The following is a 60948-nucleotide window of genomic DNA, read 5'->3' as shown; positions in this document are numbered from 1 at the left end:
ATAACAGACATATTCCCATGTTCCCACCGTAGCCTTTGCTCAAGCAGTTTCTTCTGTCAGAATATTCCTCCTCACCTCCAAGTCTGTGCTCAAATCTCCTCTCCTCAATAAGACTTCCCTAGATATTTTAAATTCTGCAAAGTGCTTCCTACTCCCACCCCCACTTTTTGTAGCACTTCTCTCTCAACCTCCTATATGACTTGCTTATTTATTATACCTATTTGCCCGTTCTCCCTTCACCAGAATGTAAGCTCCACAAAGGGAAAGGGATCCTTATCGTGTTCTTGGATCATCACCAGCCCTTAGAACAGCCCGCGATATTTTGCCGGTTCTCAGTAAATCTGTGTCCTGTGAAGGACCGAATGAATGAATACTGAGGCCCAAGATTGCGGGCGGTAAGCCTCTGGGCTGCTGATCGCTGGAGGGTGTGAGAGGCATTCAGAGTGCTCCCAGTGGCCACCCCCGGCAAACGGCCCTCCAAGGAGGCACTCGAGGAACTACATTTCCCAGGAAGCTCTGGGTCAGGGGCGTTGCGGGTGCTGTCGGGAAGTGCATACGTGCCAGAAGCCAGGTCCGGTACCGCGAGGATGGCAGTTCAGCAAGGTGGGCTGTCGGCTGTGTTGCTGAGGACACTGGGGGAGGGTCGCGTCGCGGGGAACCTTCCCGACCTGAAATGCCAGGTGGGACCCAGGCTTGCGGCTCCGCGGAAAGATGGATGGGCTCTGGGCAGAGGAGGGGGCACTTGCGATGGGGATTGAGCCATTTCAGCGCTCGAGGGAGGGTCTGGCGGGGAGGGGCCGCGCATGGGTCACTTCGAGACGGGGTGCTGTCCAATAGGTTCCTCCCGCTTCCTCCTCGTCACCTCAGCGCATCTACCTGACTCATGTCCGCGGAAAAGCCTTACTGCCCGCTTTACAGATGGGAACATCGAGGCCTGCGGAGAAGGGTCTCAACTAACGACCTACAAACCCCTTATATGACTGTCCCCCAGACAAAACCCTCAGCTCGTGTCTAGTTTCCCCAAGACAGTAGGGTCAGGCCTCAGGAGTGGGGTGGAAGCTGACCCACTCTCTATGCCCCCAGTATTCCCCCTTTCCGGTGTGGTGCAGCAGTATGCCTGGGGGAAGACAGGTTCTAACAGTGAAGTGGCTCGGCTGCTGGCCAGCAGTGACCCGCTGGCCCAGATCTCAGAGGACAAGCCATATGCAGAGGTGAGACCTGGGTTGTGTTTGACTTTACCAGCAGGTGAGACCAAGGGATTCCTTCACTCAGAGGGCCTGGGGCAAATCATTTAGGTCAGCTGGGAGAGGGAGGCAGCAAAGAGGGAGGGAAGCCCTCTTGGCTCTTCAGATCTGGGCAGGCAATGAATCCAGATGGTAGCACCAAAAGAAGAGAGGTTTTGTCATAATTGGCTGGGATTTCTGGTATCTTCCTTCCCCCAAGAACTACCAGCACTTACTGAATTTTAATTCAGCCCTCTTTGACAATTAAAACTTTGACTTTTGGGGGCGCCTGGGTGGCGCAGTCGGTTAAGCGTCCGACTTCAGCCAGGTCACGATCTCGCGGTCCGTGAGTTCGAGCCCCGCGTCAGGCTCTGGGCTGATGGCTTGGAGCCTGGAGCCTGTTTCCGATTCTGTGTCTCCCTCTCTCTCTGCCCCTACCCCGTTCATGCTCTGTCTCTCTCTGTCCCAAAAATAAATAAACGTTGAAAAAAAAATTTTTAAAAAAAAAAAAACTTTGACTTTTACATCTTAATAACCTAAAATATGTATTTTTCCTGCCCATTTAGGTGAGATAAAGCCAAAGTATAAGGCCAAAGGCCTCTACTTCTGAGATTGGAATAAATGAATGTTAACCCTTCTCAGAGGCATTTGAGAGCTTTTTAGTGACCTTGACAGTGCAGGTGTCATTCTCCTGATTGGACAGATGAGAAAATCGAGACCAAGAGATCAGAAATAACCAATCCAGGCTTCCACAGCCGGTTGGGGACAGAGCCTGAATTGGGTCTCCTGACTCCTGGTATGCTGGGGTCTGCTGCCTTCCTGTATGTCTGTGATGGCATGAGCATTTATGCCCAGGCCTGGGAGGCCTGTCTCAGGATTCAGGTTGGTGGTGTCTGGTTTTTCCTTTTTCCCTCCCAAGTTTTATGTTTTTCCAGTTGTGGATGGGGTGCCATCCCCGGGGAGATGCCAAGATCCTTGACAATCGCATCTCACAGAAGACCCTAGGCCAGTGGATCGCTGAGAACCAGGACTGCTTGGGCTCAAAGGTCAAGGACACCTTTAATGGCAAGCTGCCCTTCCTCTTCAAAGTGCTCTCGGTTGAAACTGCCCTGTCCATCCAGGCACACCCTAACAAGGTACAGGATTAGAGTGGAGTGCAGAGGTCGGGGTACAGAAGAACTCAGGTCAAGGCCCTCCCACTACTTTTACTGCTGCTTTTACCCCACCCACGTGCACAGTCCAGCCCAAAGCTAAATTCAGGCTTGACGACTCCCAATTTAGCTCTGGAAGGCCAGATGCTGGTGACACATGCTGGCAGCTAAGTCTAAGCGGACAGCTGACCAGCCTGTGCCCAGGGAGTTTCTCTATGCTCTTTCCTGGGTTCCCCTCATCCAGCCCAGGACTACTCTACCTGCTGTTTTCCCACCTGGCTCTCTCAGAAAGTTTGCCTTCCAGGGCAAGGCAGGCACCCTAACTATTGCCCCAACTCCTAGGCATTTGTGTGTCCAAATTTCTCATTTCTAGATGGGCAGAGTAAGACCCAGAAAAGACAGGGATTTAACCAAACTTGCACAGCTTGTTAGTGTCTGAGCTTGACTTGGTGTTGGGGGTTCCTGATTTGCAGTCCAGGCCCTGAGTTTCCGCATTATGCCCTGACTGGGCTCATTGCCAAAAGTATGAAGCCACTGCTATCTGGTGACCAGGGCGGGTAGAGAGCAAGGGCTGGGTGGGACTGGTGTCCTGCTAGGTGTGATGACTGCACCTTGACCATCCTCCTCTTCCCTTCACCATCCCACAGGAGCTGGCAGAGAAATTGCACCTCCAGGCTCCACAGCACTACCCCGATGCCAACCATAAGCCAGAGATAGCCATTGCCCTCACCTCCTTCCAGGGTTTATGTGGCTTCCGGCCAGTTGAGGAAATTGTGACGTTTCTGACAAGTAAGACTGGGCAAAATAGAACATGCATATTGGGCCTACGGTGCATAAGCAACCCAGGGCAGAACTGGAATAGGGGGAGAGAACAGAGGCTAAGTGTCACAGTAATTGAGGGGCTGCTTAGTCCTATGAATTTTTTTTTTTAATTTTTTTTAATGTTTACTTATTTTGAAGGAGAGAGAGCCTGAGCAGGGGAGGGGCAGAGAGGAGACACAGAATCTGAAGCGGGCTCCAGGCTCTGAGCTGTCAGCACAGAGCCTGAAGTGGGGCTCAAACCTACAAGCCGTGAGATCATGACCTGAGCTGAAGTCGGATGTTTAACCTACTGAGCCACTCAGGCGCCCCTGGCCCTATGAATTCTTAAAGCCACTGGGGTGGACCTGTGAGACCAGGCTCAGGTATGGTTGGTAGGGCTGGTGGCAAGCAGTTGGTTTTCACCTCAAAGTTTGCTTAGCATTGCCTGGCTCCTTGGTTAGGGATGGGATAGGGAGGCCTCTTCCGACTTCCCACTCGTGTGGGTTCCACCTTGCCATTCCTGATACGGGCCCTGGCATGGCCTTCCTGCAGAGGTGCCCGAGTTCCAGTTTCTTATTGGAGATAATGCAGCAACACAGCTGAAGCAGAGCCTGAGCAGTGACTCCCAGTGTGTGGCCTCTGCTCTGCAGAGCTGTTTCTCCCACCTGATGAAGAGCGAGAAGAAGGTGGTGATGGAGCAGCTCAACCTGTTGGTGAAGCGGATCTCCCAGCAAGGTGGGTGTTGTAGGCGGTGCGGTGCCCCCGGCCTGCACTGCCCCAGCATGGGCACCAGGCACTGAGGAGGACAGGGTTCTCAACCTCTCTGCTCAAAGTGCATCACCAGAATGGGCCTTAGATGACTTCGATGGTCTGTTAGTAACTGAGCGTTTCTTTCCTGGTCTTTGTTTCTCTAGACGGCTGGAGACAGAGTGGCCTGGAGGACTTTTAGGAGGTCTTCCACCTAGGCATTCTGAGATTTCCCCAGCCTTACAGTTGTTCTCCATGGATGGATTTATACTTTGGGCCTAGAAAGTAGGAAGGGGACATGGGGATGCTCATCCTCCTCTTCTCCAAAGGCCTGAAGCCCAGAGCTTTCAATCAGATCTTTTTTTAATTACATATATAGATATAGATAGATAGATAGATAGATAGATAGAGACATATTTCCTTAAATAGCTGCTCCGTGCCCAGCCTTGTGCTAACTAAGGAGGGTTCAGGAAATGACTGATGGGTGTGGCTGTCACATTTGGGTCTGGAGGTTAGTACAAGCAGTATAAAACAAGGCAGAGTGGATTCCAGCTCTGAGCTTATGTGACACACATGATGAGGCCCCAGCCCCTTCTCCAGGCGACCCCAGAGCTCTTCTGGCTCTCTACACATTTCTCCTGTCACCTCTGAGCCATAGGGAGCTCTTTTACCCAAACATACTGTTTTCTTTGGATTCTTTTGCTTTTGGTGTTTCTGCTTGCATGCCTCCCCTTTATACCTATTTGCTCGTTCTCCCTTCGCCAGAATGTAAACTCTACAAAGGGAAAGGGATCCTTATCTTGTTCTTGGATCATCACCAGCCCTTAGAACAGCCCACGATATTTTGCCGGTTCTCAGTAAATCTGTGTCCTGTGAAGGACCAAATGAATGAATACTGAGACCCAAGATTGCGGGCGGTAAGCCTCTGGGCTGCTGATCGCTGGAGGGTGTGAGAGGCATTCAGAGTGCTCCAAGTGGCACTCACGGCAGAATGGGATACTCTTGCTGGGAGCTCCCAGGACACCCTGTTCATATGTGAGGTGTAACACCTGTGAGTCTATATCACCACATGCATCACCTGGGTTTTCTCCAGCCTAGGAATCTGTCTCCTTGAGACTGTGTTCCCAGTGCTTTGCACAGAACAGACATTCAGCATGTCTGTGTATGAAGGCTCAGAACCACCCTCCAATCCAGAGCAGCCAGTTCCTTCACTGTGACACTGACACATTCAGCTTTTACTTACTCATGCCCTCCCCACTTCTCTGCACACTCAAGAAATCTCAGCTCACCACCCTCCCCTGCCCCAATTTCCAAGACTTCCCTCACTAATCTAGCCCAGGCTGAGGTCTCCCTACCCTGGTCAGTCTCCAGGACACAGTTTTGACCCTGGGCTCATTCTGCCTCTTGCTCTCTGGGGTAATCAACCATCTTGGTTTGTCTAGGACTTTTTCTGAGACATGTTATGTTCAGTGCTGTGAAATGGAAAGGCCTGGGCCAACTGGGGCAGTTGGTCACTCCGCATGGAACTCTTGGGTTATCCCTTAAATAGATTGAGATTCTACAGCAGTGGTTCTCAATTAGGGGACACTGGCAACTGTCTAGAGCATTTTTTGTTTCAAAACATGGATTGGGGTGCTAGTGCTATCTTGGTTGTAGAGGCCAAGGATGCTGCTAAGCATAGTGCAATGCACAGGACAGCCTCCACAACAAAGGATTATCTGGCCCCAAACCTTAGCTCTTCCAGTGGCTAGGGTAATGCTGAGCATATAGACGGTCAGAACAAGGGAAAATGGCACCTCTGTGGGCTGGAAGATCAAGGAAGGCCAGCCCACAAAGGGTGGGGATGTGGCTAGACAGACACACCCACCAGTTTCTAGATTTCTGAGGGTAGGGACTTCCCCAGGACTTCGTGGCCGTGGTGGGGCTGTAAACACCACTGGGGGTTCCTAAATGGCCTTGGGGCACTCTGTGACCCTCAGTGGCTGCTGGAAACAACATGGAGGACATCAATGGGGAGCTCTTGCTGCAGCTGCATCAGCAGTATCCAGGTGATATTGGATGCTTTGCCATCTACTTCCTGAACCTGCTTACCCTGAAGCCAGGAGAGGCCATGTTTCTGGAGGCCAATGTGCCCCATGCCTACCTGAAAGGAGGTGAGTCACGTTTTTTTTTTTAAAGATTTTTTTTTTTTTTTAAATAATCTCTACACCCAATGTGGGGCTCAAACTCACAACCCTAAGGCCGAAAGTTGCACGTTCCACCAGCTGAGCCAGTCAGGCGCCCCTAGATGAGCAACGTTTTAGCAGTGAGTCTACCAAGCCTACCAAGCCTTGCTTCCTCATTTAGATAAAAGGGGGAGGGGGTGGTCAAGGAGAGACCTTTAAGGTCCCATCCAGCTCTGACCTCCCAGGGTTCCTGGGGTGGGCAGGGAAGTAACCAGTAGGGATGGAGAACGACAGCTTTGTGTTATATACTGCTTGACTCTTCACACCCTTTGAGGTCCCAGTACTCTCACGCTGAGTCTTGTGTGCATGTGTGGTTAACAATTTGAACCCAGGCTATATTGGATGAGGCTGCTGTTCTCTCCCCTACGTTATGCTACCTTTACATCTGTCTTTACCCAGAGATTTTTATGCGAAAATACATTCTCACAGAAAGGTGTCACATTTTGACTCTTGGCTATTTGTCCACTCATGGACAGGATTCTGTGGTAGAATAGTCTGGGGAGGGTTGGGGCTCCCCCAGGGGCTAACGTGACTGACAATATGCAGGTGACCTACTACCTGTATTTAGTATCTCATATCTTAGCCCATTCTCCCAGATTATACATTTCACACGTTTTACCCAACGTTAGGAGGCCCAGCCCTGGAGAGTCTAAATTCAAGGCATCCTTCATCAGGTTAGTGCATGACAACTGTCTATCTCTAGACTGTGTGGAGTGCATGGCGTGTTCAGACAATACTGTTCGTGCTGGCCTGACACCCAAGTTCATCGATGTGCCAACTCTGTGTGAAATGCTCAACTATACCCCCAGCAAGGACAGGCTCTTTCTTCCAACACAGAGTCAAGAAGACCCCTACCTCTCTATCTATAACCCCCCTGTGCCAGACTTCACTGTCATGAAGATGGAGGTGAGTGGGGAGGGTGGGGATGGTGGCAGCTATGATGATTGTCTTTGTGTGGCATGGAAAAGCCTGGCAAGGGGCGCCTGGGTGGCTCAGTCAGTTGAGCATTGGACTTCAGCTCAGGTGGTGATCTCATGGTTCATGCCCCACATCAGGCTTTGTGCAGACAGTGTGGAGCCTGCTTTGGATTCTGTCTGTCTCTGCCACCCACCCCTGCTCATGCTCTCTAAAATAAACATTAAAAAAAAAAAAAAACCCTGGCAAGGTCCTCAATGTGGAGTGTACCTGGGGCTGGTTTTCCTTTCTGTTAAGCTCACTTGGTGGGGGGTACGGGAGGCATAGCCACGGGACCTACCCACTCTTCTTTGTACCAGAGACCAGATGTGGGCCTCCATGCTGACAAGAGCCTGAGCAGTGGGGAAGAAAACTGAGCGCTCCTCTCACTGTCTTTGGGGTTGTCCTGGGCCCACTGTGAGCCAATAGGAACAGAAAGTGAAGCGCATCATCCTGCTGTTTGTTTTGCCCAGGTCCCTGGCTCCATCACTGAATACAAGGTCTTGGCAGTGGACTCGGCCAGCATCCTCCTGATAGTACAGGGAAGAGTGACAGCCAGCACTCCCACAGCCCAGACACCAATCCCCCTGCAGCGTGGTGGGGTGCTCTTCATTGGGGCCAATGAGAGCGTCTCACTGAAGCTCACTGTGCCCGATGACCTGCTGATGTTCCGAGCCTGCTGCCTGCTGTAGAGACCACAGCCTGTCTGGCTCTCCTCTGACAGTTACCCTAAATCCTAGCCAGCCTCTCAGGCCCAGCTCAAACCCTTCCCTGTTCTGGACTTGGGTGTGCGCTGGAAGAGCTGGGGTAGAGTAGCAAGCTTGAAGGTAGTGCCTCCTGAGCAAGCCTAGGACAAACCATCATCTTTCTCTTGGGAGAAGGACCCCGATGAGAACTAAGAGCAGACACTCCCTTTGTATTCTCACCATACCTCAGCCAGGCTCTCCTCAAAGCAGGAGGCAGCAGCTGTTCCAGCCTATGGCATTAAGCAGGCTGCTAAAATCTAGTACTATTTCAGCCTCACTCACAGCAAAAGGATAGGCCATTTCTAAGAACAGCGTTCTGGCCCTGGGACTGCCCATTTCCTCAAACGCAAAGGAGGGAAAAGAGTAGGCCTATGGACTCATTGCCACCCTCTGACTCTGTCAAAGCAATTAAAGATCATTGTGTTGAGGCTGATGGAGAGCAGTCAACCTTTAGTGTTCCAGGATAGAGCCCTTTCTGGATGTCCAGTTTTTGCTTTAATTTCTGCTTCTAAGAGCTCCCTGTGGAGGGCAGGCTGGACTTCAGGGCCCTTTTATAGGAAGGGCAGCTGGCTTCAGCCTTAGATGCAGAGCTTGCAGGCAGGCCTTGAGTCCTACATATGGGGAAGGTGGATCTAAAGACAGGTACTGTCAGTGTAAGATTCTCCTCTCCAATGTTTCAGTTGGCCTTAGGGCCAGGATCAGCATGTTAAGGCCAGCAGACTGGAGCTGGCCACACTTGTCATTTACATACCATCCAGCTGCTTTCAGGCTACAGTGGCAAAATTTAGTAAATGCACCAGACTGTAGGGCCTGCAACACCAAACATACGGACCAACCCTTCCGAGTTTGTCAGCCACTTCTCTAGAGCACATTCAGTCACTGTATACACAGGGATTTGGGGTCAGGGCAATCCAATTTGTGTTGTGAAGAGAAACCTAGCTACTTTTTCTAAACTGGCAGGAAATACATAGGGCGTCTGCTCTTCCCGTGCCTACCCTCTAGTCTGCAAGAGGTGGCACAGCTGTCGGTTCTGCCACTGAAGTACCTGACTGCAGTCCGAGATCCTGTCACCTCAGACTTAGCAGACAGCCAGGCTGTTGGCTCCTTCCTGTGGGGTAAGGGTTTAGACTGACACAAAAGGATCTTCTTGGGCTACTGCCCACACTAGACCTCCTATACAATGGAAATCTAGGAAACTACCTTCAAGAAAGTTCTGGGCTGTGCAAAGGCCTGTTCCATCCATGGTCTCCAATGACACAGGCCTGAAAATGATGCCCATTGGGAATAGTAGGAACAAGAGGTCCTAGGAGGAATGGTCACAGTTGGGGCTATGAGGCTGTTTCTTCATTTCAGAAGGCTGTGGTCTAGGGCTTTCTTTAAAATCCTATTGTAACACAGAGACGGCTTAACTACTAGCATGATTGTGTTTATTCTTAGAAACCCCCAGAGCTGTAGAAGCCTAAGCCAAAAGTTCTGTAGAGTACTCTGTAAACACCATACACATACTCCCCTCTGTGAGGTAAGTGCAAATACACCCCTCTCTCCCCAGGGCACTGTCACCTGCAGAATATCCAGCACTCTGAATTAAGGCAGTTTGGCTCTAGGCACCTTGGTGCCTTTATTGGTGACATTTTGACCTGGGACCTCTGGCCCCAAACAGTAGACTGTTTCTACCCTGCCTTGCTACCCCATTCCCAAAACTTCAAAGGTAATGCCTTCTACACGTAGTAACCAGCTCCGGAACATCCTCTCCAGGAACAGATGCAGGCAAATACATCAGTGTTGATTTATGGTAACTACCAGCTGGAGGTCCATCTTAGGGCCCTGCTGCCTTCACCACAGCTGTTGCCAAATGCTCAGCTACCCTCTCCTAACCAATTCCCCCACAGAAATGTGGCCCCCCCTGGGCTTCCACAGCACTTTCTGGCCCCCACTGGGTTTCCTGCCACCACCAGTTTCTTTACACTGCCCTACATCGGGGCCTCTCTTCATGTGTCTCTGCAGAAACCAGAAAGGCCTGAATAGTCTTTGGTGGATGGGCAAAGGGTTCAGGATGAGGATGTTCTCACATCTTCAAATGCCTGTGGGCATTTGCACAAAGCTCTCAGAATGTGAGGCACCTGTGTGACATCGCCCTGTCCCGTTTGGGAGCATCTGTGTCCCCTATCCTCCAGACCCTAACTCGAGGTGCCTCTGGCATCTGTCCCATCTCCCTCCTGCTGTGATGCTACTAGATTACACCTAACAAATAAGGGCCTTCTCAGCCGTCCAATCACCTCATGTGGTAGAGCAAGAGTCCATGTCATTCCTCCTACCTCTAGAGGCCACAAGACATCAAATGAAGTAACAGACCAGGTACTTTCCCACGTGGGCCCACACCCCAATCCTGACCATCATGTCCCTTGGGCTGGGAACTGTGTCCACTCTCGTTCAATCCTCACCCGGGCTCTAGGTGAGGCCAAAAAAAAGAAAAAGCATTGAAAACTAAATTCTAGAGAGGACTGGGATGGCAAGAGATGATGAGATGCAGGAGATACTGGGGGCAGGGGGCCAGCGTGTTCACTGGGGAGATTAGGCCTGTCCCAGCTGTGTTACTCTGAGGGTTGTGTGGCACCAGAGGTTTACCGTGAAGCCCAATCCTCTGTATCTGCCGTGAGGCCCATGCTGGATGAAGGGAAACCCTCTGCAATGGCATATTATCTCCTCAGGCAGGCTCTCGGAAGCTGCCATGGGTCCCTCCTCTCCATCCTGTGAGCCTCTGACTACATCACAGCCCACACAACTGTACGACTATACTACTCACCCATCGCTATTCTCAAGTTTAAAAAGCTCAATAGGAAGGCACCTGACTGCTCCCTGCAGCTCCCTCTGCTGGTAACCCAAACCTGCAGGCTTCTGGGGCAAGCTCCAGGCCCTTCACCTGACCTTTACACTCAAAAAAGTGTATTGAACTAGCTAACAACAAGGCAAAGAATGGCCACCAAGGAAAGACAAATAAATAAATATGTACATAATGGAGCAATTTTTCTCTAACTAGGGTGGGCTGACCACAGTCACTAAACCTACCCAGACAGTTTGAGCCAGTTGGAGATGCTCTGGATCCAGGAATTCTGAAAGTCTTGATCCTGCTGTGCCATCAAGCAACCTGCTGTACTCCCTGCCATAGCCAAACAGGCACAAGGGAAGAGAGCCAAAGGGCCCTGCTTTATGCTTTCTTGAGTGTCAAGCACGTAACCCATCATGGAGCCAGGAAGAGGAGAGCATATGCAATTTCTTAAACTGGTCCCATATAGTTATTCTTTTTCAGACTCCCAAACTGAAAGCCATAAAGTGCTATTTTCTGCTTCCATACACCATCCAGCATAGGCTGGGCACAAAAGCTTTCTCCCTCCAAAGAGCATGACAAATACCTGTCAAGATGTTTGCAATTTTTCCTTAACCAGCTTTTGTCACTGACCACAAGAACCAGAATTCATCTGTTCCTGCCCTTATAAAGGTGGTTTCTCCAAACTCTGCTCCAATAGCAGAGGAAAACTGCAGAATTCCACCTATCACCCTATGGCCCAGATGGGGGCCTCTGGCCTGAGAAGCACCAGGTAAGGGGTAACTATAGGTCATTGACCTTCCCAGAGGGTCAGTGCCTCCAGTGATTCTGAGGCTGACAGCAGTCCCCACTGCACTCTGTGACCTAAGAAGGGCCAAAAGGGCTCTGCAGGCATGGTGAGCAGGGCCCATCTTGGGGGCTTATGTCTATTGGAGGGTACAGGAGGAAGAGTCCCCAAGACAGCACCAGCAGCAGGAACATGTTGAAGAGGCCATAGGCTTGGGAGGGATGAGATCCAAGTCCTCATCATCTGGAATCTCATCCAGGTGATACCCATCCTGGAGCAGCTGCCGGCTCACTTCCTGGTTCACCTGCTAAGAGCAGGAGAGGAGAAAACTTTAAGCCAGGCAGTAAAGCAAAAATAACTGCTGCCCAAAGGCAGACCTACATTTCCTTACCAGAACTTCCTGTTCATGTTCCACCCTTACTTAGGCCAACTCCACACATCACTGGACTATGTGAGGAAGTGCTACCTTTTTCTACCCGTGCCTCACCCAGCAGTGAGGGGCCCCAAGTGCCCTGAGCCAATACTGTACAGGCTGCAATGTCAATAACCCCCAGGGGAGCTGTTCCCACTAAAGAATCCCACAGCATCTGACGTAAATATCAGATTCCAGATTATGTTTGAAAGTCAATGGCCTGACCGCTCCCACTGGGAACCGAGACTGGTCCTTGGGAAGGCTGAAGAATATGGGACAATGATACCAGAACAATGGGGTAGAATAGAACATGAGTTACGTTGAAACGAAGTGGGGAGCAGCTTTGTCTGCACTGCTGGTTAGACATGTTAGCCTTCCATGCTAGCAGAGCTCCTTCCCTGCAAAGCAGAACCTGTCAGCCTAGCTTTACCAGTTCTGCTGAGCAGAAGGAACAGGAGGCTGGGAATGGCATAGAACTTTCCCTGGGTCTTGGCTAATTTTTCTCTTCTTAGGTTTAACAATGTTAGGCACCCAGGTAGTCAAGGATAAAAATTACAGACTGCCTCTATTCTCTTTGGCAGAAACTCAGGGAGTGGCCAAGGGTTTCCAGGAGAACAAGGGAAAAATACCAGTGGCATATAGTCATGTCTCCAGCACTTCACCTCTAAGGCAGAAAGCTGCACATGCCAAAACAGACACAGTCCTTGTGTGTCTGGGGCTGTCACTCTGGAAACATGTCCAAAAGGCCAGCCCAGTAGTATCTTAGTCTGAGTTCCCATAGATGGAACAACTGAAGTTGTTTGGCCTGGAAGAAAGTAACCTTGGTGGAGGATGGCCAAGGGAGGGACAGGAATGCTGATCTCAGATAAAAGGCAATCAAAGGAAGGGAAACCAGAATTACTGGGTGACACTGGAAGGCAGGCCTAGGACCACTGAGTCCAGCGTGCAGGAGACATTTCAAGTCAATAATATTGCCTTATCTAAGAGCTACCTGAAAAAGGAACGTGTGTGTATGTGTCTGTTTTAGAGGAAGGGCAGGCGGGAAAGCTTCCTGGAGATAGTGAGTACCCAGGCACAAGCAAGCAGAGGCTGGCGAACACTTAGGCAGGGTTTGACAAGAGGATTCTTTTTCTCTTTCTCTCTTTTTTTATTCTCCCCTACCTCCCAAAAGGATTTTTCTAAGTGGTGACCAGCACTAGAAGATTTGTGAGGTCCTTTTCAGCCCTATGGTCTCCTGAATTTTCAACAGCCCTCCTCAGACACCTATACCTCTGCTGAGGGACTAAGACAGAGTAGAAGATTGGAGAACAGACCGTAAGTCTGGCACAGTGCCGTGCATACAGCAGGCACAAGACAAGCATTTGGCAGTGGTGGTGACGCTGCCTGCAGCCTGGCCCCGTGCAGAAAGGCGCTCTGGACTTGCCTCTGCAGAGGAATACCCGGAGGAGTATCTGGATTCCAGCTCCCCATCACTAGAAGAGGAAAACAGTCAGTTCAGGGGGATGCCTGTGGAGAGCATGCAAGGGGGTCTGGAGGACTTGTAAAACGAAGACCACACATCAGAGAACTGAAACCCAGAATCTGTCATGAGTACCAGTGGCTCTTTCCATGGGCTCAAGCAGGGACGGGGTCACTGTCACTAACACTGAAGACATAACAGGGGAGGATGATTCCCCCACACAAGGTTGGTACTCCAAATCCAAGAACAGCATGATCGCCTGAGTGCTCTAACCAAACTACCCTGGGAAGGGACAATGCTCTGAAGACAGCCCTGGAACATGCATGAAGGTTCTTGGAAGAGATCTGCTGTTTTACCCATATCACTCCCCCAAGGGATAGTTCCAAAGACAGCACTCACCTGTCAGAGTCGAGGGACACCAGGTTTTCATCTGGACTCTGACTAAGGGCAGTGTAGCCCTTGTTAAACTTCACTGACCTGAGGGGAGATGGGGAAGAGACCAGGCATAGATGAAGCACCAACATTTCCCAGGGAAAGTCAAGAGTCTTTGCCCTTATGGAAAAAAGAACTGGCTGCAGTACGGTCTTGCCTTCTACCTGGTCACACAGCCACCACTGCCTGCTACAGCTCCTCAGAATATGCAGTTCCCCACACCACTCCCCCTACTGCTCCTGAGGAAAACCACAGCTACTCTTTCCAGAACTGGTAAAGCTCCCCCTCCTCACCAACCAACTGCAAGTCCTTGGGCAAATCTCTCTTCCCCTCTCTTGAGTTTTAGCTCTTAACTGTAAGATGCACTGGATAAGGTCCCATCCAGCCCTCAGAGTTTACCGTTCTGTTCAAAAGAAATACAGGACTGACTGTTCCCACACTGCTATCCTCACTCCTGGAGACCCCAGCCACTGTGTTCCTGCCTAGCTTGACACTCACAGTGAACAAGCCTAAGCACGGACAAAACTGTTATTCCAAAGCCATTTCCCTGACATCATCACTTCCTTAAAGGAAAAGAAAAGGTCATTCCTCTTCCCATTTTAAAATACTAAACTAAATGGGTTGGCGCCAGGTGAATCACTAGCTCGGTCTTAAAGCGTGAGAACTGTCTCCCAGCGTGAGGAGTAAGGCCTTCTCTGGAAACTGCTGGCACAGAGGAGATGGCGCCTGCTGAGACCTTTTCCCTGAAGAATCGGGGCGGTTCGGCGAGGCCCCCAGCATGCCTTTTCTCCGCAGAACGGCCTTGGCCAGGTCCCGGTGCTTCTCTGGAAGTCAAAGGGCCCGGGTCAGCGGGGTTTTCCCCACTCCGCCGTGTCTCCCAAACGCCAGGAGCCCGCTCTCTCCGAACACATTCTCGAGACGGGAGCTGGCTGCAGCTGCCCCTCCAGGGTATCCCCAGCAGGGCTCCGGAGCCCGCCCAGGGGACCAGGTAGCCCGCCCAGGCAGAACGCCCCCGCCCCAATCGGGCCGCACTCACGCAGCTTGGCCTGAATGGAAGGCGCGCGCGTCACCATGTACGGTCCCCTCTTCTCCACAACCGCCCGGGGCCGCTCCCCGAGTCGGGGGACTCCGCTGCCGCTTCGCCCAAAGGGCAGCCTCGTGGCGCCCGGTGCGCAGTCCGGGGTCCCGCCGGGCCGGGGTCCCGGGGTAGAAGCCCGCATCCCGGGCGTGCTGGGTTCCGCGCTCGCCATGGCCCGGCCACGGCCCGCCGCGACGCACAGCCCCGCCTCCTGGCTTTCGAGTCCTGGGCGGGCAGGGAGGCGGTCTCTTCCGAACAAGATGGCGGCGCGCAGGCGCAGGCCGCAGCCGCCCGAGACTTCCGGCCCCGCCTGCTGTGGGCTGGCACAATTGCACAGTACCCTGGGGAACTGGTTAGGGTCAGTTCCGGGTTTTGGGACACCTTGCGGTACTTGTCGGCCACCTGAACCTGGGCATGTCGAGGCCAATTCTGTCTTCAGTGGAAGCAAAGTATTACATTTATGGAAAGCCCCGGCTGTGCGCTCGCTGGGCGGGGCTCTTCACTCCCTAGCGTACCAGCACTTACCGCAGTGCCTCCTCGTGGGGTTCTCTCTGCGTCTCACCCGGTCATGGAGAGTCTGGGTTGAACTGAAAAGAGCTGTATGAGAAAGGGAGATATTAACGCCCTTCTCCAGAAGGTCGAGAGAGAGGTTCAAGGACCTTGAGGAGGTCACACACTAAGGGCAGTGCCTGGACTGATCCATCTAACTTCAAACTCATGTTATTTCTAATACTATTTGGTACTAAACCCTCTCTAGACATCGCTTTCTGATGCGGTTTTGGAGTGGGGCGGGGAGGGAGGGGAGTGCGGAGCTGAAGGCCAAAAAAGAATTCTTGAGACCGCTTTGGAGCAAAAAGGTGACTTTATTAAAGCACGAGGACAGGACTCGTGGGCAGAAAGAGCTGCACTGCAGTTCTGAGGAGTGACTGATGTTATACTATGGAGTTGGGGGAGATAAAGGCAAAGGGAAGGTTTCCAGGGGCGCCTGGGTGACTTAGTTGGTTGAGCCTCCAACTCTTAATCTTGGCTCAGGTCATGATCTCACTTTGTGAGTGCAAGGCTGTTTCTGAGTTCAAGCCCCATGTGGAACTCTGAGCTGACAGCACAGAGCCTCAAAAAACAAATAGATAGGGGCGCCTGGGTGGCGCAGTCGGTTGAGCGTCCGACTTCGGCCAGGTCACAATCTCGCGGTCCGGGAGTTCGAGCCCCACATCGGGCCCTGGGCTGATGTCTCAGAGCCTGGAGCCTGTTTCCGATTCTGTGTCTCCCTCTCTCTCTGCCCCTCCCCCGTTCATGCTCTGTCTCTCTCTGTCTCAAAAATAAATAAACATTAAAAAAAAAAATTAAAAAAAAAACAAAAAAAAATAGATAGACTGAAAAAAAAATTTTTTTTTTTTTTTTCAAAAAAAGGGAGGTTTTCAAAAGGATTTTCGTATGCTAAAGAGAACTCAGATACTGGAGGCCTGGCTGTCTTCAAGCTAACGTTGTTTTTCCCACTAGCAAAGCGTTAATATTAAGGCAGTAGGGAGTTCATGGAGAAATGTTACCCTGCCTGCCTCAAGTATTTGCCAATGGGCTACCAGTTAACCATTTCCTTCTTGCCTTTGTTCCCCACATCACTGTGGAGGAAAGGGTGATGTTAGGGCTCCAGGAAACTGAGACTATGGGTTTCTGGAGGTTTGGCTATTGATGATTGTGTTTTTCTTGTAGTTTACTAAGACATTTGTAAACAGATGGAGACTTGTGTCCTGGCTGTGATCTCTATCAGTTAACCTTTTGTTTTCCCCCTTCCTTAGTTCTTGGGCAGCCAGGAGTGCCTGAGGAATATCACTCATATCTCACCTGCGGGGAGAGGAGGTTGTTAACTTGTGCTTTGCCCTCAGCTTGCCTGTGGCTCCCTTGTCAGTTTCCACATTTTACTTTATCATTTAAAACAATTTTTTAATGTTTTTATTTTGAGAGAGAGAGCGAGAAAGCAGGGGAGGGGCAGAGAGAGAGGGAGACAGAATCCCAAGCAGGCTCCTCCCCCATCAATGCAGAGTCCAATGTGGGGCTTGAACCCATGAACTGTGAGATCATGACCTGAGCCAAAATCAAGAGTCAGACACTTAACTAACTGAGCCGCCCAGGCTCCCCAGTTTCCACATTTTAAAATGGAACCAAACGTCACTACCCGTCATACAGCAACAAATAATGCAAAATAGGCTGTGGAAAGAAGGGTGAAAGTGCACTGACTCTCTGTGTAGCAGGGCACGGAGCTGTCATGGCTCTTGGCTTCTCTGGCCCCCAAGGGATGTGCTTATGCCTTGCTGGAAAGAAGCTCCAGATCCATGTAGGAATTGCCAGATCTCATGAGACTGCCATGAGGCTAATTGATTGGCCTCCACAGGGTAGATCAACAATACGCAATTTTGAATCCCCAGGGCCACCCTAACAGTTGAGAGTAACTGTGTTTTAGGACAGGAATAAAGGAATTTAGGACTGGAGTTTTTGAAAAATCTGAAGCACGGAGGAATGTTAACTATTTTGGTAGGTTCCACCCGTTTTTGATGTCTAGAAACAACTTTGTATGGCTCAACTTTGTATTTAATTCTCATGATGATGAAATTATGAAATTGGGTTCATGAGCAAATGACTAAGAAAGAATCCTTGAGATGTTTTCAGTGCAAAAACGTGATTTTATTATAGCATGGGGACAGGACCCATGGGCAGCAAGAGCTGCACTGGGATTATGAGGAGCAATTGATTATATACTTCCAAGTTGGAAAGGGGTTAGGAATAGCATAAGTCTCTAAGGAATTTGGAGGCAAGGTTTCCAGGACCTTGAGGGGACTAGCTTTGTTAGGAAAAGTTCATTTATTACTATCTAATAAAACCTTAGGAGACCCTTCAGATGTATGTCAGAGGGCCATATGCTTGGAGGATGATTGCTAACATGTATCTTGGGATATAAAGTAAGTTTCCAAAGAAATTTTTATATGTTAAAGGAGACTTACAGGATCCTGGAGGTCGGATAATGTTAAGCTAAGATTGCCTTTTGCCCTTAGCAAAGTATTATTGATGGGTTTTTGGAGTGGTGGTGGGGGTTCAGAGGCAATGGCCAAGAAAGAATTCTCAAAGACATCTTTGATGCAAAAAGGCGATTTTATTAGAGCACAGGGTAGGCAGAAAGAGCTGCACTTGGGTTGTTCAGAGTGACTGTAGAGTTGGGGAGGTAAAGTCAAGAGGAAGTTTCTATTTTTAAAAAAAAAATTTTTAACGTTTATTTATTTTTGAGAAAGAGAGAGAGACAGTGCAAGTGGGGGAGGTGCAGACACAGAATCAGAAGTAGGATCCAGGCTCTGAGTTTTTGGCACAGAGCCTAACATGGGGCTTGAACTCACAAACTGTGAGATCATGATCTGAGCTGAAGTCAGATGCTTAACCGACTGATCCATGCAGGCACCCCAAGAGGAAGTTTCTTAAAAGGATTTCCATATGCCAAAGAAGAAACAGATTACTGGAGGCCTAGCTATTGTCAAAATTGTTTTGCCCTCTAGCAAAGCATTATCATTAAGACAGTAGGGAGTTCCTAGAGATTAGGCTATTGATAAGATTGTCCTTTTCTTGTAATATTACTGAGATATTGGTAAACAGATGGAGACTGTATCAGTTTAACCATTTGTTTCCTGTTCTTTCTCTTGTTCTTGGGCAGCCAGGAGTGCCTGAGGAATATCACACATATCCCACCTGGGTGGTGGGGGGTTGTGCTAGCTTGTGCTTGGCCCTCAGCTTGCCTTATGGTCCCTCATCATTAACATTGAGGCAGCTGAGTTCCTAGAGGAAGGTCACTCTGCCTGTCTCAAGGGCTGTAAATTGTAAGAAAATTTAAATTTTCTTTTGCCTTTGTTTCCCACATCAGCTGTGCTGCCTGTTAAACTGATGGGGACTTCACTAAGGGCCAAAGAAAATGTCAGAACCCACATGACATCACAAAATCTCCAGGGACTTGTAGCAAGAGTGGGAGTGCCCTCCTCCATACCCCTCCTGGATCTTCCATCATTAGTGCTCAGTTAACTGCTAAGTGATTGAACATGGACCTTGAATCTTGATGATGTGTTCTACCACTTACTGGCAGGGTATTTAACTTCTTTACGTCTCAGTTTCTTTAGCAGAGAAATGGGGATAATACGAGTACGTATCTAAAAGAATTGTGAGGTTAAAGTGTAAAGTGCTTGGAATGGCACCTCATAAGACTCAAGAAATGTAACCTTATGGGGGCACCTGGCTGGCTCAGAGAATGGAGCATACGACTCTTGATCTCGGGGATGTAACTTTGAGCCCCACATTGGGTACAGAAATTACTTAAAAATAAAATCTTTGGGGCGCCTGGGTGGCGCAGTCGATTGAGCCTCCGACTTCAGCCAGGTCACGATCTCGCGGTCCGGGAGTTCGAGCCCCACATCGGGCTCTGGGCTGATGGCTCAGAGCCTAGAGCCTGTTTCCGATTCTGTGTCTCCCTCTCTCTCTGCCCCTCCCCCGTTCATGCTCTGTCTCTCTCTGTCCCAAAAAAATAAATAAAAACGTTGGAAAAAAAATTAAAAAATAAAATAAAATCTCTTTTAAAAAATGTAACCTTTAAAGAGTTTAGTGTTCTAGAAATTTAGTGTTCATTCTCTCACTTGGCTTTACACTCCCAAAGGGCAGACTACCTTGTTTCTTTTGTAACTCTTGTCTTTAGCACAAAGTCCTAGTAATTCATATTTGTTGAATATCATATCTTTCTCTTAAATTTTAGTTAGTTTAGAATCATAGAACTTTGGGGCTGGGAGGGATGTTAGAAATTATACAGCCCAAACTCATTTTATTAATGAAGAAGCTGTGATTGCCCAACTGTCCTTGCCTGGGTGTGAGCAATTCTCCTTTCCGCTTAATATATCATGTTCACTAGGAACCTAAGAAAAAAATAAATGACTCCCTATTCCCCAAAAGAAACAACAAAGAATAAAGCCTAGGTTGTCAGAGGATGAGTCCTCAGGGCGAGAACTTCCACAGTGCACAGGACACAAAGCCCCAGAGTGACTGTGCTGGCTCCCCTGCTGGGCCTGGGGATCCTTAGCTCTTGCAATCAGCAAAGCTTTATTCATCTAATGTGGGGCAGTGCTATCCCAGGCCTTGCAGATCTAATGATGAACAGGACAGATAAGTACCTTTTTAATGTTTATTTTTGAGAGAGAAAGAGAAACAGAGAGAGAGAGAGAGAGAGAGAGAGAGAGAGAGAGAGCATGAGAGGTGGAAGGGCAGAGAGAGAAGGAGACACAGAATCCGAAGCAGGCTCCAGGCTCTGAGCTGTCAGCACGGAGCTTGATGTGGGGCTTAAACTCACAGAGTGCAAGATCATGATCTGAGCCGAAGTCAGAGGCCCAACAGACTGACCCACCCAGGTGCCCCCAAAATTTCTTTTCTTGTGATGAGGACTTTAAAGGTCTATTCTCTTAGTAACTTCCAAATATGCAATACAGTATAAACTACAGTCACCATGTAGTACATTACATCCCATGACTTATTTTGTTTTCTTTTTTTAAAAATTAATTAATTAACCTTTAACTTACATCCAAGTTAGTTAGCATACAGTGCAATAATGATTTCAGGAGTAGACTCCTTAATGCCACTTTATCCCATCCCCCCTCCCACAACCCCTCTAGCAACCCTCTGTTTTCTATATTTAAGAATCTCTTATGTTTTATCCCTCTCTCCCTGTTTTTATATTATTTTTGCTTCCCTTTCCTTATGTTCATCTGTTTTGTATCTTAAATTTCTCATTTGAGTGTGCCCATGACTTACTTTATAGCTGAAAGTTTGTACCTTTTGATCCCTTTCACTCATTTGCCACCATCAACCACCTACCACCAGCAACCACCAATCTGTTGTCTCTATCTACAAGCTTGGAGCTCGGTGTTTTGTTTTTTATTTTTGTTTAATTTTAAAAATTTATTTGAGAGAGAGAGAGAGCACACGCACACAAGTGGAGGAGGGGCAGAGAGATTCCCAAGCAGGTTCTGTGCTGGGTTGGATCCCATGAACAGTGAGATCATGACCTGAGCTGAAATCAAGAACTGGATGCTTAATGAACTGAGCCACCCAGGCGTCCCATTTTTTGTTTTTATTTTTTAAGATTTTTTTTTTAATATAATCTCTATATGCAATGTGGAGCTCAAACTTAGAACCCTGAGATCAAGAGTTGCATGCTCTACTGACTGAGCCAGACAGGTGCCCCTGTTTTGTTTTGTTTTTTAATTTTTTTAATGTTTTATTTATTTATTTATTTATTTATTTAATTTTTTAAAAATGTTTATTTATTTTTGAGAGAGAGACAGAATGTGAGTGGGTTAGGGGCAGAGAGAGAGGGAGACACAGAAGCAGAAGCAGGCTTCAGGCTCTGAGCTGTCAGCACAGAGCCCCACGCGGGGCTTGAACTCACGAGCTGTGAGATCATGACCTGAGCCAAAGTCGGACGCTCAACCAACTGAGCCACCCAGGCACCCCATGTTTTATTTATTTTTGAGACAGAGAGAGACAGAGCATGAGCAGGGGAGGGGCAGAGAGAGAAGGAGACACAGAATCCAAAGCAGACTCCCGGCTCCGAGCTGTCGCACAGAGCCCGACGCAGGGCTCGAACTCACGGACTGTGAGATCATGACCTGAGCTGAAGTCGGATGCTTAACCGACTGAGCCACCCAGGCGCCCCTGCCCCTGTTTGTTTTTTATAGATTCCACATATATGTGAGCTCATATGGCATTTGTCTTTCTCTGTCTGACTTATTTCACTTAGCATAATGCCTTCAGGGTCTATCCCTGTTGTTGCATATGGCAAAATTTTGTTCTTTTTCTGGCTAATAGTATTCCATTGTATATGTATTCCATATTTTATTTATCCATCCATCGATGGACATTCAGGTTGTTTACATATCTTGGCTGTTGTAAATAACGCTGCAGTGAACATGGGAGGTGCACGTATCTTTTCAGATTAGTGTTTCCATTGTCTTTGGATAAATACCCAAAAGTGGAATTCCTGGATCATAAAGTAATTCTATTTTTAATTTTTTGAGGAAAACTCCATACTGTTTTTTCATAGTGGCTGCACCAGTTTGTATTCCCATCAATAGTACCTGAGGGTTCCCTTTTCTCCACATCCTTGCCAACACTTGTTGTTTCTTGTCTCTTTGATAATAATCATTCTAACAGGTATGAGGTGGTATCTCATTATGGTTTTGATTTTCATTTACCTTATGAGTGACTTTGAGCACTTTTTCATATGCCTATTGGCCATCTGTGTGTCTTCTTTGGAAAAATGTATATTCGGGTCCTCTGCCCATTAAAAAAATATTTTTTAATGTTTTTATTTTATTTTATTTTATTTTTTGAGAGAGAGGCCACGGAAGGGGCAGGGAGAGAGGGAGACAGATTTGGAAGCAGGCTCCGGGCTCTGAGCTGTCAGCAAACACCCCGATATGGGGCTTGAACTCATGAACCATGAGACCATGACTTGAGCCGAAGTTAAGAATCGGACACTTAACCAACTAAGTGACTGAGGCTCCTTTTTTTCCCCCCTTCTTTTTTTGCTATTAAATTGTAGGAGTTCTTTATATATTTTGGATATTCACCCCTTGTCAGATAAATGATTTGCAAAGGTTTTTTCCCATTCCATAGGTTGCCTTCCATTTTGTTTTCTCAACACCATTTATTGAAGAGACTGTCCTTTCCCCACTGTATATTCTTGCCTCCTTTGTTGTACATTCATTGACCATATATGTGTGGGTTTATTTCTGGACTCTCTGTTTTGTCCTATTGATCTGTATGTTTTTATGCCAATACCATAATGTTTTGATTCTACAGCACTGAAATATAGTTTAAAATCAGGAAGCATGATGCCTCCAACTTTGTTCTTTCTTAAAGATTGCTTTACCTATTCAGGGTCTTTTGTGGTTTCATACACATTTTTGGATTCTTGTTTCTATTTCTGTGAAAAATGCCACTGGGATTTTGGTAGGGATTGCATTGAATCTATAGATTGCTTTGGGTAGTATGGACATTTTAACAATATTAATTTTCCAATCCATGAGCATGGTATATCTTCCCCTTCCTATCTTATTCAATTTCTTTAATCAATGTCTTAGAGTTTTCAGAGGGCTTTCACCTCCTTGGTTAAATTTATTCCCAGGTATTTTGTTTTTGAAGTAATAGTAAATGGGATTGTTTTCTTAATTTCTTTCTGATAGTTCATTGTTAGTATATAGAAGCAACAGATTTTTATATATTGACTTTGTATCCTGCAACTTTACCAAATTTATTAGTTCTAACCGTTTTTTGTTGGAGTTTTTAGGGTTTTCTTTATATAACATGTCATCTGCAAATAGTTTTACTTGTTCCTTTTCTTTTTTTTAATTTTTTTTCAACATTTTTTATTTATTTTTGGGACAGAGAGAGGCAGAGCATGAACAGGGGAGGGGCAGAGAGAGAGGGAGACACAGAATCGGAAACAGGCTCCAGGCTCCGAGCCATCAGCCCAGAGCCTGACACGGGGCTTGAACTCATGGACCGCGAGATTGTGACCTGGCTGAAGTCGGACGCTTAACCGACTGCGCCACCCAGGCGCCCCACTTGTTCGTTTTCAATATGGATGCCTTTTATTGTTACTCTAAGACTTCCAATACTATGTTAAATAAAAGTGGTGAGAGTGGGCATGCTTGTCTTGCTCCTAATCTTACTTTCAGCTTTTCACTTTTGAGTATGATGTTAGCTGTGGGCTTGTCATTCATGGCCTCTATTATGTTGAGGTATGTTCACTCTATATTCCCTTTGTTGAGGTTTTATCATAAATGGATCTTAAATTTTGTCAGATGCTTTTACTGCATCTAGTGAGATGATCACATAGTTTTTATCCTTAATTTTGTTAATGTTGTGTACAACACATTGATTTGCAGACATTGAACCTCTTTGCATCCCTAGAATAAATCTCACTTGATTATGGAGTATGATCCTTTTAATGTATTGTTGAATTCAGTTTGCTAATATTTTGTTGAGTATTTTTGCATCATGTTCATCAAGAGTGAATTTGTTATTCTATTTCCCTCTGAAATTCTTTTCCCATCTCACAGGTTTCAGACTCTAGCCTTTGACTTTTCCCATTATTGGTAGAGCAGATAATTGACAGATGGATACCATGAATCTACAGGTCTTTTTGGGGTCCCAGGTCACCAGCTCTACTTTCATCCCCACATTAACTCATTGGGAAGATATATTTCCCAATCCTCACATCCTTATGTGTCACTGTCATACCCACTTCACATATGTATAAGGAAAGCGAAGTGATGGTCACAGGGATTAACTGATCTGCGAAAGACCACGGAGTTGTAGAGGTGAGGATTGAATCCTTACCTGCTTCAAAAGCCTCTCCTCTTTTTGTACCAGTCAGGTAGAACTAGGCTCCTTTTTTTTTTTTTTTTTTTTTTTTAAGATTTTATTTTAGGGGCACCTGGGTGGCTCAGTTGATTGAGCGTCTGACTTCAGCTCAGGTCATGATCTCACAGCTCGTGAGTTCAAGCCCTGCGTCAGGCTCTGCGCTGACAGCTCGGAGCCTGGAGCCTGCTTCCAATTCTGTATCCCTCTCTCTCTGCCCCTAACCCACTTGCATTCTGTCTCTGTCTCTCTCAAAAAAAAAAAGTTAAAAAAAATATTAAAAAAAGATTTTATTTTTTACATGTTTATTTTTGAGAGCGCGAGACAGAAACAGAGAGAAAGCAAGAGCATGCATGCAGATGTACCTATATTCTCAAGCACAGCAAAAGAGTCAAATTTGACTTATAGACAATGTGGGGATTGACATGACAAAACAGGCATTTGGTGGGAATAAGAAATTTATCAGTAAATTTATCTAGTCACTTTTGCCTCTTAGTAATAGGCCTATGACTTAAAAGCTTGCTTGCTTTGAAAATAATATCTATTATTTTAGACTAGGGGTTGGCAAATTTTTCCTATAAATGGTCAGAAAGAAAATATTTTTTTTATTTTTTATTTATTTATTTAAATTTTTTTTCAATGTTTATTTATTTTTTGGGGGACAGAGAGAGACAGAGCATGAACGGGGGAGGGGCAGAGAGAGAGGGAGACACAGAATCGGAAACAGGCTCCAGGCTCCGAGCCATCAGCCCAGAGCCTGACACGGGGCTCGAACTCCCGGACCACAAGATCGTGACCTGGCTGAAGTCGGACGCTCACTCGACTGCGCCACCCAGGCGCCCCAGAAAGAAAATATTTTTGACTTTGGAGACCATGTAATATCCATCCCAACTACTCAGCTCTGCCACAGTATTGCAAAAGCAGCCATAGATGCTTCACAACAATGTCAATGTACTTAATGCCTCAGAACTGTACATTCCGTGGGGCACCTCGGTGGCTCAGTCGATTAAGCATCTGACTCTTGATTTCGGCTCAGGTCACGATCTCAGGATTCGTGAGATGGAGCCCTGCATTGGGCTCTACATGGATAGCGCAGAGCCTGCTTGGGATTCTCTCTCTGCCCCTTTTGCACGGGCTCTTTCTCTCTCTCTCAGAATAAATAAAATGTGTGGCATAAAATCTTGTTTATGGACAATGGATTTTGAATTTCATATACTTTTCTCATATCACAAAATCTTATTTTTATTGATTTTCAACCATTTAAGAGTGTAAAAAACAATTCTTATTTATGGGCAGTAGAAAGACAGTTGATGGCCTGGTTTGGTCCAGGGCCACAGTTTGCCACCCTCATCTTGGAGATAAAGGTGATACAAAATGAGAGCGATTTAAAAGGCAGTGCTTATTTCTGCAAAGGTACTATTGTAGCAAACTTCAAAGGCCTTAAAAGTTAGCATTTACAATAAAGTTATCAGAATACCCATCTGTTTCTAATAGCACAAATGACTTACTTAGGCAAAAACTAAATTTTGAAATATCAACAGAACTTAAGATGCAAAGGAAACAGTAACTTCTAGTCAATTCTTTCCAGCTCCATACGAAATCTCTAGAATGTCAGAGAAGTCCTAACACTTTAACTATCACCATCTTTCCAATCACCTTCTTGGGACTTAATCATTCTTCAGGACTCCTCCCTACTACCTCATTGCCTAGAATCACTTCTTCACCTATAATTCAGCCTGAAGGTCATTAGAAAAGCCATCACTCAAGGTGAAACACCTAAACCATGGAATATTAGGTCCCACTAAAAAGCAGAAGACAGAGGTACATTAATCAGTATAGAAAATGGTCTACAATAGTCTTGACCTAGCAAGGAGGAGATAAACAGGTTTGTATTACAACATGCAAAAGCATATACACATGCACATCTGGAAAGATGGTCACCAAAATACTAGTCATGGTTGTAACTGGATAGGGGAATTTCAGGTGTTTTATTCTTGTACTTTTCTGTATTGTTTCATGAACATGTATCATGCTTAAAATGAGAAAATCCAGTAAAGATCTATTTTTTTCTTAATGTTCATTTATTTGAGAGAGAGTGCATGTGTTCTCAAGGGAGGAGCAGAGAGAGAGGGAGAGAGAGAATCCCAAGCAGGCTCTGTGCACACAGCCCAATGAGGCAGGGCTCAAACCCATGAACCATGGGATCATGACCCGAGCTGTAATCTAGAGTTGGATGCTCAACTGACTAAGCCACTCAGGTGCCCCCAGTAACAGATATTTTTATTTGAAATAAAAAAGATCACCAAAGATTTCTTTTCATAAAGGGGGGCTGGCACCTGGTGGCTCAGTCAGTTGAGCATTTGACTTGGGCTCAGGTCATCTCACGGTTCGGGAGTTCAAGCCCTACATACTGCTGTCAGCAAAGAGCCTGCTTCAGATCTGTCTACTGCTCTCTCCCCCTCCCCCACTTGCAGTCTCTCAAAAATAAACATTAAAAAAAAGTTTAAGTCTTTATTGTAGTTGTGGTTAAATACACACACACACACACACACACACAATGGAGATATTCCAAAATACTTATTTACAGATGAAATGATAGGATATTTGAGATTTGACTGAAAATATGTGGAGTGGGGGTAAATGAGAGGATATAAAGTGTGGCCATAAATTATTAATTGCTAAAGTAGAGTGATGAGTACATGGAAACTTAAGAAATAATAGTCTATCTTTGTAATGTTTGAAATTTTTGAAAAAATTCCTTTCCCTCTAAATGGACCTGCTCCTGCAATTTCAGCCATTAGCCTACATTACATCTGTCTCCAAATGGCCTTAGAAAACTCCCTTTTTGGTGTTTCAAACCTTAAATTCTTCCCTAGTCTCAAGCTCTTTTCTAAGCTCTAGGCCTAACCCTCACTGATGCCTGAAATCTGACAGGTCCAGGATCAAATGCAGTACTTACTTTTAAGATTTTAAGTAATCTTGACACCCAATGTGGGGCCTGAACTCCCAACCCTGAGGTCAAGAGTAGCATGCTCTACCAACTGAACCAGGCAGGTGCCCCAAATGCAGTACTTTCTTGACCCTGCACCAAGCTCCTGGTTTTGCTGACTCCAATTTTCCCATGAATGGTTAAGTACCATCACTCAAATCTGTAAAATGGCCCTTCTCAGAGTTCTCATTCCCCCTCACCAAATTAGTAACTACACCTAAATCACGTGACTCTCAAAATTAGTCTCTTCCAGGGGCGCCTGGGTGGCTCAGTTGGTTGAGCATCAGACTCTTGATTTCATCTTGGGTTATGATCTCCCAGATCGTGGATTCGAGCCCCATGTCAGGCTCTGTGCTGAGAGCATGCAGCATGCTTGGGATTCTCTCTGCCCCTCAGTGGCTCATGCTCATGTGCACTCGCTCTCTTTCAAAGATAAATGAATAAACTTAAAAAAAAAATATTCATCTTTTCCCATTCCTACTACTACCATCCTAATTCAAAATCCTTATTAAGTTACAACTACACTGTATAATTTCCTGTACTGGTGGACCCTAACTCCAGTTTCTCCAAACTCCAAATCTCCAATCTCCTATTCATGGCTCTATTATCAATAATCGGCACAATGCTTGGTATATGGTAGGTATTAAAATGTTTGTGGTGTGAAAACCCACATAGCACTATTTCTTATCCTTGTAAATAGTTACAAACCTATGTTCCCTACTCAGGCCCCTCCCATGACCTTAACAGAAGCCATTTCCATCATTTTGCATTCCTCCTATGTTAAGAGCCCATGATACTGAAACGGTCCTTTTTCATCTAGTTATAGTAAATCCTTTAGATCTGGGGAACTGAAAAAGCAGACTTTTGTCTGTGATTATGTATGCACATATGGGAGCTGTCAAAAAAAAAAAAAAATCCCTTCTCCCCATTCCAATGGTGCAAAGGCCAAACATGTCATACATATATTTATATATGTGATTGCTCCACCCCCTCTCCACCTCTAGGATTTGAGAGGGCAGACCTACGTTGATGGTTCATGTCATTTCTAGGGGGAAGCAACATGAAGAGAATTTGGAGGAAAAACAGAGCAGTGTGACTGGGACATTATACTACATGGAATGAGGGGGAAAGAGCTAGCCCACAGAGGGGTCAAAGCTAAGAACCATACCTACCAACCATGCAATTAAATAAACATATGTGGCTGTTTTTGTTTATTTACCTTTCTTCTTTTTTAAAAAGGGGAGGGGAGCTTTTTGGTGGGGAATCAGTCTTTTTCATAAAAGGTTATTTGTGTTGATCACTTACCAAAATGAATTTTACTAACATTTCCTTAGCTTTAACCTCAACCTAGTATTAATCCCATTCCTCTGAAACTGTAGTCTGAATGGCTATCCTAGAAATCCCTCAGACCTATAAGTCTGGTTCTCCAACAGCTGGGTCTCCAATATTATATGGCTTCTGAAGTAAGATGGGATTTGTGTATTTTATTAATTCTCTCAAGAGGTAAACCTATTTATTAGCTCTTTAAGCACTGAAAGCCTCCAAATCTATCATAGCCAGTTAAGAAGTTTTCTCAGCATACAGTGGCAAAAAACCCATGAAATCAATGGCTCTATGATAGTTCATTTTCTGCTTTTCAAAGCAAACACATGGAACAATACCTAATTTCAGTTCAAACTCATTTCCCTTTTATTAAAGTCCAAGTTATCATTACATGGTTTGGTACTCAATAAAGGAAAACTTGTTCAAATAAGGTAATATGTTATCATCAGTATTTCCAGGTGATTGTTTACAATCAAGTAGCATTATGAATAAATCCTTGAGAAGCCCATCTGTAAGAGAAAACAGGAAGAATTAGCTAGAAAAATAAAGGAAGCGTAGAAATCTTACTAAAAATAACCTTTTTTAAAAAAGTTTTTTATCTAAGTAACCTCTACACCCAACACGGGGCTCAAACTTATGACTTTGAGATCAAGAGTTGCGGGGCACCTGGGTGGCTCAGTCGGTTAAGCATCCAACTTCGGCTCAGGTCATGATCTCATGGTTCGTGGGTTCGAGCTCCGCATCGGGCTCTGTGCTGACAGCTCAGAGTCTGGAGCCTGCTTTGGATTCTGTCTTCCTCTCTCTCTGCCCCTCCCCCACTCGTGCTTGGTTTCTCTCTCTCAAAAATAAATAAAACATAACAAAAAAAAAAGTTGTATGCTCTTCCAACTGAGCCAGTCAGGTGCCCTAAAATTAACCTTCTTTAGAGCAATGGTCCAGGGAAATCACTGTCTCTGTGTAGCCTTTTCTGTTCTTACTTACTCCTGCCTGTACCCAACTCACAAGGGACTGGCTCTGTGCCTTTTTGTTGTTTATACACCTAGTACTTACTGGGGTAGTCCTCTTTTCCAGTCAGAAAAATGCTAGGGAATTGCCCTTCAAAAAAATTTTTAGGGGCACCTGGGTGGCTCAGTCAGTTAACCCCTGACTTTCGCTCAGGTCATAATCTCACAGTTCCTGAGCTTAAGCCCTGCATCGGTCTCTCTGCTGTTAGCACAGACCCGCTTTGGATCCTCTGTCCCCCTCACTCTCTGCCCCTCCCCCGCAGGAGTGTGTGTGCTCTCTCTCACTCTTTCAAAAATAAATAAAACATTAAAAAATAATAATAAAAATACTAAACAAATGTTTTAAAAAATATATTAAAAAAGAAAGAATATCATCACAGCTGGAATATATCCTATATAATAACAAAGATCTTCTAGACTCCTTGGAATACTACTTGATAAAATAAAAATTAAGCTAAAGTGTTTAGACAACCTTGTAAGAGTCCATTACGTAATATGAACAACAGACAAGAGCTTCAAAAATGTAAGTAGGAAATATTCTATTCCGAATGCCTCATTTTCTCATAGAAATCATTAGTACACACATTAAAAACATTTCCATTTATTACAAAGATGAGCTATCTGAGTTCAGGAGGGAGGGGAGAGGAGGAGGAGGAAGAGGAGGAGGAGGAGGAGGAGGAAGCGCTGGTGTTGGTGTTGGTGGTGGTAGTAGTTAGTAGTGGCAGTAGTAGTAGTATGGGAGTGGACAAAGATAAAATTAAGACTCCTGCTCTAAAACGTTTAACCGAGCTCAAAGGATCTTTATTTTTTGAGGGATCTGACATTAGCTCCTTCAATAATTTTGGGTGCACTTTTCGCTCTCTCTTCTTTTTTTTTTTTTTTTTTTAAATTTTTTTTTTTTTTTCCAACGTTTTTATTTATTTTTGGGACAGAGAGAGACAGAGCATGAACAGGGGAGGGGTAGAGAGAGAGGGAGACACAGAATTGGAAACAGGCTCCAGGCTCTGAGCCATCAGCCCAGAGCCTGATGCGGGGCTCGAACTCCCGGACCGCGAGATCATGACCTGGCTGAAGTCGGATGCTTAACCGACTGCGCCACCCAGGCGCCCCTCGCTCTCTCTTCTTAAAGTAGGCTCCATGCCCAACGTGGGGCTTGAACTCATGACTGTGAGATTAAGAACTGTATGCTCCATTGACTGAGCCAGGTGGGGATCCCTTGGGTGCACTTTTATAAGACAGTTTAGTTCCACTATTTTAAAAATAAATGTCTTAGGAAGCAAATTCTCTATTTAAGCCTCATTGTTTACCTTTGAGGAATGAATATGGCCTTAGTAAATGCCTAAACAGCATGTGCAGCACGGTAAGAGCAATGGACTCTGGAGCTGGACTGCCTAGGTTTAAGTGTGAGTTCCAGTACTAGCTATATGACTTTGGACAAGGTGTCTCAGTTTCCTCATCAATAAAATAGGAAAAGGAGAATAATTCTAATGATAGTACTACCTCGGGGCGCCTGAGTGGTTCAGTTGGTTAAGCGTCAGACTTCGGCTCAGGTCATGATCTCACGGTTTGTGAGTTCAAGCCCCGTGTCAGGCTCTGTGCTGACAGCTCAGAGCCTGGAGCCTGCTTTGGATTCTGTGTTTCCTTCTCTCTCTGCCCCTCCCCCGCTTGTGCTCTCTCTCTCTCAAAAAATAAAAATAAATAAATAAATGATAGTACTGTCTCATGGGACAGTTTATGAAGATTAAATGAGTTAATATTGGGGCACCTCCATGACTTATCAGTAAAGTGTCTGACACTTGATCTTAGCTCAGGACTTGATCTGAGTCATGAGAGCCCTGCATTGGGCTTCACTACTTAAAAAAGAAAAGAAGAAAAAGAATTAATATTTATAGAGCACTTAAAACAGCACCTGACATAGTAAGAGTTATATACACTATGTATGTTTATTAAATAAAATTGAGTTCCTGCTTTACAAAATCCTTTGTAAAACAAAAGATTTTCTGCACATTCCTCACTACCTAGACAATCTTGTGGCTGTTTTTATTACTTGCCTTCCCACAGAGAACAAGGTATCAAGGAAGTTTTTTTTTTTAATGTTTATTTTTGAGAGAGAGAGAGAAAGAGAGTGTGAGTGGGGGAGGTGCAGAGAGAAAGGGAGACACAGAATCTGAAGCAGGTTCCAGGCTCTGAGCTGTCAGCACAGAGCCTGACGCGGGGCTCAAACCCACAGAGTGTGAGATCATGACCTGAGCCAAAGTTGGATGCTTACCAACTGAGCCACTCACAAGCCCCATCAAACAAGGTTTTTTATCAGTGAATATTTACTTGACTATTAAATTCTAACTTGGGCAAAAACAAATGCATCAAATTAATAAAACTCTGTCGTTAAAAATAAACAGATGTACAAAAACATACGTAACAAATACCTTATATGCAGTGGATTACCTTTAGTTTGGGGGAGGTAAAAGGGCTGGAATTAGGGAAGGGTGCACAGAGAGTTTCAACTCTGTGAAACCAGTCATTTCTTGGAGGGAAAATGAAGCAACTATGGCAAAATATTAATATCTGAAAGATCTGGGTGTGATTACATTTATTGTATATGCTATTCTTTTTTAATGTTGATTTATTTTGTGAGAGAGAGAGTGTGCACGCATGAGTGGGAGAGAGAGGAAGAGAGAATTCCAAGCAGGCTCTGCGCTGTCAGCAAATAGCCTGAGGCAGGGCTTGATCCCACGAACCATGAGATCATGACCTGAGCCAAAATCAGGAGTCAGCCACTTAAATGACAGAGCCACCCAGGCACCCCATATGCTATTCTTTACATTTGAAATATTTTATATGGATTTTTAATTACAGAGGCGTCTTCTTGCCATTACAACAGTAAAAGAACAATTACGACAACTAAAAATAACAATTCTAGCTCCTTAAACCTATCATTAGCACTCTCTAAATCTCTATGTTCATGGCCTCTAAGGAGGCCATTAAAAAGGTCTTACTCTGAGAACACTGAAATGTCATTGACTCCCCCTTCCTGGATTCATTTCCTGCCTTTATTCAGTGGTGTGTTGCTTACCCATGGGGTTTACACTTTGTCAAGGCCCAGTTCCTCTGGAGTGGAGATTCCCAGTTCATTTAAAGTTGGTCTAAGTTCCTGGATGACATAGGGGTAGATTTCCTTATGAGGTCCTGCTTTGTCCTGATGGCAAAGAAAATATTCACATTTAGCTCTCTGAAAAGCTGTTTCTATTAAAAAAATGAACTTGAGAATACTTTTAATCATGTATGCAGAGGCTAACAGCAGAGAATACAAGTCACATACTTTTAACTTATTAGTCCAATAAAGAGAATAAGCTATGTAGGCACTATTCAAGGTAGGCTTTAAAGCACCTTGAGAAAAACTAAGACCATTAGGCTAAATCCAGAAACAAAACAAAATAAAGCATACCATTTTAAAGCCTGGATAAAGCCTTGAGTTACAAGAAAAGGTGGTGATGACAGAATTTTGTAAAGATAATTAAACATGCCCAGCAGGCTACAGGAATAATTAAGTTAACACAAGAAAAAGTTTTAAAAATTTGCCTCCAATTTGAGACCTTAACTAAATTAACTACTGGTGCTGAATGGATTGATAGCCTACAGAACCCTTAATTATTTTACCCATTGTAGATAAAGTAATGTCACACTTTCCCTCTTACAGACTTGAAAAGACTACCGATTTCCAGGGCAAAAGAGTTTTGACAAATACTCACCGTAATATATAATTATACCTGTATTTTCACAAAGTTCCTCAAGGACAAATATTAAAAAGTCAAATGAACTAAGACAATAACAAGCTGTTATTCTTCTGCCTTTAACAAATTCTAGGTCTCCTTAATTGTATTTTTTTTTAATTATAAAATTCTTGTTTAAAATGTAATCATTTGATCATATGTATCAAATGAACTATGTATGAGGTCACACCACAAAAACTGAAGTTTCTTCAATTAATATACTATGAATGTTTAATGTTAAATACATTTCCACACTATTAATAGATAACCTCTTGAAAAGTCTCATCTTAAGAAACCACTAATATTTAACTTCATATCACAATTAGAACAAAGATAAACTATAGTTAAACTTTTGTACATCCTTAATTATTTCCTTAAGATAAATTCTCAAATGCTGAACAAATGGGGATCAAGCACAATTTCTAAAACCTTGCATAAATTCTGCCAAACTGCCCCCCAGAAAGACTGTTAGCTGCAATCTACATTTCCTCTAGCTATATCAGAACTAATTTTAGGTTATTTCAACAAATTCAAAAACACAGAATATGCCGATACTTAACAACAGCCCACCCACTTCCAGAACAACTTTATTTAGCATTGTTACTTCACTGACCTTAACAACCTCTAGGATGCGAACTGCACTAGCAAAATCATTTAACCGTCTGCATGCCCGCAAAGCAGCATCAATGATTTTAGGTTCTGGAACCAGATCATAGCCAACAAGCGTGTTCATTCCTGTCAAATTAAAAACAAGAGCCATATCAACCTGAGATATCCTCATAGAAATTACAATATACTTACTTATATTTTTACTGAGTCAAAGACACATGATCTTGTCTGTTTGGGCCTCTATTCTTTTATCTATAAAAGTAAGAGAATCTAGGGTTGCCTGGGTGGCTCACTGGGTTGAGCATTCAACTCTTGATTTTGGCTCAGGTCATGATCTCATGGTTTGTGAGTTTGAGCTCCGCTTCGGGCTCTGTGCTAACAGCTCAGAGTCTACTTGTGATTCTCTGTCTCCTCCTCTCTCTCTCTCTCTCTCTCAAAAAAATAAATAAATAAATAAATAAATAAATAAATAAATAAATAAATAATAAAAAAGAAAGAAAAAAAGAGAACCTACCTTTAACAAATTCTAGATAGTAAGACCACAGTGGATCTTCCACAGTGAAAGAACGATGCAATAGCATGCAGATTAAAGAAAAAAACAAAAAACAACCAAAAACCAAGAGTCTTCTTACATGCAAATACAATTTTCATAATTAGCTGGTTTCTTTTCAAAGAGGGTCATTTTTTTCTTTAATTATTTATTCTGAGAGAGAACTAGGCAAAGAGAGAATCCCAAGTAGGCTTTGCAGTGTCAGCACAGAGCCCAAAGGCAGCTCAATCTCACGAACAGATGCCCCAAGAGTCATTTTCAACTCATATCCTTAACTCTTACACAGTGTATGTACTTTTGTTGCTTTAAGATAGATTTGGTTGGAAAATAATCTAAAAAACAACCAGAGAAATGCTTAGGGAGAGTTAATGAAGCTCAAATGAGGACATTAAGTAGATACAGAGAAGCATTAGTGCACATTCAACCAGAAAATGACTGGGCATAATTACTTTCAGCTTTGCACAAAATGACACATAATAAAATTTAAGATTCTCTTAATGGGAGTGCAGAATTGCTGTTCTTTTCATTACTGCTACTCAAGATTATTCAGTAAGGATTTTCCTGGTTGCAGCAAAATAAGGATTATTATTCCTGTGGATAAATGTGAATCACTTAGGTTTCTCGCTTTTAATTATTTTGAAATACGTAAACAAAAGACACAGTGACTACAATGGCAGAATATAGTCACGGAGGGGCACCTGGGTGGCTCAGTCAGTTAAGCATGAGATTTCAGCTCAGGTCATGATTTTGCGGTTCCTGAGTTCAAGTCCTGTATTGGGTGAGCCCTGCTTCAGGTGAGCATGAGCCCCATTTCAGATAAGCCCTGTTTCGGATGAGCCCCACTTCTCTCTCTCCCCTCTCTGCTCTTCTCTCACTTAAGCGTGCTCTCTCTCTCTTAAAAACAAAAAAGAAAAAAAAGAATATGGTCACAGAGACTGAACTAAATTACCTACTCTTAAAATTACTTAGCTACCTATTAGACTAGTTATCATTAATGTTACCTACTCGTGTTCAGTACACATCTACAATTAGGAAAAACAAGTTCTAGCTTACTTAGACTGAACACTTATTCTGGGCAAGAGACAAATCATAACTTAGAAGAAAATAACAAAAAAACCAAACTATTACCGAGATAGGAGGAGAACCAAATAACTACTTCCTTAAATTATCTATAAAGGACAAAAGTGTTAACTCTTGTTCACATTGACCTATCATTTAACAGTGACTTTCAATCAGGGGTGATTTTGTCTCCCAGCAGACAGTTGCCAAGGATGCTGCGAAACATCCTATAATGCGAAGGACAGCCCTTGCAACCAAGAATTATCTGGCCCCAAAAGTCATAAACTTTCCCAACCGAAAGCTGCATGATAATACCTATGCTTACCTGATGCATATTTTCCAAATAGTTGTTTTCAACAGAGTAGTCAAACACTACGAAGTATTTCCCAATTCTATGCCAAAGCAGACAAATATGCCTATGTTCCAATTACCTTTACGCAATTCCCAGGCGTCAATATCTGGCTTGTTGAAGTATGTCACCCAGCGAGCATCAAACTCCTCATCTGTTTCATGTGACCCATGGGAGTAGCAGCGAACTGACTGGACAGCTGCAATGAAAAAAGAGCAATGAGTTCAATGTTCAGAAAGAAACACTACTTGATGTATCCTGTTAATACACTGGGGTATTTTTGTTGTTGTTGGTTTTCTTTTTTAAATTGTGTTGAAATATATACAAAAAATTTACCATTTTAACTACTTTTAAGTGCACGGTTCAGTGGTGTTAAATATATTCAACGCATTAAATTCTGAATCAAGTATATACATTATGGTAGGAAAATTACTCAGCAGGTCAAATGAAACAAATCTTCTATACTGATACGATGGGGCATTTGGGTGGCTCAGTCAGTTAAGCATCTGACTTTGGCTCAGGTCATGATCTCGAGGGTCTCAAGTTCAAGCTCCATATCGGGCTCTGTTGTCAGTACAGAACCTGCTTTAGATCCTGTCTCCCCCCTTCTCTACCCCTCCCCTGCTTGTGTGCTTGCTCTCTCTCTCAAAAATAAACATTTGGAAAAAATTTTATATATTGATATGAAAAAAATCTTTTCCCTCTAATGTGTAATGCTGGCTTCAAATTGCTAAAACTGGTTCTTTGGAAGGAAAAACTATTTTGTGTTTATTTATTTATTTGAGGGGGGTGGAGAGAGGGAGAGAGAGAGAGAGAGAGAGAGAGAGAGAGTAAGATCAGGAGAGGGGCAGAGAGAGAATCTCAAGTAGGCTCTGCACTGTCAGCAATGCAGGGCTCGAACTTACAAACTGTGAAATCACACACGACCTGAACTGAGATCAAGAGTCAGATGCTTAACCACCCAGGCACCCCAGGAAAAACTATTTCTTTATACACTTCCACAATGTCTGAATTTTTATGATAAGCACAATATTAATTCCTAATTTTAAAAGATGCCCATTCCAATTCTTTTTATTTATTTATTTATTTATATATAGAGAGAAAGTATGAGTGCAACCAGGAGAGGGGCAGAGAAAGAATCCCAAGCAGGCTCCATGCTGTCAGTGCAGAGCACGATGCAGGGCTCGACCATGACCTGGGCCGAAATCAAGAGTCAGACGTTTATTAACTGAAGTGGAGCTTGATCTCACAAACTGTGAGATCATGACCTGAGCTCAAAGAGTTGGATGCTTAACAGACTAAGCCACCCAGGCACCCCAAATGTAAGGAATATCTTGAACATTTTTTTTTTTTTAAAGTAAACTCTATGCCCAATATGTTGTTTGAACTCACAACCCCAAGTCACATGCTCTATGGACTGTACCAGCCAGGGGCCCCTATTCCTATACATCCTTAATGCAATAAATAGCAGGAGAAAGCAGAGAAAAATAAAAGAAAATAGAAAAAGATGAAGATATGAATGACTAGCTAGTTCTGGAGATGGGACTGTCACTGCTATATCAAGTGAAAAGATTCTCACTTAAATTACCATTTGAGCCTATAGCAAAATACTTGCCATTAGTCACAGAGACCACAGCACAACTTCCAATCTTCCCAGAGACCTAAATATCTCCATTATCCAAGCCCAGAATGAAGTAGGACATGTATATAAATGGGCTGGAATTGGCCACGCTTTAACTTCTATGACAAGAAAAAATGATGTATCTCTAGACCTAAATATATTTGATAAGTGCAAACATTTCATCATCAAAAGTATGTGGATACTTAATAACTCTTACAGTACTAATATTCACATTTAATATATCAGAATGTATAGGTCACAACAATCCTCTAACTCACTGTTATCAAAAATTTAGAAGCTATCTTTTTCAAAAACTAAAATTATCCTTAGCTGAATACTTAAAGCACAAGTATAAAATGTTACAACCACTTTGGAAGACAAGTTAAATACACTCACCATACCACCTAGTAAATCTATTTCTAAGTACTTACTCAAGACAAATGAAATATATCTATTCCTTCCCCGGAGGTAATTATTACAAGTACCTTTCCAACCACCCAGAAGTGTTTCATGATAATCAATTCCTTTTGCTCACTGCTGGGCATGATTTCACTAGATGGCTGGCAGCTTTGTTTTGTTTTCTAACAAAAGAAAAAGATGATCAGCAACTACACATCCTAGTCAAGGAGAACAGTGGATCACCTTCAATAATTTGTTCACCGTCCTTCTGGAAGTCCCAAATTACAAACTGGTTGTATTCCCAAAAAACTTTATGGGTAACAACTATTTATAATACCAAACACACACTGAGAACATACATCCCCCTTCTAGCATGGCAAAATCAGGTTCTCCTACATGGTTTAAATTGTATTCCTCTCGAAGTAAAAATAAATAAATAAATAAATAAATAATAAATAAATAAATAAATGACTGTATTCCCAATTTCAGTAATGGGTAGGAGTAGGATCTATTCTCCTCACTGTGGACATGCCTATCATATGTTTAACGTTTTGATTTTTAAGTAAACTATATAGGCATTCTTTCCTTCCCCTACTAACCCAACTTTCGTACAGCATTTCCACTTAGGTTTGAGGTTTGCAAGGCAAAGTAGTTTTGGAAAACAACTGTGCAGTGCTTTCATACAACCTGAAGGTTCCAGAGTAGGAAAAGAGAAGCACGTACCTGAAAACTGAGACATTTCTACAAACTCAGTCTAAAAAGGTATTTCTAACACTACTTTTTGGCATTCAGTTAAGCATGCTATTTAAAAGAAAAAAAAAAGCTAACATATTCAGAAAAATTAATCCCTTTAGTTTAAATTTAGTTAAATCAGATAGCTTTCCACTAATAACTAGTCAGCTTGGATAAAGCCCCCAAAATGGACATTTTGGTGGTGGTAATTCTAGGAGAAATGGAAAGAAACGAATAATGGCAAAGGGCACTAGAACAAGCTCAAAGGTGGCGTTGTTGAGGTGCAAGCCTGAAGAACAGCATGGACTTTGGGACTCAAAGGCTGGAAATCTAGAAGTGTGGGAACAGTGCTGAAAAGAAGGTTGGAAAGTGATTAAAAATGCTACCTAGGGGCGCCTGGGGGGCTCAGTTGGTGAACCATTGGACTTGGGCTCAGATCATGATCTCATGGTTGTGGGATGGAGCCCTGAATTGGGCTCTGCACTGACAATGCAGAGCCTGCTTGGGATTCTCTCTCTGCTTAACCACCCCCCCCCCCCCCCGCTAGTGCAGGTGCGCGCGTTCTCTCTCTCTCTCTCAAAATAAATAAACTTAAAAAATAAGCGCTACCTCAATTCAGCCCTATGCCAAGAAACTCACTTTCCTACATTATCAGGGTAGGGTTATAGGAGCTAGGGTTGTGTTAAGTTTTAAGGGTTGACTAAAAGAATCTAACCACTATTTAAAACATTTTAATTCAGCAGTTACTGGAAAACGATTGTTTCAAGTTGGAGGCTTCTGGAATTCAGGGTGCCATTTAACTAGAGCAAACTTGAAGCCCCTCAGGTTAACCCTTCCAGAGCTCTTTGAAGTATGCTCTCATTTGACCTTGAATAGTCCCATCCAAAATGTTAATCCTTTTGACTTTCATTTTATACAACCTGTTCGGTTTCATAATAGTAACAAACCCTGATGTATAATTTGCACAAATGAAATCCCCTATAATAAAGCAAAGACATATTAAGCGTTTGTGCCAGGCAAGGTGCTAAGAGTTACATTATTTCATAAACCTCACAACTGCCAAATATCCTGATTTTAGAGATGAGGCAATTGAGTCTTTTTCCTTTAAAGTAGGATCCACGCCCAATGTGGAGCCAAAACTCACCACCCCGAGATCAAGAGTCAGAGATCAATAGTCAGTCATCCCCTGAGATCAAGAGTCTGAGTGCTCTACCCATTGAGCCAGCCAGGTGCCCCATGGCCAACTTGGGTCTTTATGTTAATTAACATGTCCAAGGTCATGCAACTAGAAAGTAGCTAACATAAAAGTAACCAATACTACCTCCTTGTGGCAAATATTTAGGTTGTCTATGGGACAGACACCTAAAATAAAGATTTTTGTTTATAAATTATACTCAAGAGTGGGAATAGAATGCCTAGGAGAAAAACCAACATATCAAAACTTACTATCTCTGCCTCTTCTCCAGCTTGCCACAAAATGCAGCAATTCTTGGGGCACCTGGGTGGCTGAGTTCCTTTAACTTCTTGCCAGCTCAGGTTATGATTTCATGGTTTGTGGGTTTGAGCCCTACATCGGGCTCTCTGCTGTCAGTGCAGAGCCCGTTTGCAGATCCTCTGTCCCCCCACTGTCTGTCCCCTCCCCCTCTCAAAAATAAAAAATAAACGTTAAAAAAAAAGGTAGCAATCCTTTTCAAGAGGCCACAAGAAAACTCCCTAAAAGGTATCTATATGAAAAAATTGTAGTACTTTAACATTTAGGTAAGGAAAAAATAAAAAAAAACATAAAATCTGACAAACATCAGGATGGGCCAAAAATAACTATGGCTAAGAAACAGAAAACAGTTCCACCACTAATAAAGAATCTGTTTTCCAAGTTGGGCCTCAATTTCCTCCTCTATAAGCTAGTCTTCATAAAGTGCATGCCAGCCTTTCTGTCCTATCGTAAATGAGAGAAGATAAAGTCTAAATTGAATGAACAGAAATACATTTCTTAGGTTCTGAAGAGTCTAGTTAGAACACTCAAGAGTCAAGAGAACAACCTTATTAGTTTTGAGTTTGAGTTCATGTTTAAATATGCATGCTTAGGGGCTAAATTTCATAATGCAGCATATACTATCATCATGGACCAAGATTAAAGTGCAGTTACACTAAGTAAAAGTACAGTGCTGGACACAAAATCTCCCCAAACACATAAGGGGAAGGCAAAATAAGAGACAGGAATTAGCAGCACATCTCATACTCCAGCAATCAGAGTTCCAATTGGAAGCACGGAATAAAGGTTCCCTTATGTTTGCAGAACACAGTATTCCTGAGTCTGTGGTACTCAATTTTCGAAAGAGTAATATTTTTTATTTTTTAATTTTCTTTAATTAAAAAATTGTTTAATATTTATTCATTTTTGAGAGAGAAAGAGAGCACAAGCAGGGGAGGGGCAGAGAGAGGGAGACACAGAATCCAAAGCAGGCTCCAGGCTCTGAGCTGTCAGCACAGAGCCCGATGTGGGGCTTGAACCTATGAACCGTCAGATCATGACCTGAGCTGAAGTCGGACGTTTAACCCACTGAGCCACCAAGGCGCCCAGAAAGAGTAATATTCTTATCATAAGACCTATCAATATTCAGGCTCTCTTCCACAGCTCAAGAAGCAGCCATACATAACGATCCATCGTAAAAACGGAAGCATTAAAACGTAGCATAGCAGTCTCTAAAATGACAGAACGGTCAGTGAAGGTGACATACAAAGCTCTAACCAAGAAAGGCCTGATAAAAAAAAAAGTATATTGTGTCCTACAAGTAAGCATATAGTGCTCGCAGAAGACACTGTGAGTGTCCATGCTGGGGTCTCCGGAAGGGCCACCCCTGCTCCTACACTGAGTGAGACGCGCCTAGCGGCTCAATGTCACCTTCGCCGAAGCGCTGTAGGCCAGCGGCGGACACTCCCAGTCAGATGGTTGCAGGGGTCAGCGCCAGGGAACGGTCACAGCCCAGGGACCGAAGGGGTCCAGTGGGCATGAGAGGTGCGCTGCGCCCCTTCACTGGGGCCCGCAGCAGGTCTACACCAGACTGGTCCGCGGTGCCCGCACCAGGAAGTCGCGCTGGGGGCGGGGGCAGGGGGCCTGGGGACCGCGTCTTCCAGTCCCCCACAACTGGAGGCCGCACAGAGAGCTGCCAACGGTCACCAGGTTCCGCCGCACGCCCGCAGGGCAGGGGCTAGGCCCCTGGGCGAGCCTGCCCTCGAGTGGCGGCGGGGACCCAGGTCACCGCAAGGACACGCGGGCTCGAACAGCGGCGGCGGGGGCCTTACCGGCGGCGGAGCCGGGACCCGGAGCTGGGTACAGGAGGCCTCGGGGGCTGGCACGGGGGGCTGCGGCTGCTGCTACAGCGCAACGGCGGAGAGCGGCGCCGAGCATGACGGCTATGGCGGCGCGCAGTCTAAGGCTGAAAGGAAGCCGGGTGTGAACTCAAGGGCCGCTCGGAAGCTCGTGGGGGCCGGACTCACGCACCGACGCACGGAGGGCGGAGCGTGAGCTCCCGCCCACTGCGCCGCTCGCGCCTTGGCGGGCGGGCGGGGTACCACGAGGATGTTGGGAGGCTACGGCGGCACGCTAAGGACAAACCATTTCCAACGCTGTGCCCTGTCCAGCGCTGCCGCGTTTCTGTTTGCAGCGGCCTTCCGGGAGCCAGGATGTAAGGAAGGTGAGCGGTGGGCAGTAGATGGTATCCTGATTCAAGTCCTCTCAGGAAGTGATTTCATCGCGTCAAGATGTGAACAATAAGGGGCTCCTGGCCTTCTTAGTCAGTCGAGCGTGAGTCTCAGGGTCGTGAGTTTGAGCCCCACTTTGGTCTTAGGGATTACTTAAGAAAAAAAAAAAAAAAAGGAACCGATAACGATAATAACATTGTCAAGTTGTAATAAAAATACCTTCTTTGTTTAACGTCCCCGTTTGAGCCTAAAATAAGAGAATGGGAAAAAACACAACTGCTTACATATAAGGGATCTTATTAGTAACTATTCTTATATCACAAACCCGCAAGCATTAAAAAATGAGTTCAGCCACTTCAATACAGATTAAGAAATAAACTCAGAAAGTAGGTTGTTTGCTGGCAATCAAGGCTCTGAAACCCCCAGTTCTGAGGACTTAATCTGGGTGTTTGTTGCGTACCGACTTACGATTTCAAATCCATGTTTTGAAAGTTTGTTTTAGACAAAGTTGTTTGCGGTTTCAATCTGTTTAGAATAACTTATTTTGTTGAAATTTCTTTGAACTTGGATATTAAGACTTTTTTTTAATGTTTATTTTGAGAGAGATGGGGCGGGGGCAGAGAGAGAGATACAAGATCCTAGGTGGGCTCTGCACTTAGAGCAGAAAGCTGGATATGGGGCTTGAACTCATGAACCATGAGATCATGACCTGAGCTGAAGGCAGATGCTTAACTGACTGAGCCACCCAGGCGCCCCAGATATTAAGACTTTGGAATGAGCAATGGCACCTGGAGTGGAGGGGACCCTTAGGTCATTGGCAGCACGGTGAGGGCATGATGGACTTTTAAACTCTGAACATAAAGAATTTGTGAGGGGGCGCCTGGGTGGCTTAGTTGGTTAAGCGTCCAACTTCGGGCTCAGGTCATGATCTCACGGTTTCTGAGTTCAAGGCCTGCATCGGGGTTCCACGCTGACAGTGCAGAATCTGCTTGGGATTCTCTCTCTGCCTCTTTCTTGCTGCCCCTCCTCCACTTGAGTGCTCTCACTCTCTCTCCCTCTCAAAATAATAAACTTAAAAAAAAAAAAATCTGTGAGGACTTACCAGAGTGTCTGAACAACACTACCCTCTGTTGTTCTCGGAAGAACTTGAGACACTTGCTTCTGCCGTGGCCAGTCTGACTGCTCTTGGCTGGCAGTGGTATTAAAGCACATAGCAGTTTTAGGTAGATAAGGGACATCTGTTCCTGCCTTGGCAAGGCCACTCCTTGTAGGCAGTGTCACAAGCCATGTAATTGTCCCTGGAGTAGTAACCTTTAGAGCAGCCTACCTTGCAGTGCCTCGGCCTGCTTACTATGTGCTCCAATAGTGAGGGATCTAGGCAGGCAGCTGATACCCAGCTTTTAGTTGGAAGGACAGACTCTACCAAGAACTCATAAAAAGGTACACCTCAACTAAATATGGACTTTGTTTCTTTCATCTCCAGTTTGTCTGGAATAATAGTGTAATTAATCTGTCACTGGTTTGGAGTGTGTTATTTCTTATTGACTCTTTGGAAGACATTATCCTGTATGCTATTGGCTTATGAAATATTATTATTATATATTATAACTAACAGTGAACCTGTGCTAAGTAAATTGTTGGCGAAGACAGTCCCAGTCTCTGAGCATGCCTCAAACAAAACAATATCTCTGGCCAGACGCCTGCCCCCAATCCCTACAGTAGGGTTTCGACAGCAGACTGCTCTGAAATGGGGTTGATTAAATTCCAAGGCTCTTAACATCTAATCTGGACTTACTAACTACATCCTGACATAAGATGTGGTCTGGGCCACTTCCCCAGGCCTGAATTACTGTGCCGCCACCCAGAGTCAATAAGACAGTCTCTTGGTATCCTTCACGCTCTATCACTGCACTCACTGAGGAAAGAAAAGATGGACACTGAGGCTCCTCTTGCTCACTCTGGCCCTTTCTCCAGGGCGGAAGCATCTACCATTCTCTTTTCCCTCCCTAGCAGTGTGGTTTTAGGGGGTGTGAACCTGGCTGGCAAAAGGATAAAAAAGCTTTTCTTTTCAAAGCATCTGCCCTCACCTTCTCCCACCAGCCTAACCAAAGGATACTTGGAAAAGCTTTGACCTCTTTGCGTTTTAATTCATATTCTTCAAATCTCCAAGGGCTGGAAGCGCAGGATGAGGTCGGGACTCTCATAGTTAAGAAAGTCTTGGGCCCAACTGGTCTCTCTGCTGTCGGTCTCTCCACATTGCTTACAGTGCCTTGGCTCGGCTATGGAGCATTGTTGTTTAATACAATTATGGTTATGGTTTATTATGTGTCACTGCATGCTGCAAACTTTTTTTTATTTGTGTTTTAAAGTAAGCTGTACCCCCAGTGTGGGCGCAAACTCACGTTTTTGTTTTTTGGGTTTTTTTTTTTTTTTTTTTAGAGTCATTTTCTGGCTTCAGAACAATGTGTGATTAATTAACATCTTTATTTTTTATTTTTAAAATTTTTATTTACTTATTTATTCATTTATTTAAATTTACATCCAAGTTAGTTAGCATGTAGTGCAATAGTGATTTCAGGAGTAGATTCCAGTGATTCATCCCCTATGTATAACACCCAGTGCTCATCCAAGCAAGTGTCTTCCTTAATGCCCCTTACCCATTTCAGCCCATCCCCCTCCCCACAACCCCTTAGCAACCCTTAGTTTGTTCTCTATATTTAAGAGTCTCTTATGTTTTGCCCCCCTCGTTTTTATATTATTTTTGCTTCCCTTCCCTTATGTTCATCTATTTTGTATCTTAGATTCCTCATATGAGTGAAGTCACATGATATTTGTCTTTCTCTAATTTCGCTTAACCTAATACCTGCTAGTTCTGTCCACATAGTTGCAAATGGCAAGATTTAATTCTTTTTGATTGCCGAGTAATATTCCATTGTATATATATACCACATCTTCTTTATCCATTCATCTGTCGATGGACATTTGGGCTCTTTCCATACTTTGGCTATTGTCGATAGCTCTGCTATAAACATTGGGGTGCATGTGCCCATTTGAAACAGCACACCTGTATCCCTTGGATAAATACCTAATAGTGCAATTGCTGGGTGGTAGGGTAGTTCTATTTTTAATTTTTTGAGGAACCTCCATACTGTTTTCCAGAGTGGCTGCACCAGTTTGCATTCCCATCGAACTCAAGGTTCTGAGATCAAGAGTCCCACACTCTACTGACAGAGCCAGCCAGGCACTCCTGCAAACTATTATCCCATCTAAGTCTCATAACAACCTTGTGAGAGAAGTACTTATCCCTATTTTATGGATAAAGGAATAGACTCAAAGGGCGCTTGGCCAAGAATCACACAGCTAATAAATAGTACTGCTTAGATTTGAGCCCAGGTTTGTCTGATTCTAGAAGTTGTGGATTTTTTTCACCCACCACCCCTGAAGGAAGGCTTTGATGGCTTCTCAGTGAATTCTGAAGCCCCTGCTACCTTGAGGACTGTTCTCAGCCCTCATCACCTATACTAGTTTTTTATTGATGCATAGCAATTTGCCACAAACTAAGCAGCTTAAAACAATACCCATTTATTATTCCCCAGTTTCTGTAGGTCAGGAGTCCAGGCATGGCATGACTGGTGCTCTGCTCAGGGTCTCAGAAGACTGAAATCAAGATGTTAGTTAGGTCTGTGGTCTCATCTGGAGCTCAGAATCCTCTTCTGAGCTTGTTCAGGTGGTTAGCAGAATTCAATTCCTCACAGTTGTAGGACTGAGTGCCCCTGTTTTTTCTTGTTAACTGTTAGCATAGAACCACTCTCAGCTATGAGAGGCCACCCTCAGGGCCTTACTACGTGGCCTCTCCATAGGCCCTCTCACAGTACCACTGCTTATATCTTCAAGCCAGCAGGAGAGGGTCTCTAACACTTTACTCTCTTTTAAAGACCTCCTCTGACTAGGTCAGGCACATCCAGAGTAACCTCTTCTTTTAAGTCAAAGTAAATGGATTAGTAGCCTCATCTTGGAAATGATACCCCATCAACATTCACAGATTCCGCTCCAATTATACAAGGCATATACATCAGGGAGAGGGGGGAAGATTCTATTCAGCCTACCACATCACTTGATGGGGGCTGTTCCCAAGTTTGCCTCCAGCTATGTTCCCAGGCCCCCAGTCCATTCTGCTGCTTCTGGTGGGTGCTCCTTCCCAGAAAAGTTGAGGCCAGACATCCTGGCTCTTGCTCAAGCCATCAGAGTCTTTTGTCTCTTACTACCATCATCTGCCCTGAATCCTTTTCTGCCCCTCTGGAGAAGCAGCTGCTGGACTTCTGTTGCCTCAAGGGTGTCAGTCACCAGCCTGTCAGCTTCCTGCTGCAGCCCAGAGCCTTCATCCTGGAAGAGCTGTGATAAGGCACTTCCGATGTGTGCAGAGAAGGGGGGATGAGGCGATTGAGGAGTTTGTGAGGATAGAGGCAGTGTTCCACCATGTGAATGTCTAGTAAAGGGAAGATCACAGTCCAGAAGAGCTCTTATTTTCTCTGGTAGGAATGAAGCATGTACTGGAAAAAGAAATGAATGCTGTCTTTCAAGGCTGGAAGTCACCCTTGTGGCCATTAGTCTCACCGATTGCACATTGTTTCCATTTCCTTGGGTCCTTCTTGAGCACCTCCAGTGATGAGGATCTCACTACTAGGGGGCTGGGGATGAACAAGGGAAGGCACCTGAGACCGTGACATTCTTGCTGCTATTGAATTATAGCTCTGCCACATGCCCTTAGACAAGTTACTTCAACTTCTTGAACCATAGCTTCCTCATCTATAAAATGGGAATAATAATGGAACCTACCTAATAGATTGGGAAGATTACATAAGATAATGCATGTGAAACACTGTCCTGGCTGGCACCCAGTAAGGGCTCAATAAATGGCAACTAGAAAAAGTATTTTCCTATTGTAAAATTATAGTTCTTTTCCCAGGGCAGGGCAGGTTGTGATACGGCTAACAAGGCATGGAAGTGATATGGACAAATACACCACCGTGGTCACCTGAGAATCAGGGAGAAGGGGTAGCGGAAGGAAATAGCCTTCAAAGGTAATCCTGTGGGGCTCCCATTAGGAGGTTTTAATGGCAACTTTTCACAATGTAGTTACTTATTTCTATTAGTAATTTCCTAAAATATTACTTAAAAAAATTTTAATGGTTATTTATTTTTGAGAGAGAGGGAGAGCACAAATCGGGGAGGGACAGAGAGAGAAAGGGAGACACAGGATCCAAAGCAGGCTCCAGGCTCTGAGCTGTCAGCCCAGAGCCCAATGTGGGGCTCAAACCCACAAACCACGAGATCATGACCTGAACCAAAGTCCAACGCTTAACTGACTGAGCCATCCAGGTGCCCCCTAAAATATTACTTTTATAATCAGATGTAATTTTTATTGAGATATAACTTATATACCATAAGACCCACCCCCCCTTATTTATTTATTTATTTATTTATTTATTTATTTATTTATTTATTTTGAGAGAGACAGAAAGCATGAGTGGGGAAGGGACAGAGAGAGAGGGAGAGAGGGAGAATCCCAAACAGGCTCTGTGAAGTCAGTGCACAGAACCTGATGCAGGGCTTGAACTCACAAAAGTGTGAGACAGAGAAAGCATGAGTGGGGAAGGGACAGAGAGAGAGGGAGAGAGGGAGAATCCCAAACAGGCTCTGTGAAGTCAGTGCACAGAACCTGATGCAGGGCTTGAACTCACAAAAGTGTGAGTTCATGACCTGAGCTGAATCAAGAGTTGGATGCTTACCCAACTGAGCCACCCAGGCTCCCCAAGATCCACCCTTTTGAAGTGTGCAGTTCAGTTGTAGTTTATTCACTATGTTGTGTTATCACTGTCACTAATTCCAGAACATTTTCATTACCCCCAAAAGAATCTCTCTACCCAGTGGCACCCACCAACCCCATCCTAAGCAACTACTAATCTACCTTCTGTCTCTGTGGATTTGCCTATTCTGGACATGTCATATAATTAGAATCAGACGCTATGTGGGTTTTTTTGTGTCTGGGGTCTTTCACTTAGCACGATGTTTTCAAGGTTCATCCACGTTGTAACATAAATCAGTACCTCATTCCTCAGTATCGCAGAATTATACTCCATTAGGTGGACATACCACATTTTGTTTACCCATTCATTAGTTTATGGACATTTGAGTTGTTTCTACCTTTTGGCGATTATAAATAAGACTGCTGTGGATATTGTATACAAACATTGTGATGTTTTTGTATGGACATATATTTTCAGTTCTTTTGGGTATACATCTAGTAGTATGATATGGGTCATGTGGTAACTCTGTGTTTAACTTTTTGAAGAATTACCAAATTGTTCCAAAGTAGCCTGTACTACTTTGCATTCCCGCCAGCAACATATGCAGGTTTCCAGTTTTTCTACATCCTTATAATTTATTTGTTTACAAAGAAAGATAAGTCTTTGTAGCTGTTTTAAATTTTTTTTTAATGTTTATTTTTGAGAGAGACAGAGACAGAATGCAAGTGGGTTGGGGCAGAGAGAGGGAGGCACAAAATCCACAGCAGGCTCCAGGCTCCAAGCTGTCAGCACAGAGCCCGACATGGGGCTCGAACTCACGAGCTGTGAGATCATGACCTGAGCTGAAGTTGGACGCTCAACCGACTGAGCCACCCAGGCGCCCCAGTCTTTGTAGCTGTTTGAGCTGGGCCCCACACCCTCAGTTTCCTTTTGGGAAACAGGGCCTAGGGCAGGGGAGCCCTGTGCTCTGAGTCCATTCATTACCTGCTCTTCAACAGGGATCTCCCTCCACCTCCCAGCTCCCTGAGCCTGGTCTCTCTTTTCCAGAACCACCTCTAGGGGGCAGCTCACAACAGTTCTTCAACAGTTAAGTTTCTCTCCCCAGAAAAGGGTTCAAACTGTGGCTGAATGTGAAGGGAAAGAAACAGGATTTAATTTCATGTCTCTCCTACCAGTGAGTGCTGTTCTCTACATTTTAGCTCAGGGAATAGTCAACCTGATTAACCATCAAAAATCATATGAAGATCTTATTACAATGCCTATTTCCAGGTCCTTTGTAGGAGATTCTGACCCTGTTGGTTTGGAGTTCGGCCCAGGCATTCTGTATTTTTTTTAACAATTTCCTTAGGTGATTCTGATGATGAACCATGGTTGGGAAGCAAGGTATTATTATGTCCTTTATCCCACAGCAATCTGGCCCATTTTGCAGAGGAGAAAGCTGAGGCTCAGTGAAGAATTAAGTTGCCCCAAATCACAGTCAACTTGACTTTCTTTAAAGCCTATGGTATGTTCTATATGACACTAGGCATTACATTTGCTAGCACAGGCCTGCGGAATAGAGAGCCTCTCTCCACGCAGGACTGGGAATTCTGATAGCAAGGACCTTGGCAAACACCCTACATTCCTCTTCCCTGTTTCCACTGGATATGGTGAGAATACCTGTTGTTTTTGATTCCTAAGTCTGCTGTAACAAACTACCACAGACAGGGTGACTTGAAACAACAGAAATTTATTCTCTCATAGTTCTGGAAGCTAGAAGTCCAAAATCAAGTTGTCGGCAGGACCATGCTCTCTCTGAAGGATCCGGGGAAGAATCTTCCATGCATTTTTCTTAGCTTCTATTGTTTGCGGGCAATCCTCAGCATTCCTTGGCTTGCAGCTGTGTAACTCCAATCTTTGACTACGTCTTCAGATGTTGTTTTTCTCTCTGCATGTCTGTCTCTTTTTATAAGGACACCAGTCATATTGGATTAAGGACCCATCCTACTTCAGTATGACCCCTTCTTACATATTAATTACATCTGTAAGGACCCATTTCCAAATAGTCACATTCGCAGGTACCAGGATTAGGACTTCAAAATATCTTTTGTGGGGTGGCGGGGGAGACACACTTCAACCCACAATATCTATGATAATCAGCAGATGTCAAACAAAACCAGATATCCTTAAGATACTTGTATCCTTCAGATACTTGTGGCTGCCTCAACACGAGACAGAGCATCACCTCTCTGTGCTCTGCCTGGAATTGCCAGACCAGTCCTACTCGGCTGGCTAACTCCTTTGGTCCTTGGGGAACCAGCTGCATCAGCACCTGTGGGTGCATTAAGCGCCCCTTCTCAGAGCTCCCACCTTTTCCCACTACCATTGCATTGTGTTATAACTTTCTTTTCTTTCTTTCCACTAACTGGGACGTCCTCGAGGCAGGAATAATGTCTGATTTTACTGTGATTCTTTCCCCTAGCCCCCTGCCCTAGCCCCACCCTGTGCCTAGACTGGGATCTGGTACAACAATAATGAAGTCCCTTAACGCCCAGCTGGAGATCCACTGCCCATTGACCACATGCTCTGTCCTTGTATTATATACATTTATGTTCCCAAATGGATTTTGACTGTGTGACCTGACGATGTTGTGGATGAGTGCTCCTGTAGCCACTCCCCGCTTATTCCAGCACTTCTCAGGTTCCCACCTCAGTCTCGGGGGGCAGGGGGTGTATATGCATATCTGTCACCTTCCTTTGGAGCCTGCTCCTGGGTCAGCAGGGCCAGAGGATCAGTAAGGCGGGGATGGGGTGCTCATGGGTGCTGGGTTCCACTGGCACCCATAAGCACCTATCAAAAGCTTGGGAACTGAATGTGCTGGGGTGGAGTGGGGGTGCAGAAAAGAAAGTGTTTCATTTCTTGCTTTCTGGTACGGGGGGCAGCTCAGCCCACCATCAGGGCAGGTTAATGCCCTAAAGGTGGGGAAATAAGCCCCTCTGCCCATGCCACAGGATGAGTTTCTAGGCAGGAAAGGGACTTCGCTGATCCTTGCCATCAAAAAAAGAAAGCCTCTGCAGCCTCCCCTCCCGGACAAGCCTCTGCTTGCATAGTCTTGGTGACCTGGCAATCAGGACTTCAGATACTGGTTTTGGAAAGTTGGCCCTTTTCCAGAACCAAGATCAGTCTTTTGTAAGCTTCTACCATGCAGGGCCTCTTCCAAGTTTTATCATTTCCTTTAGAGGCACAAAGCCCAGGACCAGCCCAGGGCACCTAGTGCATTTTTTTCCAGCTTTCTTGGACCACCTGTGAGAGGGTCAGACAAGTACACATAAACCCTTTGGCCTTTCCCAGGGACTCATCAAGAACAAGAAATTGGGGAGGGTAAACCGTGCCAGAGTCTAGATGACAGGGCTCACTGATCCAAAGCTCAAGGAGAAATATAGGTGGGGGACAACTCCCTGAAGAGCCCCTCCTCTCAGCTGCAGAAACTCACCTCTTGTCACCGGAAGAATTTATTCAGGATTCTGCCAGCGAAGTGACTTAACATTCTCCCCATCTCTTTTCCAGAGGTGGTGTTGAGTTGCACGTGGTAGGGTCTGTTTCTGAGATCCTGGAGCTCTGTGCCGCCCCCACCCTCACCTGCTAGAGTCCTTCTGTACACAGCACCCCTCCTCCCACCCAACTATGAGTTGGGCAGAATGGCTTATGAGGCTGTTATCTCTCAACAGACAGCTGTGCAGGGCTGGAGGCAGCAGCTTATCAGGGAGCCTGCAGTGATTCACAGCCCAAGTTCCAGCTTCTCTGCTGAATAGTAATTTCCAGCAGTGGATTTGTGCTCATTCTTTCTCCTCACCCTCACTCCTCCCCCTCTCCCAAGGGTGTGCTGTCCTTTCTGAGAGAGAGAGCAGCGAAGGGGAGATCCTACCGATGGCGATGAGGGGTTTTGTGCCAGCTTTCTGGATAAGGCTGTCAATTGGCAGGAGGCTGCGGGTTTAGGGAACCCAGTGGGGTATGCTTCCCTTGGCAGTGACCCTCAGGAGAGTTCATTGGTGCTTGCCTTCCTTCCCTTCTCAGAAAAGCAATGTGGTAATGCACCAACCCTCAGAGGTAATGGCATCAAGGGACAAAGGCCCCCTTCTGGCCACAAGCCCCTGAGGCTAGAGCCAGCCAGGGAAGGCTGGGAGAGGGAGAAGACAGAAACTGGACAATGTACCTCTTGCTCCATTTTGAGGCGATCCAGTCTCTGTGCCTGACCCTGAAGACTCCAAAGGCCCAGGACTCCAGGCTGGTGGGGACTGAGACACGGGGGGGCAGGCCAAAACAGCCTCCACCTAGGTTAAGTGATAAGGAAAAAACCTGGGGCCAGAGCCATTTTTTGTTTTTGTTTTATTGGAAGCAGGACTCCAGCTCTGAGATTCAGGGAGTAGGCATAGACTTCTGTGCTGGGTCTTTCCCTCTGGGCCAGTGGGGAAGGGGGGGGGTGTTAAAAGAGCTAGAGTCTATCCATGGAGGCACTCCTGCAGTATGACCTCAGGATGCTCCTTAAGAGCAGGGTAAGGAAAACTAGAAGGGAGTGGTGTCCCAGGGGACGTGCAGAATACACTCCCCCCCAACTCAGACTCCCCTGCCCTCCAGCAGTTGCCTTCTCACCCTTGGCCCTTAGCCACCAATGAAGATGATTCCAAGAGCTTTCCTGGGCTTCCACACTCCAGCCCCCCGCATGAATACTGGATGCCTTTAACCCTTGGGGGTCTTGAGCAAGGCTCAAGAGTCCCACTGCCCACCACTACCCACCTTCGCCCCCCCTCCAAGAAGGTCCTAGTATGGCTCACAAAAGCTGAAGGTGGGAGTTCTGCGTCTTCAGGCAACACAAGTAGAGAAGCAACCACCCACGAAGCTTCCCTAGGGTCCCTCTCTTGTTGCCTTGTGCTCCACGCTGACAGTCTGAGGAGCTGTGTCCAGACCACCAAGGCGTAAAAGGCTGGAGATATGTCTCAAGGTCGAGGCGCTGCGGGTGAGACCCAGCCGGTGTAGGTGGCCCAGACCCACGAGTTCTCAGGCCGTCTGGTCCTCTTCCGTAGCACTTGGCTCAGGTTGTGACCGCTTCGCAGAGCCTTCTCCAGCTGCGGGTTCCCCTAGGCTCCTCTTGGACGTCGGTGCAGTTGGCTGGGACGAGGGTGCAGGATGGGAGTTCGGGGGCTGATAGCCGGGTTGGCAGGGATCCAGTGCATCCTTGGAAAGTAGGATGGCGAGGCTGGGCACGTTCTTAAGTACACTGAGACTGGCGGCCGGCTCACCAGGCTCCTGACCCGGTGTGGGCCCCGGCGGGAGGCTCTGCCACACCTCGCGCACGCTCCGGTAGCGCAGCCGCGTGACCTGATGCAGGCCCGCCAGGCGGCGCTTGAGGATCTCTGCGCACGTGACGGTCTTGGTGGTGGCCCGACCGCAGCCGCTGAAGACGATGGCGCGCGTGGCTGGCTGCGCCATGCTGGCGGTGGCGAAAGCCAGCAGGTTCCGGATCTTGCTGCCCTCTTTGACCCGCATGTGCACGGCTCCCGGCGCCAGGTCCGCGAAAGGGCCGGGGCCCGCGCCGCCCCCCTCGGCCCCGCCCCCCACCGGCGCCTCCTCCGAGCGCACCTTACGGAAGTTCTCCATGCGCCGTCGTTGCCCGGACCGCGGGGACGCGGGCTTCGCCATGGGGCCGCCTCAGCCCCGGGGCTGCATGGCCGCCGGTCGCGCCCGGCAAGGGCCGGCAGGGGTAAGGGTGCGGAAGCGGCGTGGACGCTGTTGGGCGGGGTGGGACGGCGCGACCCTCGCCTCCGACTTCTCTCCAGTGGGCGCTGCTCTACGCCGCGCTCTAGGCGCGCGGTGCTCCGCGCCTTTAGCTGAGGCCCCGCCTGGGAGCCTGGAAGCCCCCGCCCCTGCCGCCAGGCCCCGCCTCTAACTCGGCTCGGCCCGCCCGCGTCCTAGCCTCTCCCGCCTCCAGAATCCAGTCGAGTCCAGACACTGGGGCGTGGGAGCGGTGCGCACCGGTAGGTGTAATGGCAGCGCCAGGGGGTGACTTGCCAGAGGAAGTTCCCCTATAATCGCCAGTGCCCTCCCTAAGCCAACCCTCATTAACGGACAACCTAAATAAAAACTGCGTTTGCGATGCAAAAGCCGCTTCAAGCCGGTCCCCGAGCCCTTGCGCGTTCCAACTGAAGGCCGCCCCTTGTCCCCTCTCAAGGAGGTATTTCCGAGAGGCCTGCTGGGGCCTCTCCCCCCCCCCCACCCCCGCCAACAACTTGCCTCCCGCGCCGGGGCCGCTCTTTTCGCCTCAAGGACAGCCTGTGCACGGTCAGCAGAGTGCGGAGGCGCTGGCGGCCGCTGCGCCCCGTGCCGCCCTCGGACGACTACGTCGCGGAGTGGTACTCCCAGTGCGGCCAGAGAATGGGGTCTCAGCTCGCCGCGCCTGACCGGAGCTGGAGGCTCCCGGACCCCAGTACACTCCTGGACCGAGGGGGTGAGGCTCCAGGCCAGGCTGACCCTGAGGCGAATGGGAAGAGAACAAGGAGAGACCTTATCAAGAGGAGTTAAGCTCCCTCCACCCACGCAACGTCTTCTATTAAAGCTGCAGGTTTTAGGGTAAAACAGGCACTGTTCCCTGGTAATGTGGAACCCCCTTCTTCCCAGGTGGTACTCGTTGTTAGTCAAACTGAGACCCAGTGGGGTCCTTTTTCAAAAAGGAGGCTGGATGAAGGCAGGTTTTGAGAGGGAGGAGAAAGGTGGGAAGTTGAAGCCTCGGGGGCGTTATGAAACTACTGGGTGCCCTTCTCCGGGAACTCCACAGGACCGAGAGGGTGGCCCGACCTCCTACCTGGAGAGGTGGACAGTGAGAGGTGAGGCTGGGATTGAAGGACTGGTGATGGGAGGGGAGTTAAAAGGGGCTGGACACTCCCTAGAAGTGCCCTAGGGCCTTGTCCTTCACCCTTCCACCCCATCGCTCACGCGCACAGTCAGATAAAGCGGTGCAGACCTGATCCGGGTAGGGGGTACTACCGCCGGGCGTGGCGGGGAGGTTCCCGGAGTGCTGCGGCGGGCGGGAAACCTCAAAGTGAGGGCGGCTTGACGGTGCCTGGGGGGAGCTGGGTCCCAGTCTTGAGACGGAGCTGCCAGGGTCTCCTTCTCCCTTCTCACAGCTGTTCTCATCTCCTCGTCATCTTGTATGTCCTAGCTCTCGGCCCTGCTGTTCAGAACCCGGCTGACCCCATTTTCGCCCCTTAGGGGAGTGGCTGGAGCTAGTGGACCTTTGCACCCCAACGTATGAGTGACCGACTCTGGCCTGGATCTCCTGATTGCACGCTAGGCTCAGGAGCTCTCAGGGTCGCCTTCCACTTGGAACCGGGACTTCAGCTGTGCCCCAGCTCCCGCGAGCCCCACGGAGAACGGGCACGGCAGCCTCGATAGAACACAAAGACTGCAGCGCGTGGCGGGGCGCAGGGAACCTCAGGCAGCAATTTCGGCTAGGCCTGGAAGAAAGTCCTGGAACGGGTGAAATCTACGTTAGAACGGGCTGGTTAGGGAAGAAGCGAGCACTCCTTGCGCAGGAGTATGCAAGCCTAAGCTGAACTTTCACTTGGAGGGGATACAGGCAGGGTCTGCAATTTAGAGGAAGGGGCCTGGGAGTTCCGGGTTTGCGTCGGGTTAGCCCGCGGCTGTTCTGCGTCCGCTTGGGTTGGCCCTCGAAAGCACCCTTCTCCCCCTTCTACTACTGCCAGCTGTAGAAGACTCGGATTCACCTCGCTCCCCAGCGAAGGGAGAGCGCCAAACAGGCCCGCATTCCCTCCGGGGCCCCTCCCCTTCCCCGCTTCCTCTGCAGCACTTAAAATGTAAATGTACATCGTGATTAGCCGCCGGGTCGCTAATTACCGCTGAAGCCATTCATTACCCTGTCAGCGCGCGTCCTAGCCTGCCGGCTGTGCGCTCCTGCTGGGCGACAGGGTGGCTTGGCTGGAGGGGTGGAAGTGGGAGGGGTCAGGCGTGGGGGAACTGTGAGTAAGGGTGAGGGAGATTGGCCGGGAAGAAGCGGGGGCGAGAGAGGGGTCAATGGGGGTGTAAAAAACGGGCGGTGATGTACCCGCGCGAGGCTGGAAGAGGGGAGAAATGCTCGGGCAGCTAGGGAGGGGTACGGAGGGGAGGTGGCGAGGATACGAGGGAGGGGGCGATGTGAGAGAGCAAACGGGGCCGAGGAACCGGACGAAGGCAGAACACGTGGGGAGGCGGCCAGGAACCCCGGAGAAGGGGCGAACGCGGTTGGTAGAGGAGTAGAGGGCTGAACTCTGGGAAGGTGAGCAAATATCTGTGCGTTTCTGTGGCGCATACCCCGCGAGGGTTAGAAACGGAAAGACGGTCAAGGCTTTCAGTTAAAAGAGCTGGGTAGGACCATAAGTATTTTTTTTTTTTTAAGCGCGCGGCGGAGGGGTGGGGGGATCTATTTCCATATGTGTTTGTAGATGTAAATGTATTTTTAAAATATCTTTAAGAAAAGAGCATACTGCATCTGTTGCCTCTGAGGCAGCATCCAGATTTTGTGAGCCTCTTTAAGAAAAGCACTGCTAAATATGAATACAGAATTAAGCAGAGCCTTGGAACAGCCTGTGTAAACGAGGTACTGACCTTGGAGTCTGAGCTTCGTTTAGCTTCTTCTTGCCTCTATGTGACCTTGGGCAATTTACTTAACTCCTATGCCTTGGTTTTCTCAACTGTGAAATGGGGCTAACATAGGAACCTGCCTCATAAACTGGTTGGGAGACACATAGCATCTTAGAAACTTAGCTGGTAAATTCTTGGGAAATGTTGGCTAATATTTTTCATATATTATTTGAGATTAAGATAAATTAAAATTTTTAAAGGTGGGGAGAAAGCTGCTGAAAGGAAGGGAAAATGGGCAAAGCCTTGGTAAGAGCAGTTTTCCTAATATGTTAGGGCCTAGTTGGTGGCACCGTAGACTCCTTTCATCCTTAGAGGACCTGATGGGGTGGTTAGGCTGGAGCCCCTGCTCTGCAAAAGGGCCTTTCCATCTGTACATCCTGCCTCTGGACAAGTCTCTTCTCACCCTAAGACTGGGAGAAACCCCCAGGCTCAGGACAGGTCTCCTCCTCTTCTGTCTCCAAAGTCAGGAAGAGAATGGGGAGCTCCTAAAGCTGCTGGTCCTAGTCCCAGCCTCTGTAGGCAAGGACTTGGGAACATGCAAAGGGGTCAGGAACTGGAAGATTAGAAGGGGGCCAGAGGGAGCTCAGATTTATCAGGTGCCTACCAAACATCCAGCATTGGGCCAGGTATTCTCACAGATCTATTCCCTGATTCCATCTTTATAATCTTCCTTTTCATCATTGTTTGACAGATATGGAAACTGAGGCACAGAGAGGTTAAGTAACTTTGCCCAATGCACCGCAGCTAAAAAGCAGCAGCCACAGGTATTTGAATGCAGGGTTTGCTGACTCACTTTACTACCTCACCTGAGTGTAAGAGGAAAGGAAACTTAAATGATTTGAGCCGCTTGGGAAAGGTATGAGTTGGTTTTGGGGAAAGTGGGGGTTCCTACAGTGAGGAAGATATATTGGTTATCTATTGCTGCATAAAAAATTACCCCCCCAAACTCAGCAGGTTGAAACAAAAACATTCACATCTTACACAGTTATTGAGAGCTAGAGATCCAAGGGCAGCTTGTAGGGAGGGGGGGTTCTAGCTCAGGACCTTTCCTGAGATTGCAACCAAGATGTTGGCTAGGTATGGCAGATCTGCTCCCCTGCTTACTCACATGTTGATTAGAGGTCTCAGTTCCTTATCACATTGGATGTCTCCATAGATGTGCTCATTACATATCAGTGGGCTTCCCCCAGAGCAAGTGATCAGAGAGAGAGGGAGTGAGCAGGAAGCCACAGTGCCTTTTGTAGCCCAGCTTCCTCTGAAGAGAAATTAGGTTTTACTTCTTGAAGGGAGCAGTGTCAAAAAATCTGTAGATACTTCAAAGCCACAGCAGAAAGGGGGTGTTTGGGAGGCAAATTTAGGAGGAGGGGCAATCAGGAATCAATATATTGAAGCAAATATGTGGCAAGACCTTAAATCAGGAAAGCCGGATTTCTTTCCTGGCATACAGAGAGCACTTAATAAATTTTGCTAAATGGGAGCATGCGTGACAACTTTTCTAAGATCGTTTTCAAGACTTTGGTCATGAGCACAAGAGCAGCCGCCACTTTAGAGGGCTCTCCTGAAGGATGCATAGGATTATAGCTATCAGAGCTCTTTGCAAATTTAACGTGGCTAGGCAAAGAAGCCTGGAGGGGAACTTGGCCTGAGAGAGAGCTCGAGGGCTCCGCCTTGGAGGAGTCCCTGCCCAGGTTGGGTTCCTCTTCTCTAAAATGAGTCTCAAGCCCTAGGGCAATGGTCTAATTCCAGCTTCCCATCTCTGTCTCCCCACCCCCAGTCCAGCCCAACCCAGCTTCCTTAAGATGTCTCATCTCTAGTTATTGCTTTTGCCCTTGGGCCAGCCATGACAGCCTAGGAGTTCCAACAACAGCCAAGCCTCTGCCTTCAGGCTGCTCCTTCTGTGCTGGCTCTGGCCCTACAGACGGAGAATAGGAGTTTGTGGTTCAGATCCAGTGAACATCAACCTTGCATGAAATTCAGTTGCTTTCCTAGCATCAGGCCAAGATACCTGAGTCCCAAGAGGAAGACGAGGAGAGGGGATATGTGGGGCCTAGAATAAGTGAGGAGATAGGAGTGTAGGAGGGGGAAGGAGAAGCAAAAAACCAACAGAGCTGTTTCCCCATCTTCCCAAAAGTTGGATGCTGCCACTACCCCCCGCTCCCCATCTTCCTTCCAGACTCCAGAGGCAAGTGTAGTATAAAGCCACTCACCTGGGCAAAGTTAAGAGTTCCCAGGAGAATGAGTGCTGGTCCCTAAAAGACTTCCCAAGAGCCTGCAGTGATCCCTGAAATCCCCATTATTGCTTACACCTTTGGAGCAGCTTTACCCTCAGAAAAGAAGATTATACTTCTAAGGGGGGAATTGACCCTAAACCAAAGAAACAGGATGCTTGAGAACCTTGGGAGTAGGAGGAAGGTAGAGAGCTGATAAGGTGAGGGAACAGTTACCAATAACAGCTGACATTTACTTAGCACTTACGGCGTGCCTGACACCGTACTCTGCACTTACCACATACTAACTCGTTTCATACAAGCAGCACTACGCAGTAGCCGCTACCCATGTCATAAGTAAGGTAGAACCAGATCCAGAGTCAGACAGCCTGGCTCCAGAATCTGTCCTTGACCATGGCACTTGACCCCCTGCACGAGGAAGGGCAGCAGGGCTGAAAGCCATTAGCTTTAGGCATCCTAGTTATCCATAACGAAGTTCCTGGAACCCCCGGGCACGGTTCTGCTCTGCCAGCGCTTGCCTGGGATGGGGGCACCAAGGCTGCTCTTCCTCCTCCAACCTGGAGGTTCTTAGTTTATGCCTTACTAGAATTAAAACTGTCCTTCAGGGATACACTTCAGGGGTGTGAATTTTTCTACAAATTGCAAAATGCTTGCTCATCTGACATGCAGATGCAGCTAGTGCAGCGGTTCAGGGCATAGACTCTGGAGCCCATTCCCTGGGTTTGAATCCCCAGCTCTGCCACTTGCTAGCTGTGCCCTTGGTCAAGTTTGGAACCTCCCTGTGCCTCAGTTTCCTTCCCTGTTAAATGGAAATGGCGATGGTGGTAGTAGTACTTACCTCCTGGAACTGTCGGGTTATCCTCCCAATACTATCATGAGATCATCACTCCTGCTTTTCAGAGACAGGCTAAATCCCTTGCCCAAACACTCAGCTACTGAGCAATAAAGCTTGTAGGCAAACAGAAGGTGTGATAAAAAAAAAAAAAAGAGAGAGAGAGAGAGGCAGAACAAAATGGTAGCCTCCAGGGGCAGCCAGGACTGTTGGGCCCCAGCTGTTGACAGGCAGGAATGCAGGCCCAGTGGTTTTATTTGGCTTGTGTGTGATTTAACGCTTTGGCTTCATTTCAGTGGGGAGTGACTGCATCAGCTTTTTTGCATGCTACATATAGAGAGCACTTCTCCCATCATATCCTGTTGGAGTCAGGCTTATGAAAAACGATGTCATTTTGTTGCTGTAGAGACATCTAGGGTCTGGAGCGCTGGGAAGGAGCCAGGAAACAGTTCTCTCTTCCCTGGGTCACCTCTCTTCCTGGAAATTGCCCCCTTCCTCTCCGTGGTGGTGAGAATAGAAGCAGCTCTTTCTACATGACACCCTGTCACCCCATCCCCCTGTCCTACCAGCCTAGAACAGAGCCCCCAAATCAAGCTGGATGAATTGGGGCTCCTTCCAGTTCAGGGAGCTACCTGGTCAAGTCCCTTGATGGCTGTGAGGGTTCCCTGTTCTCACCAGGTAATTAATTTTGTCTTTCCTTCTCTTGAGCAGAAGATGAAGTTAACCAAGTGTGCCTGCTGTCTATTGTTCTGAAGTAAGTCACAAGGTGCCCTGTACATACTGTCCCGGAAGATTAATTGTATATATTTCAACAAGGGAAAGAGCATATTTTGTTTGCAGAATTTCTGGAAGAACTCTCTGCCTAGAAATAATGTGTATTTGCTGATTAATGACCTTCCTGGTGAACCTGCCTCAGAAAAGGTAATAGAGTTAGGAGTGGATGTCACTAGCCCCTGTCATTTCTGCCCTCCAGGAGAAATCATGAGGACAGGCAGATCTCTGAAGTACTTTTTTTTGTCTTTTTTTT

General features: G+C 46.2%; 4 protein-coding genes across 10 annotated transcripts; 1 reads left to right on the top strand and 3 right to left on the bottom strand.

The window, feature by feature from the left end:
* The first annotated feature begins 506 nt into the window (after positions 1–506).
* Positions 507–8313, top strand: MPI (mannose phosphate isomerase). Of its 4 annotated transcripts, none has more exons than XM_043554986.1 (8): positions 507–603; positions 1084–1211; positions 2159–2359; positions 3022–3163; positions 3728–3910; positions 5902–6075; positions 6851–7053; positions 7575–8313. In XM_043554986.1, the coding sequence occupies exons 1-8, from the start codon at positions 588–590 to the stop codon at positions 7791–7793; spliced, it is 1266 nt and encodes a 421-aa protein (XP_043410921.1). In that variant the 5' UTR covers positions 507–587; the 3' UTR covers positions 7794–8313. The 4 variants fall into 4 exon arrangements, with proteins under 4 accessions (XP_043410921.1, XP_043410922.1, XP_043410923.1 ...); XM_043554987.1 differs by having other exon boundaries at positions 542–603; positions 838–1211; XM_043554988.1 differs by having other exon boundaries at positions 561–680.
* A 944-nt stretch (positions 8314–9257) lies between these two features.
* Positions 9258–15206, bottom strand: FAM219B (family with sequence similarity 219 member B). 4 transcript variants are annotated; one of them, XM_043554993.1, is made up of 5 exons: positions 14798–15206; positions 14498–14585; positions 13729–13806; positions 13184–13342; positions 9258–11762 (listed from the first exon to the last, which is right to left on the bottom strand). In XM_043554993.1, the coding sequence occupies exons 1-5, from the start codon at positions 15009–15011 to the stop codon at positions 11759–11761; spliced, it is 543 nt and encodes a 180-aa protein (XP_043410928.1). In that variant the 5' UTR covers positions 15012–15206; the 3' UTR covers positions 9258–11758. The 4 variants fall into 4 exon arrangements, with proteins under 4 accessions (XP_043410928.1, XP_043410927.1, XP_043410926.1 ...); XM_043554992.1 differs by having other exon boundaries at positions 9258–11765; positions 14798–15205; XM_043554991.1 differs by having other exon boundaries at positions 13294–13342; positions 14798–15085.
* Positions 15207–28931: 13725 nt separating this feature from the next.
* LOC122468414 (cytochrome c oxidase subunit 5A, mitochondrial) lies at positions 28932–42182 on the bottom strand. Its single transcript, XM_043554985.1, has 5 exons — positions 41986–42182; positions 36013–36129; positions 33977–34098; positions 32667–32789; positions 28932–29098 (listed from the first exon to the last, which is right to left on the bottom strand). The coding sequence occupies exons 1-4, from the start codon at positions 42089–42091 to the stop codon at positions 32676–32678; spliced, it is 459 nt and encodes a 152-aa protein (XP_043410920.1). The 5' UTR covers positions 42092–42182; the 3' UTR covers positions 28932–29098; positions 32667–32675.
* Positions 42183–49900: 7718 nt separating this feature from the next.
* On the bottom strand, positions 49901–54377 carry RPP25 (ribonuclease P and MRP subunit p25). The gene has a single exon (XM_043554984.1). It carries the CDS (start codon positions 53865–53867, stop codon positions 53226–53228), a length of 642 nt encoding a protein of 213 aa, XP_043410919.1. The 5' UTR covers positions 53868–54377; the 3' UTR covers positions 49901–53225.
* Positions 54378–60948: the final 6571 nt, after the last annotated feature.

This window comes from Prionailurus bengalensis, chromosome B3 (genome assembly GCF_016509475.1).
Source record: "Prionailurus bengalensis isolate Pbe53 chromosome B3, Fcat_Pben_1.1_paternal_pri, whole genome shotgun sequence".
Classification (NCBI taxonomy): Eukaryota; Metazoa; Chordata; class Mammalia; order Carnivora; family Felidae; genus Prionailurus; species Prionailurus bengalensis.
Note: the sequence above shows the minus strand (reverse complement) of the source record. Positions and strands in the feature narration are given on the sequence as shown.

What these genes read in the sequence shown, in the direction of transcription:
- RPP25 (XM_043554984.1), bottom strand. Translation starts at nt 53,867, where the DNA reads ATGGCGAAGCCCGCGTCCCCGCGGTCCGGGCAACGACGGCGCATGGAG.
- LOC122468414 (XM_043554985.1), bottom strand. Translation starts at nt 42,091, where the DNA reads ATGCTCGGCGCCGCTCTCCGCCGTTGCGCTGTAGCAGCAGCCGCAGCC. An exon ending in GGGTCCCGGCTCCGCCGCCG is followed by an intron (nt 36,130 to 41,985) that starts GTAAGGCCCCCG and finishes TTTTCATTGCAG; the next exon opens with CTGTCCAGTCAGTTCGCTGC. An exon ending in CGCCTGGGAATTGCGTAAAG is followed by an intron (nt 34,099 to 36,012) that starts GTAATTGGAACA and finishes TTAATTTGACAG; the next exon opens with GAATGAACACGCTTGTTGGC.
- FAM219B (XM_043554990.1), bottom strand. Translation starts at nt 15,011, where the DNA reads ATGGCGAGCGCGGAACCCAGCACGCCCGGGATGCGGGCTTCTACCCCG. An exon ending in CCCGATTCTTCAGGGAAAAG is followed by an intron (nt 13,807 to 14,497) that starts GTCTCAGCAGGC and finishes ATCTCCCCTCAG; the next exon opens with GTCAGTGAAGTTTAACAAGG. An exon ending in GTGTCCCTCGACTCTGACAG is followed by an intron (nt 13,343 to 13,728) that starts GTGAGTGCTGTC and finishes TTCCTCTTCTAG; the next exon opens with TGATGGGGAGCTGGAATCCA.
- MPI (XM_043554986.1), top strand. An exon ending in AATTGTGACGTTTCTGACAA is followed by an intron (nt 3,164 to 3,727) that starts GTAAGACTGGGC and finishes GCCTTCCTGCAG; the next exon opens with AGGTGCCCGAGTTCCAGTTT. An exon ending in CCATGCCTACCTGAAAGGAG is followed by an intron (nt 6,076 to 6,850) that starts GTGAGTCACGTT and finishes GTCTATCTCTAG; the next exon opens with ACTGTGTGGAGTGCATGGCG.